Source organism: Theobroma cacao, chromosome 5, assembly GCF_053813885.1.
Source record: "Theobroma cacao isolate CCN51 chromosome 5, ASM5381388v1, whole genome shotgun sequence".
Classification (NCBI taxonomy): Eukaryota; Viridiplantae; Streptophyta; class Magnoliopsida; order Malvales; family Malvaceae; genus Theobroma; species Theobroma cacao.
The window spans coordinates 24600366-24672454 of record NC_142643.1 but is presented as its reverse complement, the minus strand read 5'-3'; the positions used below and the strand labels follow the sequence as shown (position 1 = coordinate 24672454).

At 35.2% G+C, this 72089-nt stretch overlaps 3 protein-coding genes across 4 annotated transcripts; 2 read left to right on the top strand and 1 right to left on the bottom strand.

Moving 5' to 3' along the window:
- Positions 1-19249: 19249 nt before the first annotated feature.
- LOC148762500 (uncharacterized) lies at positions 19250-20374 on the top strand. The gene is made up of 3 exons (XM_088806616.1): positions 19250-19631; positions 19773-20014; positions 20207-20374. The coding sequence occupies exons 1-3, from the start codon at positions 19250-19252 to the stop codon at positions 20372-20374; spliced, it is 792 nt and encodes a 263-aa protein (XP_088662742.1).
- A 6310-nt stretch (positions 20375-26684) lies between these two features.
- On the bottom strand, positions 26685-31295 carry LOC148762499 (uncharacterized). 2 transcript variants are annotated; one of them, XM_088806964.1, is made up of 4 exons: positions 30802-31295; positions 30546-30714; positions 29664-29788; positions 26685-27189 (listed from the first exon to the last, which is right to left on the bottom strand). In XM_088806964.1, exons 1-4 carry the CDS (start codon positions 30895-30897, stop codon positions 26983-26985), a joined length of 597 nt encoding a protein of 198 aa, XP_088663090.1. In that variant the 5' UTR covers positions 30898-31295; the 3' UTR covers positions 26685-26982. The 2 variants fall into 2 exon arrangements, with proteins under 2 accessions (XP_088663090.1, XP_088663089.1); XM_088806963.1 differs by having other exon boundaries at positions 30546-31290.
- Positions 31296-53834: 22539 nt separating this feature from the next.
- Positions 53835-54287, top strand: LOC148762498 (uncharacterized). Its single transcript, XM_088806615.1, has one exon. It carries the CDS (start codon positions 53835-53837, stop codon positions 54285-54287), a length of 453 nt encoding a protein of 150 aa, XP_088662741.1.
- Positions 54288-72089: the final 17802 nt, after the last annotated feature.

Here is a 72089-nt window from a genome sequence, read left to right as displayed (position 1 = left end):
CAAGGTCCAGTTTGGAATCCATCAGAAAATTGACCAATTAGGGACAAAACGGTCATTTTACCATTTGATGATAAAATGGAGATTTTTAGCCAAGATTTGATCACATTTGACCAAGAATAATTATATGAAATATAGTTATGATTATTGGAGTATAAAATGATGTTTAGCAGTGAAAAAGTGTGATTCTCGATATTTATGGAGCACAAGGGCAAAATGGTAATTTTGCCACTAAAGGACTAAACAGAAATTTTTTTAAACAATTTTTGCCCCAATTGGTTAATATTGATCTATATTAGTGTTATTTTAGGTTGAAAAGTAGAAATAATGAGATTCCGATACATTTCAGAGTATAAAGGCAAAATCGTAATTTTTTCGTCCCGAGGGCAAATCAGTAAAATTTTTGCCCCAGCACTTGTCAAGACCAAGGGATTGTAATTGTGGTAGGATTGGATAAATACCAGAATATTTGTGGTGGAAAATTAAGAAGAAAAAGTCAAAAAGTTAAAAATTGGACCAATAAGCATGTGACACATGGCATGCTTGATTATTTTATTATTTTCTATAGAAATCAGCCCATTAAATCCCCAATTCCCTCACCATATTCGGCCTTGGCATCCAGCAACAAGAAAAAAGGAAGAACAAAAGGAAAAACAAGAAAACCTAGGTGGAAATTCAAAGAAAAAGTGAAGAAATCAAGGAAACAAGCTAGGTAAGTTAAAATTTCTTAAATTCTCCTTGATACCTAGCTTACCCATGCTTTTGTTCTTGATTTTCATGGTTGAATATTGAGTTATCATGATGAATTCAATTCTGAAAAATGGGTATGGAAGAGGAATTGTTGTTGGAATAATTTGATTTTAGACTATGTTAGTGCTTAGGGATAGTTAAGCATGGTTATGAACAAAAACACAAAAGAAATATTCAATTTCTCTAGGGTTCCTTGTTGGCCGAACCATGAGGGCTGAATATCAATGGGGGATTGTTTTTATTTCAAGGAAAATGGCATGGACAATGATGAATTAAGGTGAAACGGTTATGTAGAAAAAAAATTCGATGCTAGTGCACCAAATGACCAAATTTTTCTATAAGGAACTGTGAGGGTTCTAATGCTGAATTTGGCTTTATTTAAATGTATATGGTAAATTAAGGTATTAGAGGAGAAATGAATTAATTTGGAGGTGATTTGGACACAATCGCCGATTAATCGGGTGATCAGTCGAATTTAATCGATACCGTGATTAAGCGGTAATCAGACATATTTTTGCATTTACATATCAAGCATTAGTAATTTAAATTAATTTATATCAATTTAGGGACAACATAGTAAATTCCTTGACTTTTTTATTTGTCAAGGTGGTGAGACGTCCGAAAAAGGCAAAGGAATTGCGCATGAGGACTATTAGTCTGAGTTCACCCAGAATCCAGATTTTCAACACCTGTGAGTGGACTGCCTATCAAAATTGTTTTGGGAATATGACTGTTTTGAACAAAGTGTTTGAATGATTTTATAAATTTTTTTTTTCATGAAAATGAATGCCTTGGGAACAAGCTTTTGAGAAAAAGTTTATGTTATGAAATGTGGTTATTATGGATTTCTATGTGGCTGCATTATGTTGATATACATATATGCTTGAATATAATGTTGTGTAATTATGTTGACTCGACTATGTGCGAGTAAGGAGTGGGCATAAGCCGAGGATGACTAGGTTATGTGGGAGTAGGGAGTGCGCATAACCCGGTGATGACCCAGCCATGTGCGAGTAGGGAGTGCGCATGAGCTGGTGATGATGATGATGAGCTGGTGATGATGATAATGGGTTGGAGAGATGATGATGATGGGTATATACATATATATATATATATATACATATGTAAATATGTGTGATATAGCAAATTGATGGACAATGATTTATGGTTGTAATGTACATGAAAGTTGACACATTGTACTTTGATAATTTTCATGAATTTTAGGTTGATTTTATTAGTTTAGCAGGATGGCTTTTTGTTGAGTGAGGAAAAATGTTTCTCTTGTTGCTCTATTTTCACTACAGCGAAATTCATGCTCGCTGTAGCGAAAAACTCTGGGGTTTGGAGGGGTTTTAAATAGGAATGAACTAAATTGCATTGTTTTGAAACAAGTGCATCATGATTTTAAATTTTTCCTAATTGTTGCTTGTTCCCTTCCTTCTTCACTCACTGGGTTTGTACTCACCATTTTCAAATTCATATGTTCAGATCACGAGGCAGCCGATAATTAGGACGAGGTGTCCTTGTAGATCTGTGTCCATCTTTTGGTAGGTGTCTCGACATTCGGTAGCTGTATATTCATCCGAGTCACTCCGCTGAAAGTCGAGTATTATTTTGTTATGTATAGATGAACTTAATGTAAATTTTAAAAGAGTAATGCCAGTACGAGTTGGCAATGTATATCACTATTTTGACTCAAAGTCATGAATAGGACTTAGTGATAATAAATAGAATCATAAGTAAGATAAATTATAGGCTTGCTTGGGTTTAGTGGATTACGTCCATTGGACCCATGCGCCGGTCATGACCAGAAATTTAGGTCGTGACAAAGTGTTTCGAACCTATTTGGATAGATTTGTGGAGGTGTTTATCAATGATATCCTGGTGTATTCTCGGAGCCCCGAAGAACATGCACAACATTTAAGAATGGTGTTGCAGACACTCCGAGAACATGAATTGTATGCAAAGTTCTCTAAGTGTACTTTTTGGTTATAGAGTGTTAACTTTCTCGAACATGTAATATTGAAGGAAGGGATTAGTGTGGATTCGCAAAAGATTACATCGATTCAAACTTGGTTAAGACCGAGTACGATTACCGAGGTTAAGAGTTTTCTTGGATTGGTCGGGTATTATATTCGATTTATGCAAGATTTCTTGAAAATCACAGCACCATTGACTAAGTTGACATGAAAGGGAGTTAAGTTCGAATGGACTGATGAATGTGAAGATAGTTTCTTAAGACTAAAAGAGTGTTTGATTTCGGCATCAGTCTTAAGTTTACCGAATGGTCCAATAGGTTATGTTGTGTATTACTATGCATCAAGAGTTGGATTGGGATGTGTGTTGGTGCAAAATCTTAGGGTTATCGCGTACGCCTCAAGGCAACTCAAGAGGGACAAGAAAAACTATCCTACTCATGACTTGGAAATGGCAGCGATAGTATATACATTAAAGATTTGGAGTCATTATCTTTAAGGGGAAAGCTTTGAAATATATACTAACCACAAGAGTTTAAAGTATATATTTCAACAATGTGATCTCAATTTAAGGCAACGCCAATGGATGGAATTGCTGAAAGATTACAATTATACCATTCAATATCACCCTTGTAAGGCGAACGAAGTAGCTGATACTTTGAGTCGGAAGTCTGTGGGGAGTTTGACACATTTGTCTGCCGAACAAAAAAGTATAGTGCAATGATGGCAAAGCATAGGTAGTATGGGAATCAAGATTGATATCGGTGGGCCTAGTGCCCTTATCGCTCATTTTCGAGTACGACCAATGATCTTGGACCGAATTCATAGTGCTCAGGGTCAAGATGAATTTGTGATGAAAATCTTGGGATCCGAAGAGCGAGATCAGAAATTTGTGTATGGAGATGATGGATTGCTGAAGTATGAATTCCTAACGTATGTGCCAGATCAAGAAAATTTGAAAAAAGAGATTTTGGAGGAAGCTTACATTACTGCCTAAACTATACATCTAGGAGCCACCAAGATGTATCACGATTTAAAGATGGTTTATTGGTGGCCAGGCATAAAGAAAGATGTAGCTGAATATGTAGCTAAGTGCCTAACTTGTCAACAAGTTAAGGCTGAACGTGGGAAACCCCCCCGATTTGCTACAACCCCTGCCGATTCCCAAATGGAAATGGGAACATGTGGCTATGGATTTCGTGATTGGATTACCCTGTGCCAGAGAGGGGTATGATTTGATTTGGGTAATAGTGGATCGGTTGACTAAATCTGCTCATTTCATTCCAGTAAAGACTAGCTATGGGTCAGCTAAATATGCCAAGGTTTACATTGACTGTATCGTGCAATTGTGTGGAGTTCTCGTGACCATAGTATCTGATCGAAGGCCATAGTTTACTAATAAGTTTTGGAGAAGTTTACATGAAACTTTGGGCACTCGTTTAGACTTCAGCACTACATATCATCCTCAAACAGATGGTCAATCAAAGCGTGTGATACAAACGCTTGAAGACATGCTAAGGTCCATAGTGTTGGATTTGGGAACCACGTGGAATCAACAATTATCTTTGTCAAAATTTGCATACAACAATAGCTACCAAGCTATATTGGAATGGCTCCTTTTGAAGCATTATATGGATGGAAGTGCAAATCACCTATTGAAAGGTTTGAAGTGGGAGAAAGAAAATTATTAGGTCCCGGTTTAGTGCAACAAGCAACTGATGTGGTGATTTTAGTGAGGGAACATCTAAAGTTGGCACAGAGTAGGCAAAAGTCATATGCAGATAAGAGGCGTCGTCCTTTAGAGTTCTAGGTGGGAGATTTTGTGCTTTTAAAGGTATCCCCACTAAAATGAAGTAAAAGATTCGAGAAAAAAGTGAAGTTGAGTTCAAGATATATTGGACCTTTCAAGATCTTGAAACTAATTGGGTTAACAGCATATCAACTAGCTTTGCCGATGGAGCTAGCTCATGCGAATCCCACTTGTCATGTGTCTATGTTGAGAAAGTACGTTAAGGACCTAACCCATGTTATACATTATGATTTGGTTCCATTGGATGAAGGATTAACTTTCAAAGAGCAACCAGTACTAATACTGGATCATCAAATGAAGCAACTATGCTCCAAGGAAATTACCTCAGTAAAGGTCTTGTGGCAAAACCGATCAGTGGAAGAGGTAACCTAGGAACTCAAAGAGGAAATGAAGAAGGAATACTCACACCTTTTGTAAAACCCCGTACTTTGATATGGTGACTAATAAAGCTTATCGGATGCCAATTGAGGTTAATTATAATGTTTAAAAGTGATGAAAGATGAAAAGAATAGTTTGGGACAAAATATTCCACACATAAAGAAATAATAATAAAATAATAATATTTTTATTAGGAAAGAATTTGCGAGATAAAAAAAAAAGTGATTCAGAAGTAAATTGAGGCATAATAAGGTATTTTGGGCACCAAGGAGATAAGAGGAATGTGAGACCTTGACCTCTATAAACCCATAACTAGCAGTAGACGCCATAACACGAACTAGGGGTAATTTCTTCATTTCTCATGGTGAGCTCCTAGAAGTAGCTCTCAAATGTTATTAAGGTTTAAATAGACCTAAGGAATAAATGAATGATGGTAAAATAAATGAAGAAGATAGAAATATTGATAATTTTCATTGTAAGGGCAAAACGATCATTTTGCATCTCGAGTCGAAATTTTTAAGTTTTCATGAACCTGAGTATTTTTAGACTATTATGGACTTTGCCTCAGTGCCAAAAAAGTTAAAAGCTGAACCAAAGGAAAAAGAGAAGGCAAAGTCAACTATTGGATGGCATTTTTGTAAATAAATGAAACTTTAGTCAACCATAGCATAAATATCTCATTTCTCTAGTAGCTTCCTCATTTTTCCAGCAACTTCTTCTTTTTCTTCCTCCCATCTCACGTTTCTTTCATCCGCCATGAAATCTTTTCTCAAAGCTTCCATCACCCTCTCAAACTAACCTTAAATAAGGTTTTTCATGCTCTTTCACTCTCTCACCTTAAAACCCTTAAAAAGTCTTACTCCCATACTTTCTCTCACTAGCTAGGTGTTTCAGAGAGAGAAAGAGAGAGAGCTTCTATAATAGCTTGAAAATTCTTGGAAAGGAATTCACTTACAAAGCTACCAAAGTGAGTAATGAAGTAGAGTTGATTTTTAAGTGTTGAGAATGGCTAGTGATTAGACTTGTGAGTGTTTTGTAGTTGAGGTTGTTTATTCATTTTAGAGTGATTAGGACAGTGAAAATAGATAGCCACTTAATGGCAATTGGAAGCTAGTTAGGAGATAGCTTTTAGAATTTATAGTTATGTGAATTGAGTTAATTGTGATGTTATTGTGATGATAGGTTCCAACAAAGCCCCGCCGCCCCATTTGGACCATTAGAGGAAGTTAGAGTTAGATAAAGATTTAAAAAATACCAGTGAGTGAACCTGTACTAAAATGCTTTGGGTATATGCATATACGTTTGAACGAATCACTTGAATTGTTTAAATTGTCTTTTTTTTAAAATGCATACGAGGAACAAGCCTTTGACGAAACGTTTTTGCATTATGAAATGTGAATGTAATGAATTTGTGAAATCCCTTTATATGTTGATATATATATATATATTTATTGTACATTGGTAGATAATATTTTTTAATGAATATAACCATGCGTGTGCGCGATGTGGGGGATGCACATGCTGGTGATGACAGTGTGTGGGAGTGTGGAAGATGACATTATTGTGCGTGATGTGGGGGTTGCACACAATGGCATTAGTTGTGCGCAATGTAGGGGATGCACATGCCTGTGATGACAAGGTGTGGGAGTGTGGAGGATCACATTGTTGTGCTCAATGTGGGGGTTGCACACAATGGCATTAATTGTGCATGATGTGGGGGTGCACACGATGACTCTAGCTATGTGCGCGTTATGGGGGTTGCACATGCGCTGGGTGAGGCAGTGATTATATGCATGTTTATGTATATATATATATATTATAAAAAGTTCATAAAAATATTTGTGATTGTGTTGTATGTTGGCATTGTTAATTGCTCCCTAATTACTTTTCATTTCAGCGAGAAAATGGCTTTTTGATGTAACAAGACCCCGTTAACTAAATTACTCTGTTTCTCGCTGTAGCGAGATTCATTTTCACTACAGTTAGAAACTCTCAGGTAGGCATCCTTAATCCATGCTCTGAATTTCACTACAGTGAGAATGGATTCTCGCTGTAGTGAGGAATTTCACTGTAGCGAAAATGAATCTTGTTGCAACGAGAAACTCTAGATTGGTTCGTAAATTCTAGTGCAGTGCTTTCAATTTGATAAAGATTTTGACCACCTTCTTATCTGAACTAGGAAAGGTGGTAAACATCAAAGTTGTAGCTCAGCCTATTATCTTTCTAATGACCTAAAAATAATGTCAATTGGAATTCTTTAGAGCGAGATATGCTTGAAAAACCAAAACATATGCAAACCAAGAATGCCTTTTCGCTGTAGCGAGAAAACTCTCTGTTTGCTTGTCTTGCCTGGTCATTGCTGAAAATTTCATTCTATTCAACTTCATGGTTTATCATGGATCTTGTAACATTAAGTGATTAAATATTCAAGGTTTGAAATGAGGGGTTTTAACCAAAAATTAGACTAAATTGCATGGTTTTATCGTAAATGCATCATGTTTTCTAAAACATTCCTTATCATTGCTTGTTCCCTTCTTATGTTCACTCACTGAGTTTCATACTCACTCTTTTAAACTTTATGTTTTCATATTCGAAGGCAGTTGAGACCTAGATTGAGTTGTCCACGTATGTTAGCTTTCTTGGTATGTACTATGGCATCTTAGTAGCTGTACCTTCACCCACGGTCACTCCGCTGACGGTCAAGAGTCTTATGCTTGTGTATATGTATAAGTAATGTAGACCACTAAGATTAATGTTAAAAATCAAAGATGTATATTTGATTATTGATGCCATTATAGGTTGGCAAACGGGTGACATTATTTTAACATAATACAAATGTGAATATTGGGTTGCTATAAAATGTTACTGAAATATTTATAGTTAAGAATTACAATATGTGGTTTTAGAATGATGGCCGGGAATGATGATTAGGATTGCATAGAAAGGCTTGCTTGGGCTTAGTGGGCTATGCCCATTGGGCCCATGTGCCGGTCATGGCCTTGGATTTAGGTTGTGACACCTTTTTCAAGAATAAGGTATGTCTTACCAACCCACTCTATTTAAATTCGAGGACAAATTTGCTTTAAGGAGGGGAGACTGTAACACCTCGTACCCTTGTATAGAAGCCAATAAGACCTTATCGATGAGACAAAGTGTGAGACCTCAACCTCTATAGGCCCGCAACTAGGTGTAGACGAGATAACACGGGTTAGGGGTAATTGCGTCATTTCTCATGGTGAGCCCCTAAAAGTAGGCTTTCAGACACTATTAACGTCTAAGTAGTTCTAAGGAATAAAAGAATGAGGGTAAAATAAATGAAGAAGATATAAATACTAATAATTTTCACAGTAAGGGTAAAATGGTCATTTTACATCTTGAGCCTAAATTTTAAGTTTTCATGAACTCAAGTACTTTTGGACTATTATAGACTTTGTCTCGGTGTTAAAGGAGTAAAAAAACTGCATAAAGGAAAGAAGGAAGACAAATGGCCTTGCTAAGGGCATTATTGTAAATTGTATGAAAATTGGATAAACTTTAACTATAAATATCTAATCTCTAGGAGCTTTTCTTCTTCTTCCTCCTATCCTCCTCTCCATTACATGTTTCTTTGCACCTTTCATGGAATTATCCTTTGAAACCTTTAAAACTTTCCCAAATTAGCTTTATTTCTCATGTTTTTCTACACCCTTTCATAGGGTTTTCCATGCTCTTCAACTTTTACACCTCAACAGCCTTCAAAAGTCTTTCTTAAGTATATTCACTCACTAGTTCGACGTGTAGAGAAAGAGGGAGTGATTTCCCTTATTAGCTTGGAAGAATTTTGAAAAGAAATTCAATTCCAAATCCACCAAGGTGAGTGAACTTGCATTTAAAATATTTTGAGAAATGTATTAGTATTTGGATGAAGCATGTGAATGATTTTTATTTGATTTTCCCTTAAAGATTATGCATGGGAACAAGCCTTTATTGAAACGTTTTATGTGGTGAGTGTGCAATATTATGAATCCTTGTGCTCCTATAGGATGCTGATATATATATATATATATATATATATATATGTGTGTGTGTGTGTGTGTGTGTGTGTGTGTGTGTGTGTGTTTGTGTATCGATAGTTAATATGGTGTAATAAATATAACTGTGCGTGTGCGCAATGTGGGGGATGCACATGCCGGTGATGACAGGTGCGTGAGTATGGATGATGACATTGCCTGTGCGTGATGTGGGGGATGCACACAGCGGTATTAGCTGTGCACGATGTGGGGGATGCACACGATGACTCCAGCTATGTGCATGATGTGGGGCTTGCACATGGGCTGGGTGAGGCGGTGGTGGTATTGGTGTTTATATATGTGTATATATATATATATATATATATATATATATATATATATATGCAATAAAAAGTTCATGAATATGGTATATGGTTGTAATGTATGTGAAATCTTGCATGTTGAACCTTGGAAATTGCTAAGTATTTTCAAGTTGATTTTGTCATTGCAGTAGAATGGCATTTTCTTGATATAATGAGAACTTTCTTCTTGATGTTTTGTTTCTCGCTGCAGTGAGAAACTCTCAGGTTGGGAGGTTGCCTGTAGTCTTGTAACTCATTGTAGTGAAAATACATTCTCGCTGTAGCGAGATGTCTACAAGTGGTTTCACTGCAGTGAGAAATCTTCTGTCATGCTTGCTACCTTGTTTAGTTTCTGCCATATTTTCCACTTCTTTAACATCATAGTTGATCATGGACTTCTAACATCAAGGAATTAATTAATTAAGTTTGAAATGAGGGGTTTTAGTGAGAAACCCTAGGGCCAACTGAGGATTTGAGCCCAAATTTCGCTATAGCGAGAATGACTTTCCGCTGCAACGAGGATTAATCATTTCGCTAGACTTGCTTAAATGCTACTAAAGTTTTCACTTTTCAAATTCTTTGTTGTGCATGGATCCTCCATCATCAAGTGATTAACCAATTAAGGGTTTAAGGAGGGGTTTTAATAAGAACTAAACTAAATTGCATTGTTTTTTAAAATAAGTGCATCATGATTTCTTTAAACTTTTCTTATCGTTTGCTTGTTCCTTTCCTTTGTTCACTCATTAGGTTTATGCTCATTATTTTCAACTTCATGTTTTCAGATCAAGAGGCAGTCGGTAACTAGGTCGAGGTGTCCTCGTAGATTCGTCTCCTTGGTTGGTATCTCGGCATTCAATAGCTGTACTTTCACCCAGGTCTCTCCGTTGGAAGTCGAGTATCCCTTTTGTTGTGTATAGACAAACCCAATGTAAATTATTAAGATGTATGTTTTAGACAATATATGTATATTTTGATTGGTAATGCCACTATAAGTTGGCAATAGTTAGCATTATTTTGAATTGGAATTATGAAATGTGATTTTAGGAACTTTTGATGGAATGATGAACAGGTCATATAAATAGGTTTGCTTGGGCTTAGTAGGCTATGCCCATTGGGCCCATGCATCGGTCATGGCCTAGAAACTGGGCTATGACACAAAAGGTCAATTAACATAAATTTAAGTGTCAAAGAGCGGTAATGGGTGAAAAGAATATTTTAGAATAAAATAATATTAAAATATTAATATTTTATTTATTATTGAGATTAGTCATGAGGGAGGATTATATGACTAATCTAAGTGGGGGAGAAGAAGTAAGAAAGAATTTTGAAAGAAAAGGGCATTAGTGGGGCCCGCATGCCTTTATTAAATAGAGCAAGAGTTGGTAAGTATATATATAAATATTATGGTGACACCTTGGTGAAGTGCAAATTTTATATTTTTTTTGTACAGGTGTAAAGGAAGGAAAATAGAAGGAAATTGGAATTAAATAAATGTTGAAAGGACCAAATTGTAAAGGATGAAAAGTTTGGAAGGGAACATGGTAAATAAGGAAAAGTTTGAGGACTTATGTGCAATTTCAATATTTAGAGTTAAAGGGAAATTAACTAACCAAAGGAAGTTAGATTATGTGGCATAATGAGATGTGCATGTGAATTTACTATTACATGCAAGTTATAGCATGCAAAAAGGAGAAGTTAGTGGAGAACATGTGAGGCCCCCACCATGTGAAGTAAAAGGAAGAATAAGACTATGTTTATTGCATGTAATGAGATTGGTGCATTAGGTGGCCAAATGGGGAAAGAAATATGTGGGATGCATGTGACTTGAATGGTTTAATAAGTGACCCAATAAAATATAAAGTGAAGCTCGTGCATGAAATGTGATTGGAGGAATAAGGTGGTGCATAAAGGAAATGCATGTCAAATGAAATGCAAATGAAATAAACCAAAAAAAATACCATGTGAATCAACGCATGGGTAAGGTAATTTAACCAAAGGAAAAAGGAGTGGATAAGGAAACCTTGCATGCACAAGCCATCAATGGAAAGTGGCGTTAATAACAAAGTGAGAAATTGAATGGCATGACGTGTAAAGAAAAATGCCAAAAGTTGCCAAACCTTGGGTAATCCGCCCATGAAATAAAAGGAAAAGAAAAGAAGGCTTTCACAAGACCATTTCAAACTCATTTCTTGTGATATCCACCCATACCAAAGAAAGAGCAAACAAATGAGTTTGCCTTGAGAGGTCCGCCCATTTGGAAAAGAAATGAAGAGGAAATGGCTTTGTGAAGTTTCCACTTGAGAGGAAAGGAGAAGTTGAGAAGAAAGAAAGAAAAAGAATCGGCTTGAAAGAAAGAAGAAAAGAGAAAGAAAGAAAGGAGAAAGGAGAAATGAGAAGGGAGAAAGAAGGAAAGCTAAAAGGCAGGCTCGATTTTGGAGGAGTTGAAGAAAAGCTGAGAGGTTTTCCTCCTCGCACATGCCATTGTTGGAGTATAAAGAGACCTTGGTGGTTCGGGTTAGAGATCCCAAGGTAAGGAAGGTAAAAATCATCATTTTGTTTGAATGCATGCTTCTTGCACCAATTATAATGTGAAATTTTGCTTGTGGTAGCAAGAATTTTCAAGCATTCAAGAACTGGATGCATGCATGTAGGTGGATCTTGGAATGCATGGTGATTTTGAGCTAGATAAGCAATGGGTAAGTGTTTTAATCTTGAAATCACAAGTAGACAAGGGAAATGAGATGTGTATTAATTGTCTATACTTGTGGCAACAATAGTGACCAAGGATGTGAGGAAATGGTGAACTATATGTGGAATTCAAGCTAAAATCGAGAGGTAAGCATGCAATGTGACTACCTTGTGTTGTGTTGACTTTGGTTGGTTGAAAGTATGTGGATTGTATGTTAAATGATTATGCATAATGTGGATGAAAACTATGAAATTAGGTTAAGGATTTATTGATTGATATGCTGCCCATTTTCAAGTATAATTAAGTGTATTGGGTTTGAATGGTTGCTAGGGAGTGTATAGGTAAGGAAAGTGTACTGTGGTGGCGTGCCAGAGGAGGTAACAGGTGATCGGCAAGTAGAATTAGCTAGATACGCACCCAAATCGATAGTGATGTAGTGTCCCGCTATTGTGAAGTGAGTAAGGGGTGTTCGTTTTAAAATTCCCATAACTATATATCGATATACATGCTGGTTTACTTTAAATGCAATTTGTGGACAGCATGAGTTGGTAGACTGTTAGGCTTGTGAATGCCATGCTTTGAGAAAGGTTTTGTATATATGTATATATTAACTACATATGTAAAGGGTTTTGAAACCAGGAAACAAGCGTTTTACTACGATTTATGTCAAAATGTACCTTATGGTTTGTGTGATGTGCATTCATGAATAAATCACATATTCACCATGCTAATTGATATTTTAACCTCATGCAAAGGCTTTATATTATAAAGTCTTATAAAGGGGTTTTACCATGTTACCTGTTGAATATTTTGGAAGTGGTTTTGAAATGAGCTTTTGAGAACCCAACTTGATTTTTAAATGGTTTTATCAAACCGAGAGATTCGAGAGTAGGTCGAATGTCACATCGAGATAATGTGACCCTTGTGCACAAGTGAGATCTAGATAAAGAACCTTTGGATCGCGAATAGCCTGCTAGATGTGGCTGGGGCCATGGTCTGCGATGTATATACGTGGCTAGGCCACAAGTTATTATACGTGGTTGCGACCACCTGATTTCTTTGATGTCAGCCAACATCGTTGAGACTACCATGGTTGTGGGAATCCAGTGGAGGAGAACCTCCCAGATTGTTATTACGTGGAAGCGGGTCCACGAGTGATTTACTATGATTACCTACTCAAGAGTGATGTCTCTTTGGGTTTTTTTTTTTTTAACACGAATTCTTTCGTATGGTGAGAATGACAAGTTGTTCCGCAGCTCCATTGTTTATACAATGATTTTGTTTTTAAACTCTTCGAGGATGAGATGATTTACAAACTTGTGTATAAGTTTTAGTAATGTTTGATTCTACGGGAGCATGCATGATTATACTGATTCGCTTTAAGTAAAGTTGTTAAATGATTTCATTTGTAGAAATCTTTAATTGTATTAGCTTTGATACTTGATTTAAATGATTATCTTGCATTAAAATTATTGGTTTTTACATGTACGGCACAAATCTCCCTTTTGAGCAAAATTGTTTACATATACTCTTATATTTTTTATGTTCAAATATTTTGTCCTTAGCTTGTTTCCCATCTACGCCTTGCTCACAGAGCTGATGATAACTGAGTCTGTGAGACTCACCCCCTTTAACTTCCTTTTGTAGATAAGTGATCAGTTCAAGTGTATTGTCCTAGCATTATTTTGATTTGCTACGACTTAGGTAATGGCATCTCTTAGACTTCCACTCCGAGTCGCTCCGCTGCATAAGGGTCGTGTTGTGTAAAACAATTAGACTTATAAAATTTATTAGTTTATCTATAATGTATTGCTAAAACCTTAAGTTTGTCTTAAAACTTACTAGAATTAGACAATGGTTATTTGGTCGCTATGTCTTAATGACAACCTTTTATTCTATTTAAGTAATCGGCAATATTATTATAAGTCGACTGTATACGCATTAAAATATCCAAACTAAATAGCAGGAATCTCAACTAAGTCTTGTTCGGGATTTGGCAGGTTCACTCATAAGTCTCGGACGTCGGTAATGATCGGGGAGAAGGTCGTTACAGCATTTATGAGTGAACCTTGTAGCTTACAAAATTATTTGCCTTTTAGTATTTGCTACATTATTGTGAGTAATGAAACAACTCTCTTGATGGTTTATATGCTACCTAGGGACTTGTTCATATTCTTGCAAGAAAGACAGAATTTTCAACAATGCCAATTTATTACCATTAGTGAATATCATCACATCATCTGCAAATGCTAAATGGCTTATTAACATTGGGCAGCCAACATAATAACAAAGAGAAGAGAATTGAGAGAATAAGGCATTCAATCCTCGAGATAAATATTCAACTACTAAAATGAATAAAAAAGGAGAAATAAAGTCACCTTGTCACAAGTGTCTCTCTGATTTAAAATAGCCCACGGACTTTCCATTTATCAACAAAGAGAACGAACAATTCGAAATGCACTTCTGAATCATATTTATCCATTGGTTATTAAACCTAAACTGCTACATCATTATATATAAGAACTCCAAGTTAAGAGGATCATAAGCTTTCATCATGTGAACTTAAGAGCTACATTACCTCCTCTAGCTTTTTGATCGATTTTCCCAATAAACTCCTATGCCGATAAAATATTAACACTAATAGGCCTGCCACCAACAAACCTGCTTTGATTTTCAGAGATAATAGAAGGAAAGATTTTAGCAAAACGATGTTGGTCCCAAAGAAGTGTGCTAAAAGGGGGTGAATAGCACTTTGTGAATGTCACAAAACTTGACTTCTAATGTCAAGCCCAGCTTTATAATATACTTGCCATGTCATTCATGTACTTGATAGCATGTCTGCATACTTGGATGCCTCGGAGAATCGTTAAAAGTTGGTATCGTACCTAGTGGTACAATTAAGTCGATTAAAACCTCGAACTAGTTTGAATAGAGATTTTAGGATGTATTTGAGAGTTATTAAACCTTAGAATGTCTTAATATGGTGATTTGAAGTTCGAGGATTGATTTGGAGTCCAATCAGGAATTTTCATAACGTAGGGGCAAAATTGGAATGTTGAATGATATTTTAACTAAATTTAATTGATTAAAGCATAATTTGAATTTGAAAAGTGAAAAATTTTAATTTCGATATTTTTTCGAACATAGGGGCAAAACGATCATTTTAAGTGTCCATGAGGACGAAATTGGAAATTTTGGAATTTCACACCACCATGACACTTGTCAAACTCATGAATTTTACCCATTATTTTTTTAAGTGAGAGATTATATGTGGTGGGAATGAAATGCTTAATTGTTAAGTTATTAAACATGGACCAATTAAAAGGTGACAAGTGTCAAGCTTTAATATTATTTTAATTGCCTATATAAACTCACTTAAAACCCTCACATTCACACTCTTATGGCCGGCCAAGCAAGGGAACAAAGAGAAAAAGAGAAGAACAAACCCTAGGAAGGAAAAATCCAAGAGAAATTGTTGGATTTCAAGAAATCAAGCAAGGTAAGATTTTTTTTATTTTAGCTTGTGATCTACCTTTCGCATGCATTCTTTTTCATTCTCCATGGCTGAAATTCAAGTTTTCAAGAGGGAACCTTTGATAGCCAAACCTAGAGAGAGAAGTTTTGGTGATGAATTTTGCTAGATTTCATAATATCCTAGTGTTTTTAGTCATTTTGTGATGTTTGGAAGGAAAAACAAGTAAGAAAATCACATATTCTTCAACCACCCTCATTTGGCTGAATTTTTTATAGGGCATGTTGGTGATGGATTTGGTTATAATTCATGTTATTTAGCTAGGAATTAATGAATTATGATGTTGGATATCGAAACCGGTTATTGAAAAGTATAGTTCCTTTAGAAAATGGCTTGATGGAAACTGAGAAAATCATAGTAAATGGACTTGGATTTGATTCCTAATGATATATATGGATTTATGAGACTGTGTAGACATTGATTAGTATGTTAGTTCGGAATCAGAATGAATTTCGAACAATGGTGAAGTTAGTCAAAAATCAAGTTCATTGTAATGCTTTGGTGTATTAGATTATTGGAAGTGTAATGAATATATTTAGAGTTGAATCGGATGTTTTGGTCAAATCAATGGTGTATAGTTCGAATTAGGTCAAATACAAATTCTTTCCGATCACAATTGAACCTACGTAGAACACCGTCTTTGAGTGACTATCCGAATATTTCTCATTCAACTTCATCATTCATATAGAGTCTGAAATAGTTTTATAACAATTTCACAACAATGTATTGAATTACGTGTCGTGTATTATGGATAGGTGTTGAACCCCCCAATAAGGGCAAAGATATCGTGATGGAGGACCGAGAATAGGAGTACTCCTACCACTCCAAATTCCCATTATAGTGAGTAATCAAATGTTCATCTTAACTATCTAAAGTAGCTTATACTCGTTTTTATGATTTTAAAGAATAATGAACTTAAACCATAGATTTTTATGTTTTATAAGTTAAGTGTTGGTTAAACAAAATGAGATTTATAACTTGTTTTGAAATTGAATACTGGTTTTGGAAATTGAGTAAGTGGAGACGAAATACTTGTGTTATCTATATATATATATATATGGTTTGAATTGATGGCTTATGACAATGTGATGGCATGCATGGCTGGATTTGTGGTTTGTGGATTATATAAACTGTTTTTTTTTTACCTTGACAGACTGGGTAATATTATATTAGCCATGTCATGTTGTCGAAATTTTTATTGATTTGGTGGGTTATTTGATTAGCTTATTACAGTGGGCGGGTTTCGTGGACCAACCTATTAAATGGGCATGGTAAACCTCGTTGTATTTTACCTTAGTATGAGAGGCGCAGAGGGTATCTCCTAAGGTAAGTTTAGAGTTCACTTCACGCCGAACCACCACATGAGGATGAAACTCAGCCAACACCAAGGAATGACTATATTTTAAAAGTAAAAACATGTTTTATGGGTATATGTCGTTTTAACATCCTTGGCGGACTCGGTTGGATGCTCGGGCCAAGGTGTCCCCGAATATGAGTTTTGGCACAAGCCAAGTTTTTAAGAGAATCATAAGCCTTGTTGATTATTTTGATGAAATGTAATTATTTTATATGAATGGAAATGAGTTTTAAATGTTATGAATCATATTATGATGGGATGATTTAACTGTCTCCATTTACTCGGCTTTAGATGTTGTAGATGAACTTTGCTTACTTACTGAGTTTATAAAAACTAACATCTTCTTTTTAACCATTTCAGGCTCAAGATAGTCTGTAGATAGCTGATTTCGTCGAAGACCTATTTTTGGATTTACATCCTTAGAAATTGAAGGTCTACCTTCTTGTACATATTTGTTTATTTTGGGGGTTCACATGTCATTGTAGAATATTTTGTATACTTGGCTACCTGTGCCACTGTATGTATGAATTTATTTTGCTTTTACGCTACAAAAATTATTTACGCAGAGTTCTATAAATATTGTTTTATAAGAAAATAGAATATTTTATTTAATATTTTTATTTAATTTGAATAGCTATAAGTTCACTTTAAATTGATGAATTAGACAATGAAACTTATTTTTAACATGAAATGGATGCTTATTACTCGTATATCATATTTTTACAAGGGTTCGAAAATTTTAGGTAAAATGACCAAAATACCCCTGTGTAGTAGAAATTACTTTTTGATTGTTTTTTATTTAAAATTAGTCTATATTTCTTTACAACATGGTATTTAATAATTTTTGCTCACAAGGGAGAAGTAAAACTGATGCGAAAGCCTTGCGAGGTTTCGGTTGACATTTCGGGTAATGAATGTTTATTGAGACATCGTGGCAGTTGTCGTAGGCTCGAAGGGAGTACAGGGTCGTGACAATTTAATTGGTATCAGAGCTTTTGATTTTAAAGCTATTTTAAAAACTACAGTGTCAATGTGGCCCCAAGTTAGATTAGATTAAGTTGAATGCATACAATTGCATATAGAACCTAAAGTTGTCTAAATTCGTTATGTCTCTTCTTATAGATCATTATGCCTCCTCAACGTGGATGCTCACCTCTCTCTAGATTAGTCGGGAGGGGAAGAGGCCGTTCTCAACATCGTCAGTCAGATCTTATAGAGGGAGAATCGGCTGCGTCTACTTTTTGGGCAGCACCTGCTGCTGAACAGACTGAGACTCCCCCACATTCTCCACCTCCTCCACCACCTATCGGTATTCCTGGTATTCCTGCCATGCCTCATGAGGCAGTTCAGGAATTGGTAGCTTTTCTCACTACTATTATTAGCCAAGCTCAGGCTGGTCAAGCTCCTCCTACTGTTTCTCCGGCCGCTCCTTCAGTGCCACCACCTCTGATTCCACCACAAGTGCCTGATGTCTCTATTTCTAAGAAACTTAAAGAGGCTAGGCAACTCCGTTGCATTTCTTTTACGGGTGATCTGGACGCACTTGCAGCTAAGGATTGGATCATTCAAGTATCGAAGACACTTACTGATATGAAACTAGAAGATGATATGAAACTGATGGTGGCCACTAGATTGCTTGAGAAAAGGGCCCATACTTGGTGGAACTCACTGAAATCTCGTTCTACTACTCCTTTGACCTTGTCGAATTTTCTACGAGAGTTCAACGGCCAGTATTATACTTATTTTCATCAAAAGGAAAAGAATAGGGAATTCTTGAGTCTGAAACAAGGGAGTTTGACAATAGAGGAGTATAAGGCTCGTTTTAAAGAGCTAATGTCTTATGTGCTCGATCTAGTGAAGATTGAGCAGGATCAGGCTAATTACTTTGAGGAAGGGCTCCGAAATGAAATCAAAGATCGTATGACAGTAACGGGTAAGGAGCCTTATAAAGAGGTTGTGCAGATGGCTCTACGGGCTAAGAAACTTGTGATTGAGAATCAGAGAATTCGGGCTGAGTTTGCTAAGAGGAGGAATTTGAATACATCATCTAGTTAGCTACCGAAAAAGAGCAAAGATTCATCTACTTCAGGGAGCGCTACCACTAATTCAGTAGCATCTACTCGACCCCCATCTCAACAGTCGCAACAAAAGTCTCCTAGAATCAGTAAATCAGCAACGAGTGCTCTTGGGAAGAGTTTTGGGAGTTTTGACAAATGCTGAAATTGTGGAAGATTTCATACCGGGCAGTGTAGAGAGCCCGTACGGTGTTTTCAGTGTAGTCAGCAAGGTCACATGAGGAGTGCTTGTTCGCAGTTAAGATGAGCTACTGTAGTTGTTTCATCACCCCAAGTTCGCACCGATATTCAAAACAGAGATTCTTCTAGGTCACAGCCGAGACAAGGTGTAGCGATGAGGTCCGATGTGGGGAGTAATACCCTGACGCGTCCACCCTCTAGACCACAGACTCATACTCCGACAAGAGTTTTTGCTGTGACAAAGGAAGAGGCACGAGTCCGACCTAGTATAGTGACATGTACTATATTTGTATCTGACAGAAATGCTTATGTCTTAATTGATTCTGGTTCGGATAGATCTTATGTGAGCACGACATTTACATCCTTTTTTGATAAAAACCTGTCACCTTTAAAGGAGGAAATAGGAGTTCATACCCCTCTAGGAAAGCAGTTGGTTAGAAACACTTGTTATAGAGATTGTGGGATAAGTGTTGGTGAGGAAGATTTCAAAGCTGACTTAATTCCTTTAGAGATTCAGGATTTTGATTTGATATTAGGTATGGACTGGTTGACTACACATCGGGCAAAAGTGGATTGTTTTAGGAAGGAAGTTGTACTTCAAAATTCTGAGGGAGTAGAGGTTGTATTTGTAGGGGAACGTGGAGTATTACCATCCTGTGTAATCTCGGCTATCAAAGCTTTGAAACTAGTGAGGAAAGGGTATCCTGCTTATTTGGCACATGTGATTGACACCTCAAAAAGGGAACCTAAGTTAAAGGATGTCCCAATAGTAAACAAGTTCTCTGATGTGTTTTTGGATGAGTTACTGAGACTACCTCCTGATCGAGAGTTTGAGTTTACTATTGATTTACTTCCGAGTACCGCACCTATTTCCATTCCTTTGTATCGGATGGCTCCGGTGGAGTTAAAGGAGTTGAAAGTTCATCTGCAAGAATTAGTAGATAAGGGTTTTATTCACCCTAGTACTTATCCCTGAGGTGCGCCGATCTTGTTTATAAAGAAGAAGGATGGCATTCTGCGATTATGTATCGACTACCGTCAGCTAAACCGAGTGACCATCAAGAATAAATACCTTTTACCGTGAATTAATGATCTTTTTGATCAACTACAGAGTGATACGGTGTTTTCTAAGATTGATCTGAGGTCTAGGTATCATCAGTTGAAGATCAAGGAGCAGGATGTACCCAAGATTGCTTTCAGGACTCGTTATGGGCATTATGAGTTTTTGGTTATGCTTTTTGGTCTACAAATGCCCCGGCAGCTTTTATGGACCTCATGAATAAGGTGTTCCACCCGTACTTGGATAAATTCATGATAGTATTCATAGATGATATCCTGATGTATTCGAAGGATGATGATGAACATGCTACTCATTTGTGCATTGTGCTGCAAACTTAGCGCGAGAGACAACTTTATGCCAAGTTTTCTAAATGTGAGTTCTGGTTGAAGGAAGTGGTTTTCTTGGGACATGTTGTGTTTGGAGCTAGAATTTATGTCGATCCTAAGAAGATTGCAATCTTACAGTGGAAGCAACCAAAAACGGTGACAGAGATTTGAAGTTTCTTTAGATTAACCGCTTACTATAGGAGGTTCGTTCTAGGGTTCTCATTGATAGCTGCTCCTTTAACTCGTCTGACTCATAAAGGAGTCAAATTTGAGTGGGATGACATTTACGATAGTCGATTTCAAGAGTTGAAGAACCAGTTGACCTCCACTCTCGTTTTGACACTTTCTGTTAGTGGGAAATAATTTGTGGTGTACAGTGATGCCTCTAAATTAGGATTAAGGTGCGTGTTAATGCAAGATGAGAAAGTAGTAGCTTATGCTTCTCGGCAGCTGAAAAAGCGTGAGACAAATTACTCTACCCACAATTTGGAGTTGGCAACAGTAGTCTTTGCATTGAAAATCTAGAGGCATTACTTATACGGTGAGTGTTGTCAGATTTTTACTGATCACAAAAGTTTGAAATACTTGCTCACCCAGAAAGAACTCAACTTGAGACAGAGACGATGGTTAGAGTTGATTAAGGATTACGACTTAGTAATTTATTATCATCCGGAGAAGGCAAATGTTGTAGCAGATGCCTTAAGTCGTAAATCCTCATCTTCATTAGCATCACTTCGAAATTCTTATTTTCCAATACTACTTGAGATGAAATCTCTAGGGATCTAGTTGAGTAACGGTAAGGATGGAATCCTACTTGCTAGCTTTGTTATGAGACCCTCATTGTTGAACCAAATCAAGGAATTGCAGAAGTCTGATGATGAGTTGAAATGGGAAGTTCAAAAGTTACGAGATGGAGAAATTAATGAGTTCAGACTTGGTGATGATGGTATCTTAATGCTTGGGAACCAGGTTTGTGTTCCTAAAGATGATCTGCTGAGATGGGCTATTTTGGAAGACGCTCATTCTTTCGCCTATGCTTTACACCTCGAAAGCACCAAAATGTACAATACTATCAAGGAAAGTTACTGGTGGCCAGGTATGAAACGAGAGATAGCAGAGTTTGTAGCGAAATGTCTCACATGCTAGCAAATTAAGGCAAAACATTAGAAACCATCGAGTACTCTTCAACCTCTACCTATCCCTGAATGGAAGTGGGAGCACGTGACTATGGACTTTGTATTGGGTTTACCGCGGACACAGAGTGGGAAGGATGCTATTTGGGTGATTGTGGATAGATTGACTAAGTCCGCCCATTTCTTGGCTATCCATAGCACATATTCCATTGAGAAACTGGCTAAACTTTATATATATGAGATAGTGAGATTACATGGAGTCCCAGTTTCTATCGTGTCAGATCGAGACCACCGGTTCACTTCTCGATTTTGTCCGAAATTCTAAGATGCTCTCATAACTAATTTGAGGTTTAGCACTACCTTTCATCCACAGATAGATGGTCAATCTGAAAGGACCATTCAGACTTTGGAGGATATGCTACGGGCTTGTGTCATTGACTTTACGGGGAATTGGGATAGACACTTGCCGTTGGTGGAGTTCGCATATAACAACAGTTTTCAGTCTAGTATTGGGATGGCACCGTACAAGGTTCTGTATGGGAGAAAGTGTCGAACTCCACTCTGCTGGGATGAAGTGGGTGAGAGGAAATTGTTTAATGTAGAACTGATTGATCTGACTAATGACAAGATCAAGGTTATCCGAGAGCGATTAAAGACAACTCAAGACAGGCATAAAAGTTACTTTGATAGATGGAGAAAAGATTTGGAATTTGAAGTTGATGATAGAGTTTTTCTTAAGGTCTCTCCTTGGAAAGGTAATGATTTGAATACTTTGAGGTATTAAGTCTTATTTGATTATATTATTGTGATAAATTGTGGTATCTTGTTGGATAATGAAAGGTGTGATTCGATTCGCAAAGCGAGGAAAGCTTAATCCAAGATACATTGGATCCTTTGGTGTCATTAAAAGGATTGGACCAATGGCATATAGACTAGAATTAACCCCAGAGTTGGATCGGATCCATAATGTCTTCCATGTCTCAATGTTGAAGAAGTATGTACCTGATCCCTCCCATATCCTTGTGACACCTCCAATTGAGTTGCAAGAAGATTTGAAGTTCGGGGTGCAACCTGTACATATTTTAGACCGAAAGGATCGAGTGTTGAGGAATAAGAACATCCCAATGGTTAAAGTGTTGTGGAAAAATGCTCGGATGGAGGAGATGACGTAGGAAGTTGAGCACCAAATAAGAAACCAATATCCGCATCTTTTCTTCGAGTCCAGTAAGTGAAATTTTGAGGTCAAAATTTTATTTTAAGGGGCCTAGTACTGTCAAGCCCTACTCTATTACATACTTGTCAAGTCATTCATGTACTTGATAGCATATCTATATATTGGGATGCCTCGGAGAATCGTTAAAAGTCGGTATCGTACCTAGTGGTATAATTAAGTCGATTAAAACCTCAAACTAGTTTGAATAGAGATTTTAGGATGTATTTGAGAGTTAATGAACCTTAGAATGTCTTAATATGGTGATTCGGAGTTCGAGGATTAATTTGGAGTTAAATTAGGAATTTTCATAACATAGGGGCAAAATGGTCATTTTTCCACCCGAGGGTAAAGTTGGAATGTTGGATGAAATTTTTGACCAAGTTTGACTAATTGAAGCATGATTTGAATTTGAGAAATGAAAAATTTTAATTTCGATATTTTTTCGAACATAAGGGCAAAATAGTCATTTTACGTGTCCACGAGGACGTAATTGGAATGTTTGTAATTTTACACCACCATAACACTTGTCAAGCCCATGAATTTCACCTATTATTATTTTATACTTTGGATAATTAAGAGACTACATGTGGTGGTGAGAAAATGCTTAATTGTTAAGTTTTAACCATAGACCAATCACATGGTGACACATGTAAGTTTTAATATTTTTATAATTTCCTTTATAAACTCAACATAAACTCTCCCATTTCACTCTTCATGGCCGGCCAAAGCAAAGAACAAAGAGAAAAGAATAGAAACAAACCCTAGAGAGGAAAATTCAAGAGAAATTTGTTGAATTTCAAAGAACAAAACAATCAAAGGTAAGATTTTTCAATTTTAGCTTAAGATCTACCTTTCCCATGCTTTTTTTTTTCATTTTTTATGGATTACACACAAGTTTCCATGAGGGAATACTTGTTGGCCGAACATAGGGAGAGAGGTTTTGATGATGGATTTTGCTAGATTTCATGATATCTTAGTGTTTTTAGTTGTTTGATGATGTTTGGCATAAAAAACAAGCAAGAAAATCACATGCCCTTCAACAACCCTTTTTGGCCGAATTTAATAGATGACATGTTGATGATGGATTTTGTTGTATTTCATGTTATTTAGCTTGTAATTGATGATTTATGGTATCGGATATCAAAAAGTATAGTTTCTTTAGTAAACGACTTGAACAATAATGAGAAAATCATAGTAAATGGACTTGGATTTGATTTCTAATGATGTAGATGGATTTATTGGACTATGTTAACACTGATTAGCATGTTAGTTCAGAATCGGAATGAATTTTGGTTATGATGAATTAAGTCACAATCAAGCTCATTGAGGTACTTTGGTGTATTTGGAATATTGAAAGTGTAATGAATATATTTGAAGTTGAATCGGATGTTTTGGTTAATTCAACAGTATATAGTTCGAGTTAGGTCGATTACAAATTCAGTTCGATCATAATTGAACCCACGTAGAATACCGTCTTTAAGTGATTATTCGAACAATTCTCATCCAATTTCATGCATTCATATAGAGTCTGAAATAGTTTTATAACAGTTTGGCACAAATATATTGAATTACGTGTCTTGTATTATGTATAAATGGTGAGCCCTCTTATAAGGGTAAAGATATTGTACCCGAAGATCAAGATTAGGAGTACTCTAAACTCTCGTTATTGTGAGTAACCAAATGTTCACCTTAACTATCTAAAGTAGTTTATATTTGTTTCTATGATTTTAAAAAATAATGAACTTAAACTGTAGATTTTTATGTTTTATAAGTTAAGTGATGGTTAAATGAATGAGATTTATAAATTGTTTTGCAATTCAATGATGATTTTGAAAATTGAGTAAGTGGAGACTATATACTTGTGTTATCTATATATATATATATGGTTTGAATTGATGGCTTATGACAATGTGATGGCATGAATGGCTGGATTTGTGGTTTGTGGATTATATAAACTATTTTGTTTTACCTTGACAGGCTAGGTAATATCATATTAGCCATGTCATGTTGTCGAAATTTTTATTGATTTGGTGGGTTATTTGATTAGCTTACTGCAGTGGGCGGGTTTTCGTGGACCAGCCTATTAGAGGGACACGGTAAATCCCGTTATATTTTACCTTAGTACGAGAGGCGCAGAAGGTATCTCCTAAGGTAAGTTTAGAGTTCACTTCATGCCAAACCACCACATAAGGATGAAACTCAGCCAACGCCAAGGAATGACTATATTTTAAAAGTAAAAACATGTTTTATGGGCATATGTCATTTTAACATCCTTGACGGACTCAGTTGGATGCCCGGACCAAGGTGTCACCGAATACGAGATTTGGCACAAGCCAAGTTTTTAAGAAAATTATAAGCCTTATTGATTATTTTGATGAAATGTAATTGTTTTATATGAATTGAAATGAGTTTTAAATGATATAAATCATATTATGATGGAATGATTTAACTGTCTCCATTTATTCAGTTTTAGATATTGTAGATGAACTTTGCTTACTCACTGGGTTTACAAAAACTCACTGCTTTTTTTTTTACCCATTTCAGGCTCAGGACAGTTTGTAGACAGCTTATTTTGTCGAGGATTGCTTTTGGATTTGCATCCTTAGAATTAGAAGGTCTATAGTCTTATATATTTTCGGTTATATTGGGGCCCACATGTCATTGTAGAATATTTTTGTATACCTGGTTTAGTGTGCTATTATATATATGAATTTATTTTGCTCTTACACTACAAAATTTATTTATGCAAGATTCTATAAATATTGTTTTATAAGAAAATAAAATATTTTATTTAATATTTTTATTTAGTTTGATTAGTCATAATTTCATTTTAAATGGATGATTTAGATTACTAAAATTATTTTTAGATAAGAAATGTATATTTTTCGATCATATGCTGTATTTTCACCAAGTTTCAAAAATTTCAGTAAAAAATTATTAAAATACCTCTGTGTGGCAAAAATTACTTTTTGTTTGTTTTTTATTTAAAAATAGTTTATATTCCCTTAAAACATGATATTTAGTAACTGTTGCTCACAAGGGAGACGTAAAATTGATGCAAGAGCCTTGCGAGGTTTCAATTGATATTCCGGGTAATGAATGTCTATCGAGACATCGCGACGGTTGTGACGGGCTCGAAGGGAGTACCGAGTCGTGACAGTGAGAGATTGATGTATATTAATGATAAAAAATATACATATCCTACTAATAATTTTATAATATTATTAATACAAAACTTATATACGTTGTAATTTTTGATAAACTTAATTGACTCTTATATGTTATTAGAATCGACTTAAGTTGTTTCACGATTAGATTTTGCCTCTATAATATATATTAATTGATCGATGTTAAAGATTAGTCAGATATTTAATCTAGAAATGCACGATTCATCTGTTAATCAAAAATCTAGAGATACATTATTCAACATTTAATCGTAATTAAATTTAAATTTTCAGAATGTTTAAAATTAATTTAAAAGTTACAACTTTAAGAAGAGACATTCAGTTTTAAATGGATGTCTAAAATACCTTTTAAGCCCTGTAGATACTCCCTAATGTTTACAATAGCATCCAACAATCATTCTTAAAAACTCTTTCATTCTTCATTTGCATACTGTTCTTTTTTGGTAGCTTTAAATGTGTTCAAAAAAAAATCTGGAAAGCAATCTTAAATTCTCTAACCTATATTACAACTTTGGGAAGAGACATTCAATCTTAATGTCTAAAGCAGCTCTTAGGATCTTTTGATATATAGTTAACATTGCAATTGACCCCAAACATTTTAGGCAGACATGAAAACAGCAAACCAGCTATACTACAACTAATAATTGCATTGGTCGACATTACAACATCATCTGTTGCAACTTGCAATAAGATTTGTCTTATCCAGCCAATAAATGTAAATAATTCAGTACATGTCACAAGAAACAGACCAAAGTAATAGAAGCAACTTCATGGCATGAATGAATGAACAAATAGTCATAGCTCAACTAAACAAAAACATTAGCTATGCAATATATACATTTATAACCAATTTTACAATTTCCAGAACTATAATCCCTTGTCGGGAAAAAAGACAAGAAAAAGAGAACATGATGAATTCCATTTGCAATAGGTAAATAGGGAAGTTGAGGCATCAATAACAAAGCAACACTTATAGATCTTTCCAGACATTAAAATCAGTATTTGAACTGTTAGAGTTAGCTGTACTGTCTTGGCAGCCCATAAAGAATGTGCTGTGTAATGGATCAACATTTACTAGAGCATGGGCTGTTCCACTAGGGCAAGCGGCAACAGCAACTTCATCCTCCCCAATGGTCACTTCAGCATAGCCTCTATTAACTATCTGATTATTTTCCACCTGCAAATGGTTCAAGATGAAATTACACATGCGAATATAACTATATCTGAGACATCTTTCATATACTTGAATCTAAGCTACTTGTCACATAATATCAATATTTTTTTTTGAAAAGTAAAAGAAATTTTATTGGAGAGAAACGAAAATGCTACAGAGATCAACAATAACAGGACATTAGATATCCTTAGAAATCACCGACCTAAGAATGGTTGATAATAGAGCAACCACAAAGCAAAAGGTGAGCACAATGGCATAAAACACCCCCAAAATTGAAACCGAAAGAAAAGGACCAACCCCAAAAAGTTAGTTTGATATTGAGACTGGAAAGTGAGTGAATTAAGAAATCCAAGCAGCTAATTCTCTTACTCCATGAACCCCTTCTTAGCAAGTGAGTCAGCAAAGAAATTGGCTTCACAAGGACTATGGACAAAACAAAGTCTAATAACATTCTTAATGAGAAGATGCAACTCGTTGAGTAATAAACTAGTTTTCCATGATCTGAGATGACAATGGTCTCACTTTCTAAAATGAGTACTGGGACCGTATTCCAACTAATTTCCATTTCATCTAAAATATAATATTGTTGGAATATATCAAAAATAATTTGTTAATAATTATAAATATGTGAAAATATATTATTATTGTTAATTTTTTAATTATTTCATTGATTTCTTTTTAGCATTTCAAATGTCAAATATTTGAATATATATATATATATATATATATCCAATTTTTACTTAATGCTCTTAATGGTAAATTTTTTCTCTTTACCACACTGCCTGTTGTCTACCAAACAAATATTATCTTACCCCTAGTTTCAATCTCACCGCTGCAACTCCTGATCTCCCTGCACTATTTTCAATCTCATAACCACTGCTATGCCAAACTAACCCTTAGTATATAAAGCGCTTGGGTTAGATATACTAATGATATTTTCAGTTTCAAAGCAACTTTGGGCAATATATTATGGAGATTTGAGTAATTAAAATTCAATTTTCTTTCCTTGCTCTTTCCATTATTCCTCTCTGAATCTTGCCCCTTTCCCAAACCCCTCTTCCATCTATTTCCTCTCTTCCCTCTTTGATGTAAGATAGATTTGGGCAAGTATGCCTACTTAGGGTTTATGGTATGCTAAGTCTTTAAAAGTAGGGAATCAATTAGGGTCTGAATCTACTGAGATTGGACCTCAAATGAGGGCTGGGTGTTAAGAAAAGGTTGCAGGAATCTTCTGAGAGCGATATAATTATAATAGGACAAGTTATAGTTGTTTTCTCAAAGCTGGGAACAGTATCTTGCAATACCATTAGAACCAAAAGACGAAAATTCAACCACTCAATCACAAATCCTCCCAGAACTGTAAACTTAAATCTGTATTCAAATTCAAACACACCGAATCCAACAATACAAACAGATACTAAACCCAAAATAAGACCCAATGGAACACTAAAGCCAAGCCCAATAAAAAGAAAATTGCCAATATATCCTTGAACACCAAAACTTTCTTGTTTAATTATGAATAGAGGACATCTTCACTTGGACAAAAAGGATATTTTTTGTCGATGAACATATTAACCCTTGGCTTTAAAGAGGGTGAAATTTATTTACCCAAGTAATGATGCACTATCAGCTCTTCTCCCTGATTTTCATCCATACTATCCCTTCTCCCTCAATGGTTCTGCATCACTTGCACTTCTTCACCATCGCCGGAACATGTAAAAGAAGATATGATTAACTTTCCAATTTTCAACAGGATCGTCTTTCCATTAGTAGTCCATTGCATCGTTAACTAGTTATGAGTTCTTCCTTGACTAAACAAGAGCTTGAAGTTGAATCAATGAAAACATTAGAAAATTTACATACTACTAGATATATTATAATAGATAACCCTTTTTATTGTTCTATAAAAAAGAAACAAGATTAGTCTGTATCAATCTAGCTGCTTTATCAGCATCTTCACAACCTACTAGGATTTTAAGTCAAAGAATGTTGGAATTTGCACCAAAGAAATCACTGTTTCCAGACCTACACTGGACTAGTGCTACAAAACTAACAATCAGTATGCGAGAGTTGCAAATCCTTTCTAATCCAATGAATCCTGGATTTCTTCTGACCAGAACAAGTGGGAAGACATCCGCTTTATTGAATACTTCATATATATTAATACTATGTGACATAATCTGGATTTCTCAAAAGTTCAAACCAACAAGAATAGATCAGCTTGTTATCAAGCAAGCTGGAGATACATACAGTCAACAAGAAAATAGTTTCATTGAATGAAACACAGCATATATTTTCTATTTATGACAGACTAATTTGAGCAGTTCCTCCAGAAAACCTTAATTAGTATACTCCTAGCATTAGAATTGCACATCGATAATGAAAGTGAAACTCCCGGCATGACTAATTAATCCAAAATGGATGAGCCACATGCATGTTGTAAAATCAAAATACTAATTCATGAGAAAAGAGCATACCCTGAATTTTGTCTTTGCCCCCCAAATGACAAATGTTTCATTACAAGTATAATGTCTGTGATTTCCCCTCACACAACCTGGTCGGATTTCACCAATATGAACCGAGACACAAGACATTGCACCACCTGTAAGAAAATATGCTCCTATGAAAATCACTAAGGATATTAAAATGAAGGTAAACCTAATAAATAAATAAATAAATAAATATAAAAGTAAAAGATAGAAATTCAAAAACAATGTGGAATCTCGAAGAAATAAGTAAGTAATCCCCTCTAAAGGGAAATTTCACTAATACAGATCAATTTTTAGGAGGCCAGAGATCTCTTTTGTTTCTTTCTTTTTTAATTCATGTCCACAGAATAAAATTTCAGACTTTAGAGTAGATAGCCAAAACTAATCAGGGATGTAGATATACATGGTTTTGTTCATGGGCAACATGGTACTGGTGCTGACACACAAAAGAGTGATTTCATACAGTTGGATCAAAGATCATATCGTATAGGGTAATAAAAAAGGTATGGCATCTATAGTCATTTCAGTGCATATAGTGTGAACTAAAATGGAATGCAGAAAGAGAATTCATGCAGCCATCCAAACTAATTTGTGTTTATGAATTAGTTGGTTTGAGTTGAGCAGGCACCAAAACTGTGCATTCTGAGCACGCATGCAAAGAAGGAAGCAATTTTCCCCCAACATTAGGCATCTAATACATTATTTTTGCCGTGAGCAAACAAAGCCACCAGCAAATTCAATAGAACAAGGTCAAGATCAGACAAAGAAAAAAAAAAGAAAAAGCAAAATGAAAGGATACAAAATGGTTAAACAATCGCTTCTGTTCTTAAGCATCTGATCCTTGACAATTGTGGATAAGTAAAGATAGACCTTTGACGCCATTCTGAAGCGCAAGAGAGACGGGGTTGAGCAGCCAGCCGCGCTTGTCCTTGACAATATCTGAGGGTAACCCAGATCTGAATCTAAAAAGATTGGCCTTAAAGTCCCCATCGTCGCCGTCATCTTTGCCCCATTGCTCATGGTGAGAAGGAGAAGAATACTGCAATCTTAGAGAGACCCATGTCAGCAACAGGAGCAACAAGAGCATAAAAGGGAAGGCCTGAGGCTTTTTCAATAAGTGCTTTACAGATGAGAGATAAGACAAGCTTTGGGTCTGAAACTGAAATGGGTTCTCCACGCTTTGGCTGTTGTTTGAATGTGAAATTCGCCTAGGGTTTGCCATCCTCTACTTTCTTCATAAACTCAGCAGCATGCACCCTGTCTTTTATTTTTTATTGTCCCTACCTTTCACAAGGTCCAGGATGCGCTGCTGGTGTCTTTGGCCACGGCCTCCGTTCTCATAGATTGGCTTGCAATATATTAAAAAATTTAAACTCATAGATAAAGAATATATTTATTATTACAATACATGACATTAAATCAAGAACAAGGACAATATTTTCTACAGTACAGGCAGATTGGCTTGCAAGACATCTTTCGGCGTTATCATGAACTAGACTACATCTTCTGGAGCTGGGACTTTATTTGCTGGTTGGAACCTTCGAATTGGACGTAGATTTGGAATTTTCAGTTAAGGCCTCAAAATTGTCTCTCAGAACTCTTGGGCAAAACTGTAAATGGCTAAGAAAGACCCTTAGCTCGTACAAGTCTAGGCTTAAGCCAGACTTGCCACTTAAGGCTATTTGGGAGACGCCACCTACTTTTTAGTTAGAATTGAGAATCAGTCGTGGGTGTTAAGGCCTCAAGTCTCGTCTTTAGGAAAGAATTTGGCTCCTAGAATATGGTGTAGAGTTAAAGACGGAATCAAAGCTTTTAACCTTGCTTAGGACACGACCCCATTCTAAGTCATGGCTAGTGCAAAGGTCCAATAGGCAAAATCTACAAGGTCTAAACAAGTCTCTTAGCCCTACAACTGTTAATCATCTCTTTAATCATACATTGTCTAATCAAGGTTAGAACTCACCATCGCCATATAAAATATTTCGAAAGAAAGTATCATATCTTATATTTCCATGTCATCCATATACATATATCATTTGGTATTTGCCAATTCATGGCTAAAACATAATTCACTCTAGCATCCAAAGCAACAAAAAACCACAACACTAAACAGCAAAACGACTCTGAGTGCGGAGATGGCTTGTAAAACTCGACCCTATAAACACATGTCATGACATATATGCACTGAGTAACATGTTATTACGCTAGAAAAGTTCTAAGAATAAACGAAACCCGGTATTGTACCTAATGGTACACTTGAGTTGATTTAACATCGAACTAGCTCAAATAGAAATCGTAGGATGAAATTTAACATTTTATAGTCAAGGAATGACTAAAAATGATTGTTCGGAGTTTGAGGGCTCATTTGGGGAAAAATTAAAAATTTTGATGTTCAGGGGCAAAATCGTAATTTTTCCACCTGTGGATAAAATTTGAGATTTTGAGAGAATTTAGATTACAATTGACAAATTGAAGAATGGTATGAGTATAAGGGATGAAAAATATGTCTATGGGCAATTTTTCAGTTTTTGGGACAAAAATGTAATTTTTGACTTTTACGGGGGCAAAAATGTAAATTTCAAAAATTACTCCACCAAGACTTTGGATAAGTCTGAGAATTTTATCTAAGCTATGAATATGTGGGACAAGTGTATGGTGAAAATTTGAAAACAAATGGATGAAATTTTAAAAACGGACCAATGGGAAAGTGACACATGGCATTTTTTTTAATGGTTTAATATTATTTTAATGAAAAGTCAGTCCATTTAAACCTCATTTTAAGTGATGGCCGGCCATAAGGAAGAACAAGAGAGGAAATAGAGAGGAAAGGAAGAAAAGAAAGAAAACAAAGGGAAACAAGAAAATTCAAAGGAGAATTCGCGTTTTTTGCCCGTTTACGCATCTAACGGTAAGATTTTTCGATTTTAGCTTGATTTCTACATTTCCTATGCCTTTATTTCCATTAAGCATGCTTAAGGAGAGAGATCAAAAAGTGAAACCAAGGGCTGGACAAAATTCTAGGAGAGAGATTTTGGAATTTTTAGGTTTTAATTTTTAGTTAAATTGGTAGTTTTAGTTAGTTAAATGTGTATAAAAATTAAATTGGGCAAGAAAGCATGAAATTTTCACAATACCCACCCTTAGCTGAATATGCAATGAGGTACAATGATGATGATATGATTTTTATTCTAAGAGAAATGAAGAGAAAATGATGAAAAATGGTTAAATGTGATGGAAAAACAAAGTAAAAAATTTACAGAGTTAGTGTCCCATTTTTGGTCGAATTTTCCAAGGAGGAAAGTGAACCGATTTTGGTGGTTTTAGAAGGTTATTGGCTGATATTTAATGGTTAGAAATGTTGGACAGAGAATGGGACGATTTAGAGCTAAAATGGAGCACGTTAGCAATTTATCGGGTAAAGTGCCAAAAATAGGTTAATACCGTGTTTAAGCCGTTTTAGGCTATTGCATTTCATACCATGCATTAGTATAGGATTTAAGTCAATTATATAGTGATTTAGCATTAATGTGATGAATTGAGTAAATTTTTGCAATGTGTCTAGGAGGAGAGCCTTCCAGTAAAGGCAAGGAAATCATACCCGACGAGTAGTTATCGGGGCACCTAGAAAGCTTTTAGTTTGTACAAACGGTGAGTAAACCTATTATTATTGTAAATTATCTAGAGTTTATTTTTAAATGCTCTTTATGTATTTTATGAAACGAAAATGAGATTAAAACGGGATTTTTGATGTTTTAGAAATAAATGTGACAAATAAAAATATATAGTGTTAATTATGAAATTGAGTAATTGGAGGCTGTTAACTGTCTTGAAAATTATATATTTTCCTATGAATGGCTTATGATATATGAGTATATGTGGCTATATTTTGTAAGTGCATTGAAAAATTTATGTAAGTTGTTTTTACTATGCAGGTTGGATAAATAAATAAAAGCTACGTTATACTGTCGAAATTTTATTAAAATTGGTGAGTTAGTCACTGCAATGACCGGTTTCCATGGACTACCTATTAGAGGGGCACGATAAACCCGGTTATATAGTTACTCCGGTTGTAGAGGCGAGGAGGGTAACTCCTGGGGTAGTATTAGAGCTCACTTCACGTCGAACCCCCACGTGAATGTGTAACTCGGCCAACGCCAAGGAACGACTTATTTTAAAAATAAAAATGTGTTTCACATGTAAATGTTATAACAACCTTGGCGGACTCGATTAGATGTCTCAGCCAAGGTATCCCCGAGGATTAGTTTTGGCTTGAGCCTTGTTTTTAATAAAAGACATAAGCCTTAACAACTGTTTTGGTAAATTACAAATATTTTATGGTTTAAGAAATAAATTGAAAACATTATGAAATGGTTTGTAATTTGTTGTTTAAACTTGCCTCCATTTTACTCGCCTTTAGATATTTATGATAATGTCTGTTTACTCATTGGGATTGCAAAATCTCACCCACCTCCTTTCCAAACATTTCAGGCCTGTGGTAGTTTGTAGATCCTATTTTGTCAAGGATTCCAGTTGACATCTCTACCACACAGACAGTAGGTTTCTAGCACCAACACTAGGTGTATTTTGGGCCACTTGTCATTGTAACCATTATTGTACATTATAACTTAGTAAATTTTTATATGTATGAATTTATTTTACTTACACATTACAAAAGATTTCTTACACGTGTTTCTATAAATATTGTTTTATATAAAAAAAATACTATATTTTAATCAATATTTTGCATAGTGATATTTATCTATAAATCCTTTTAAAATATTTTTATCTTTTGATTTACTTGAGTAGGAAACTACTGGAAATTGTTTAAAATGGAATGTTTAAAAACGATTGCTCACAGAAAAGGCAAGAAACTGATATGTAAGCCTTGCGGGGTTCTGATTGGCATTTCGGGTAATGAGTGTCAATTGGGATGTCGCGGCCGTTGTCATGGGCCCGATGGAGGTTCCGGGTTATGACATGGCTACTGTGAGACCTCGACCTCTATAAGCTCGTAGCTAGGTATAAACGTAATAACACGAGCTAGAGGTAGTTTCGTCATTTTCGTAATAAGCCCCTAAAAGTAAGATTTAAACAATATTAAGGCCTAAGTAGGCCTAAGGCATAAATGAATGATGAAAATATAGGTAAAATGACGAAGAAAATAAAAATGATGATGATTTCCACAATAGGGGCAAAATGGTCATTTTTCACCTCGGGTCAAAATTTTTAATTTTTCACGAACCTGAGTATTTCTAGACTATTATGGACTTTGTTTTAGTGTCAAAAGAGTAAAAAGATTGCGTAAAGGATTGGAGGAGAACAAGCTAACTTGTTGAAGGCATTTTGGTAATTTAAGTGGAGTGGATAAGCTTGAGTTATAAATATCATATTCCAACAGTTTCTTCTTCTTTTTCCTTATTCTCTTTCACGTTGCTTTCATCCTCCATGGAAGCTTGATATGAAACCTTCATAACCTCTCTCAAAATAGCTCCAATTTTCAAGCTTTGGTGCATTTTTGTATAGAACCCTTGTGCTCTTTTACTTTCTCATTTTAAAACCCTTGATAAGTCTTACTTCCATACTTTCTCTCACTAGCTAGATGTTTTAGAGAGAGAGAAAGAGGGAGCTTCAATAAGAGCTTGGAAGTTTTTTTTTTTGGAAAGAATTTCAATTTCAAAGCTACCAAGGTGAGTAGTAAATTAAAGTTGAATTTTAAGTGTTGAGAAGGGCTAGAGATTAGACTTGTGAATATTTTGTAGTTTAGGTTATTCATTCATTTTAGAATGATTAGAATAGTGAAAATAGATAGCCAATTAGATGGCAATTGGAAGCTAGTTAAGATATATCTTTTAGAATTTATAAGTATTAGAATTGATTTAATTGTGATGCTAATGTGATGATTAGGTTCCAACGAAGCCCCCCCATCCCATTTGGACCATTAGGGAAGTTAGAGTCGACTAAAGGTTCAACAAAATACCGGTGAGTGAACTTGCATTTCAAAATTTTTTTGGGAATGTGAATGTATTTGCACAAAACCTTTGAATAATTTTATCCAACTTTTCTTAAAAACGGGTGCCTTGGGAATAAGCCCTTGATAAATTATTTCTATGTTGTGACTTATGGCTGTTATGTATTCATGCACTATTACATTGTGTTGGTATATATATATATGTTGTGCATGGATGGTTGATATTGTGTGATAATGATAATCGTGTGTGTGCACGATGTGGGGGGATGCACATGCCGGTGATGATGGTGGTGAGGGAGTTGGATGATGAAAGTGCCCGTGTGCACGATGTGGGGGGATGCACATGAGCTGGGTGACACGATGGTGGTATTGGTGTTTTTCTATGTATATATGTCTATATATGTTCATGAAATAAAAGTTCATGAATATGGTATATAATTGTAATGCATATGAAAATTTGGCATGCTGAACTTTGGGAATTTTTAAGTGTTTCATGTTGATTTTGTCATTTCAGCAAGATGGCCTTTTTCTTGAGAGAATGAAAACTTTTCTTTAGTGCCCTGTTTCTCGCTGCAGTGAGAAACTCTCGGGTTTGAGGGGTCTGCCTGACCTGGTTCTCGTTGCAGCGAGAAAATTTTTAGAGCTTCTTGCTGCAACGAGAAACATTCTGTTTTGGCCACTTGAATTTGATTGCAGCGAGAAAGAATCTCGTTGCAGTGAGAAACTTTCTATCCATTATGCTATCTTGCTGGTTTTGATATATTTTCCCATTTCAATTACACCATAGCTGAACATGGGCTCCCAACATTTAGGGGTTTATTTAACAAAGTTTGAAATGAGGAATTTTAGAGAGAAACCCTCGTTAAGCTAATAACTTGAGCCCAAACTTCGCTGCAGCGTAGCCTTTCCGTTGCAGCGAGGACCCATAATTTCATTTGACTTGCTTGTGTATCATTGAAGTTTTCATTCTTTAATTTTTCTGTTATGTATGGATTCATCATTATCAAGTGATTAACCATTTAAGGGTTTAATGAGGGGTTTTAATGAGAATGAAACTAAATTGCATTGTTTTGAAACAAGTGCATCATGATTTTTAAATTCTTCCTATGGATTGCTTGTTCCCTTCTTACGTTCACTCACTGAGTTTATACTCATCGTTTTCAACTTCATGTTTTCAAATCAGAAGGCAGTCAGTAACTAGGTCGAGGTGTCTTCGTAGATTCAACTCTTGGTATGTCACGACCCGATACTCCCCTCGAGCCCGTGACAACTGTCGCGACGTCCCGATAGATATTCATTGCCCAAAATGCCAACCGGAACCTCGCAAGGCTTTAATATCAATTTTTGCACCTCCCCTGTGAGCAATAGTTGTTAAGTATCATGTTTTGAGAGATTATAAACTATTTCCAAATCAAAACAATAGAAAAATAATTTTTTCCTCACAGGGGCATTTAGGTAATTTTTCCTCAAAAATCTCGAAACTAGCTAAAAGTGTAGTATGCGAGTGAAAAACACATATTTCAGAATTAAAAATAAGTTTAGATGTATAAAACATTCATTTAAAGTGAAACTATATCTATTTGAATATAATAAAAATATTCAATAAAATATTCTATTTTCTTATAAAACAATATTTATAGAGTTACCGGTAAATAATTTTTGTAGCGTAAAGGCTAAATAAATTCATACATATTGTAATACAAATAACCAAATCATAAGATTTAATTTACAGTGACACGTGGACCCATGAACGACCAAAAGTATTAAAAGCGATAAACCTACAGTTTTTGAGGATGCAAGTCCAATTGTAGCCCTCAATGAAATGAGCTATCTACCGACTATCCTGAGCCTAAAAAGGGTGAAAATGAGGGTGGTAAGATTATATAATCCCAGTGAGTAAACAAATATCATCTAAAATATCTAAAGCCGAGTAAATTGAGACAGATAAAATAGATTAGCATAAAAATGATTCACAGCATTTCAAACTCATTTTAATAAGATAAAATAGATTCATTTCACCCCAATAAACAACGAGGCTTATGATTTCCTGAAAAGCTTGGCTCGTGCCAAAATCATTCTCATACTCAGTTATCAGGGATTCCTTGGCCTGGGGCTATCCCAACCGAGTCCGCCAAGGCTGTTAAAAAGTCATGTACGCATAAATCATGTTTTTATTTTGAAAACATAGTCGTTCCTTGGCATTAGCTGAGTTCACCCTCACGTGGTGGTTTGGCGTGAAGTGAACTCTAAAGTTGTACCTCGAGAGTTACCCTACGCACCTCCCTAATCGAGGTAAGAATATAACAGGATTCCGTGTCCCTCAAAAAGGCTAAACCACAGAACCCACCCACCGCAGCAAGCTAAACCCACCATACAATAAAATTTGCAATAGCATGACATGGCAATTATTTTATTTTACCGCCTCTCAAGGCAAATCAACAGTTCATACATGTTTAGCACATTTACCAATTCAACCATTCATGCCAATATTATCATAAGCCATTCAATTCAAACCATGATAACACAACAATTAGTCTCCAATTACAACATTTTCAAAGCCATCATTCAATTTCAAGACAATTTTATAAAATCATTTCATTTAATCACATTTTTTGCTTATAAAACATAAAGATTTACCATTTAAACGCATTTTTCATAAAATCACAAAAATGAATTAAAATTCACTTCAGATAATCAAGATGATGATAAGGTTACTCACAGTATCAAGAGTTTGAAATACTTTTATTCTCAGTCCTCTAACACAATGTCTTTACCCTTGTTAGAGGGCTTACCGCCTATATACAATACACGACACATAATTCAATATACTGTGTCATACCATTATAAATCTATTTCAGGCTTTTTACTAATGCATGAAATGGGATATGAAACGCTCGGGTAACCATCTAAATACGGTGTTCAATATAAGTTCAATTGTGTACCTAAATAAAATGGTATTGGCCTAATTCGATCTATCACCCGATTAATTGGCCAATACGTCCAATTCAACTCTAAATAATTCCATTTTTCTCCCAATACTCCAAATCATCAAACACAAATTAAATAACTTGAAATATGGCAAAATCATCCTCACATTTTTTCTTGGAAAATTCGGCCATGGAGGGTTCATTAACAATATAATTTTTCAAGCTTGATTCTCACACCATAAATCACTAATTCCTAACCAAATCACTTGAAATAAAATCAAAATCATCATCAATATTCCACATGGGGAATTCGGCCAATGAGGGTTATGGAAGAACATGAATTTTTCTTGCTTGATTTTCATGCTACACATCACCAATCAACTAAAAACACTAGAATATCTAAAAATCTAACCAAAACAACCATCAAAATCTCTCTCTAAGTGTGCGGCCAGCAAGAGAACCATCATGAAATCATGTGATTCAACCATGGAAAATGCAAAAGAATGTATGGAAAGGTAGATCACAAGTCAAAATCAAGAAATTTTACCTTTGATTACTTGATTACTTGAAATCTACCAATTTTCTCTTGAATTTTCACTCTAGGGTTTTTGTTCTTTCTTTTGTTCCTTTGTTCTTGCTTTGGCCGGCCATAAGAATGAATGTGGAAGAGTTCAAATTAGCTTTATAAAGGAAAATATTAAATGGACAAAAATTTACCATGTGTCACCATTCGATTGGTCCATGTGTCATTCTTACCCATTAAGCAATCTCTCTCCACCACTTAAATTTCCTCAATTATCCATGATAATATTGGGTAAAATCCATGTGCTGGACAAGCGTTGGGTGGTGTAAAATTTCGATTTTGCCCTTGGGCGGCAAAATGAATATTTTACCTCTATGCTCGAAAAAATGTCGAAATTAAAATTTTTCACTTCTCAAACTCAAATTATGTTCTAAATAGTCAATCTTGATCAAAAACTTCTTCCAACATTCCAATTTTAACCTTAGGTGGCAAAATGACCATTTTACCCATAGGTCATGAAAATTCCAATTTGACTCAAAATCGGTTCTCGAACTCCGAATCACCATTTTAAGTCATTCTGGGGTTTTAAAATTCTCAATTTCATCTTAAAATCTCTATTTGGACTAGTTTGAGGCTTAATTCAACTTAATTGTACCATTTGGTACATTGCCGTCCTTTAACGATTTCTGAGGTACCCAAGTAAGCAAACATGCATTCTTATGTAGGAATGGCAAAATAAACATATTGTAGAGCTGGGCTTGACATGGTAGGTGTCTCGGCATTCAGTAGTTGTACTTTTATCTGAGTCTCTCCGCTGGAAATCGAGTATCCCTTTTGAGATGTATAGACAAACCTAATGTAAATTATTAATATACATGTTGCAGACAATATATGTATATTTTGATGGGTAATGCCACTACGAGTTGGCAATGATTAGCATTATTTGATTCGAAATTATGAAATGTGACTTTCGTAACTTGATGGAATGATGAACAGGTCATATTAATAGGCTTACTTGGGCTTAGTGGACTACGTCCATTGGGCCCATGCGCAAGTCATGGCCTGAAATTTGGGTCGTGATAGCTACTAAATGCCACATTAATGAACTTACTATATGATGGATGTGGCTAGGACTCCTCAAGTTATGGTCCAATTACTTTCAAATCTGAGAACCAAAATATGAGTTAAAAATGATGAACATAAACTCAGTGAGAGATATAAGAAAGGAACAAGCAAAGTATATGGAGGAATTTATATAGAACTTACACCATTCACTTTGAAACCATGCACTTTTGTCCTTTTGAAACAAATTCATGATGCAATGAATCCTTAAATCATTTCTCAATCCTTTTATATTTTAATCCAAGGTGGTAGGCTCTTTTTAAGTAAAACAAGTTAAAAACTCACAATTTTTGAGAAATCAAACTACACGTACTGGTACTTTGGTTATAGGTGTTAATACTTGTAAGACAAATTACCCAACCTATTCTGCCTCGAAAAATATTGATACATTCATTGAAGGTATCAATACTTTCGCTTTAGAATCCTTTTTAAAACAAAACTAAAAAACAAGTATCGATATGTTATTCAAAGGTATTGATACTTTTTTTAATAGTTGTAGTTTTTCAAACACTCAAGCGTTTTTTGAGGCTTTTAACTTCAACCATACAAGCTTAAACAAAAGACACTTTACAAAACACTTCCATATCACACTAATCACTTTGAAAACATATTTTAAAACTAGATTCATCGTTTAAATCAAAGTTCATTGCAATATTTCTTTCCATAATTCATAATGTACATACTAGGTGGAACATACTTATGAAGCACTAACATAGAACTAACATAGATATGGTCCTATGGACCTCAGACCAATGGATAGTGTATTCCACTTCCCACTATCCAAGATGATCTTAGATAATGCATTCCATTCCCCACTATCAAAGGTGATCTCAGGGTGGCTAACCCTCATAATACGGTCCTATGCATATAGCCAATGACCTAATAAAAATCACATATGTCATCCTCTTCCACACATGGCTAGCACTATTTCCATTCCCCTTTATTAGTTAAGGTGATCCCATTATGCATAATGTCTAGCGAATACTATTGCTGGCTCAGGTCCTTCACCTAAGCTACTCCACCAAAAACATTTAACTTATTTAGATAATTTAGAAACCCTTTTTCCAAGTATCATTCACAATTCATTTCACAAGGCATGTAGTTCCAACTACCATGCCACACAATATGCCAAATCAAGCCCTTCCATAATGAGGTTTAACAATTCACAAGTTTTCATTACTATTAACATTTAAACATTTACACCTCTTTAAAATCCTCTACATTATATGACTTCGTAAACCTTAAGATTTCACCTTTGAAATACACATTCATACTTATTATAGCACAACATTGACTCTTCACACCATTTGAAAGGCTTGTTCCCTTGCAAGCTCATTGTATGAAAACATACATACATACATACACATATGTCTAACCTTAATTGGCAAATCATAACAAACATTTTCTAGGCATATTCATTTCAAATAAACATTTTTCTTGTTTTTCTCATCATAACATTTTATGGCAAGTTCACTCACCTTTTTGATGCCACCTATCCAAAGTCAACACCACTTAGTTAAGCTCTTCTAACTATTAGACCTTGGAGCTTCAATGGAACCTAAGGCAAATAAATCATGCAATCAAATTCTAGCATATCCTTTCAAATTTAGAATTCCCATTAGCTTTTTAACAACAATTCATCAATCTATTTCTAAATCTAGGTTTTCCTCTTCCAATTTCCACACATCTCATACCCATTTCAAATACCTAGGGTTTTAAAGGAACCTTACCTTGGTGAGCTGAGAGGAGTGAGATTCTACTTAGAGAAACCTTAAAAAAGCTTTAAAGATGGAATTTAAGATAGGGTTTATTGTGGGTAAAAAGGGAAAAAAGAAAATGAAGTAAAGAATGAGATAAGGTAGAGCGAAATGGGTTTTGCTTGAGTAAAATTCCCCTTTTAAGTTGGAGGCAAAAATTCTCATATTGCCCTTTTATATTTTTGTGATCCTCATTAGAAGTATCAATACTTTTAGCATAGTTATTGATACTTTTCTCACAAAATACTTCCCAAAAGCATTCAGGCCTCCAAGTATCAACAACTCTCTTATAAGTATTGATACTTTTTATATAGAATACTCCTTAAGGCATTATGGACACCAAGTATCGATATATTTCTTGTAAGTATTGATACTTTTCGAACAGAATGCTCCGCAAGGCATTTTGGACAATAAGTATTAGTACATACCTCAATACTTTTCCAACAGAATGCTCCCCAAAACCTTAAGTATTTAACTCAACACGTATCCTTATACTTCTAATTAAGGTTTCTAAGGTAATTTTGAGACATCTGGCTCAAGATTCAACAAGTTACAAGAACACCAAGGAAGTTTTTTTCCAAATTAAATTTTTAAATCAAAATTCAAGGTTTCACATACACTTAGCCTATATTACCTACAAATATCATGCATTTATATACATTTATATGTTTCATGTTGTCACACTTGTATCTAAAAATATACAAGTGCACTGACAATCTTGGGTGATTTATTGATCATTATCATGATGCAATCATGTCAAGATATATGTTAAAAACATAACAATTAATATAAGCATTTGAAAATGAATAGTTTCAATTGAAGTAAAATTTTTCATGAGTTGTTAGTAGTAGTAGGATTCTTTATGGGGGCAAAAGGACATAAATATCCTTGATCTAAATGTCATATTGTCATATAAGTGCAAAAGATCACTTACGTAATACAAGTTAAGAGTCCTAATTACATACAAACTCTACATGTCAAGAATCCTAATTGAACTCAAACTCTACATAACAAGTTAAAATGGCATAAATAACCTTAAAACCTCATGGCCTATGATTATATTATATTCAAGATTTCTAATGGCGATTGAATGTTATATGACATACAAAATTACAAAAATGCCCTTAAAACCATATGACATGCCAAATGAAAAAAATGCTCCTAAAGCTACATGACATATTACATGATGATGATAATCCTAAAACTATATGACATACTTCATGATAATAACAATAAAACTATATGGTATATTTTATGTCATGGCATATGATTATAGCAACCTTAATCCACATGACGTATACCATTACCAAGATAAATTTAGTAGCATACAATATATATGACATGCTATCTTGACAATGTTAATAACAACATATGTTTATGTTAGTGCAATAAGCTCAAAGTTTGAAAGTTTAAGAGGGGTGAATTGACTTTTTTTAAAAATCTTTGCTAATTTGATGAAAATAAAAGTTTCCCCATAAAAATGTTTCTTCTTGTAAGAATATTTTAGTAGTGAAAACTTAAGTTTGAATTAAGTTTAAGAAGCTAAGAACCTTGATAAAAAAAATGAGAAACAAGAACTCAAGTATTTTTGTAAAGGGTCGACCTCCATGCCTATGTCCTCTCCTTTAGTTTCCCTAAGAAGTTTTGAATGCACTATAAAAGTACCTTTTTAAGGTTTAAGCACAACCTTAATAATAATTATTTCAAGGATGAGATTGAATCTCTTTACCTTTTCATTTGGTTAAGGTATAACCATACAACATTACCTTTAAATGGTGAAGGTATAACCTTGAAATGGATACAATGAAGAGGAATAAAAAGCTAAGATGCCTCTAGTAGGCTGATTAACTGAGTGGGTACAAGGCTTTTTAAATGTGTACAAGGAGTAGACAGAATTTAAAGCTATAATGAATGTGAGAGAAAAGGAATTTAAAGCTATAATGAATGTGAGAGAAAAAGAATTTAAAGCTTAAGAAAGAAAGAATAAAGATTTTTAGTTATTGAAATGATTCCTTTTCTTTTAGAATGTTTTCAACAACTTCTCTTTGCCATAAATATGTTGGAGACTTCAATTTATAGCTCTCAAATATGTAGGAGTCCTTGAAGCTTCATTAAATGCAAAACTAGCCATTACAACCACTTGTCAAGCAATAAGTCCTAATACTTTCTGTAACACCCCTCTTAATTTTTTTTTTGTGGAGAATGGTAGTAGGGGCCGACCTAAAGAGACAAGGAAGAAAGGAGTGAGAAGAAGAAAAAGAAAAGTCAAGCTGGCCATTGGAAGAAGGGAAAAAAGAAAGAAAAGACAAGAAAAAAAGAGAAGAAAAAGAGGGGGTCGGTCAAGAGAAATAGAAGGAGAAGAAAAAGGGGAGGTTGGTCAATGCAAATGGTGAACGAAGAAATGAAAGAAATAAAAGAAAAGAGTGATGGGACAAGATAAAAAGAGAAGAAAAAGAGTTGAAAAAGAGAAAAGAGTCAGCTGTAAGGGAGAGAAGAAAAATTTCAGCCAAAAATCAAGAAGAAAAGAAAGAAGAAAAGAGAAAAGAAAGGAAGGAGAAAGAAGGAAAAGGAAAAAAGAAAGGAGAAGAAAAAGGAAAAAAGAAGGTCGATTAGAAGAGAAGAAAAGGAAAAAAGAAGAGAGAGGGAGAGCAACAGCATGTCGGACGATAAACAAAAAAAAAGAAGAAAGAGAGAGGGGGAGCGACGGTGCCGGAGGAGAAAGGAAAAAAAAAAGAAAGAAAAATGAGAAGAAAAAAGAGAAATGCCGACTGGAAAGGAAGATCGATAACAAGGGGAAAAAGGAAAGGAAAAAAAATAATAAAATAATAATAAAAGAAGAGGAGTAGGAAAGAGAAAGAAAAAAACTGGAAAGGAAGAAAGACTAGCTAGATACACGCACAAACCAATAGCGAAGTAACGTCCCGCTATTGTGAGGTGAGTGGGTGCTAAATTTCAAAAACTATATCTCTGTAAATATATTATATATATTACATTTGATGGTTGATGAAATTGTGGAAGGCATGAGTTGGTAGAAAGCCCTAGGTTGTTTGTGATTACAATCAAGGATTTTAAATTTGTTTTTTTTATATTATACATAAGTATATATCTACAAGGTTTTAATTACGGGGAAACAAACTTTGATTGGCTTTCGCTTCAAAATCATACCTTGCAAGCTTGTGTGATGTTTGGGCCAATGGTCATTATTTGATTCACGAGATTTGATAAAAAAATTATTGATTTCACGTAGCATGTTGATTTGATGGATACACCATGCTTTGAAATAAATTATGCATAACATTCAATTTATGATTATATTGCTTTTGATTTGTTATGTTTTGCAAATTCATTAAACTGCAATGATTTTCATTTTAATGTGATTGAGATACTCTAGGTAGAACCTGTTACCACATCGGGTTAAGTGTGGTCTTTGTAGACAAAGTAGTGATTGTTGATTATCGATATTTGATTGTAAATGGGGACTTGAAGCCATGATTCATATTGGGTGGTGTGGGCAGTTCCCATGAGTAGGTAAAAGGGGACCTAAAGTCTCGATTCATATTGGGTGGTGTGGGCAGTTCCCACAACTAGGTAAAGGGGGACTTGAAGGCCTGACTTATATATGGTGGCGTAGGCAGTTCCCACGAGTAGGTGATGATGTTTGAGATAGTAAGCCTAAGGGCTATACTAAACCTACCCAAGGATGAAGCTCACTTGTGGATTTTTATTACACAATGCTTGGCATTAACACTTGAAATTTACCATTGAATGGCAAGTGAAATTTACATAATTATGGGTGATTAGTTATTTTGCATTTTTATGTTTGAGACTCTTCATTCTACACTTGCCTATGGATTTACTGCTGACGGAATATCAAAATTGAAAGAATTTTTTTGTACCTTAAATATAATCATTTTCATATATCCTTACTTGTGATTTATTATTCTTAAGACTTGCAAGGTATAAAAACACAATCTCTCAGTTTAATGGAGTATGTGTTCTACGCTTACTCTTGGATTTATAAACATTCCATCTTTATGTTTGTTTTCCCTCCTCGCCTACTCATGGGGTCGATGATCACTAAGTCTGTGAGACTCACACCCCTTTTATTTTCCCTTTTTGCAGATAGGGATCAGCCTAACGTGTAATCATCGGTGCATACGGTTTATCACAGATTAGGTAAAGACATCTCTTAACCCGCTCCGAGTCGCTCTGCTGCCTAGGGTTGTGTCATAAAGAAATTGCTGATGTTGAAAAATGTTGTTAACTCATCACATGAATTATTAAAGACCTTGTAATTGATATTTAATTGTTATTATTTTGGATGGAGTAAACGGTAGTACAATTATTAATATTCACTTACGCACGTGGATGTGTATTTGATGAATCTAATGGAAATCTCAAATGAGACTTGTTCGGGACTTGACAGAATTTCTTGGAAGTCTCGGATGAGGGTAGCGATTTAGGAGGGGTCATTACGATGTTGGTATCAAAGCCCTAGGTTTAGAAAAGTCCTAAGATTTCTTGAGTTGTTAGGGGAGTGTTAGGAGTAGTGTAGAGTCTTATCCATGGTTCATAACTGTAGCATGGATTATGGATAAGAGGCTACATGAACTCCCTAATCCTAGTAAGCCACCTTTATTAATAATTTTAACATTTATTTGAAGGGTGTTTATCACTGTCTAAGTACCGAGATGCCGCCTAAGATGCTAGTTGCCTCAAAAGGAATTAAAGGGTTTAATGCCCCAGATGACACTATGGAGGGACCACGTGCATCTTTATCTAGGAGCAATGGGAGAGGTAGACCTAGAGGTCTAATCATCGGGCCTCAAAGCAGTCAAAGTTCCAGTGAGAGGAGAGTCAGTACCAGTTCTGGGGATACAAGAGGTGATTATTCTGAGGTACCCACTACCACCCTAAAAGAGATAGCGGCTAGATTATGAGGGTTAACCTAGGAGTCTGCAGAGTTTAGGAGATAGGGAGTGTATCAACCAAATGAAACAATGGGTTCTAGTTTTGAAGATTCAGATTATCAACCTTATGAGGAAATAGATTGGGGAAATGTCATGGTGACTTTAGGTGATTTTATGAAATTGAAACCCCCTTCCTTTTCGGGTACTAAATCAACAGAGGACCCACAAGTATTTTTAGATGAGATGGACAAAATTTGTACTACATTAGGTTGTTCTAGTCACCAGGCAGTTGAGTTGACAAGTTTTAGATTGACGGAGGTAGCGTAGATATGGTTCGCTACGCTCAAGTGCTGTAGACCTCTTGGTTCCGCTCCACTTACTTGGGAAGAATTCACACAGGCTTTCATGGATAGATTTCTACCTGAAAGCGTGAAAGACACTAAGGCATAGGAGTTTGAAACTTTAATGCAGATACTTGGGATGACAGTGTCAGACTATGACATCTAGTTTACTCAATTGTCGAGATATGACCCCGTATCTGGTTCAAACTGAAAGGGAGAGGATCAAGAGGTTCATCAAGGGGTTACATGAGCCAATATATAGAATTCTAGTCTCTCAGAGATTTACATCCTATCCTGAAGTAGTTGATGCCATTAGAAAAATTGAGGCGTGATGTAAAAAGGTTAGGGTGGAAAGAGAGAGGAGTAAAAGAAATCGAGGTGAGGGATCTTCCAGATATAGAGACCTCAGTAGGGGTAAAGATGTTAATATAATTGGACAACAAGGTTGAAAGGATGGTAACTTACTCAGAGGGTCAACATTCTCTAGTCCACAGAATCAACGAAGAAATTTTCAGCTCCGTTGTCCCCCATGTAGTAGTGATTTTAGTGGGATTAATTTCAAGCGGGCTATGAGTAGTGGAATGACTAATTCAAATCCTAGACAGAGTGGTCAGTGGGGTCCTTTCTGCACTTTTTATGGTAAGATTCATATAGGGCCATGTAATCAGATGACAGCGTTCTGTTATGAGTGTGGGGGAATTGGTCATGTGAAGAGGGATTGTCCTACCTCTAGACATAACTAGAAGATGGCTCGTGGCTCAATACGATCCAATTTTGCTACCGCACTAACTAGAAATGTCAAGAGGGTTAAAGAAAAAGGGGTGGCTTCCTCATCACAAGGTAGATCGGCAATGTCATGACCCAATACTCTCTTCGAGCCAGTGACAATCGCTGCGATGTCTCGATAGACAAACCTTACCCGGAATGTCAACCGAAACCTCGCAAGGCTCTAGCATCAGTTTTCCACCTCCCCTATGAGCAACAGTTACTAAATATCATGTTTTAAAGGAATATAGATGATTTTCAAATCAAAGACAATCAAAACGTAATTTCTATAGCATAGGGTATTTTGGTCATTTTACCTAAAAATTTCGAAACCTATTAAAAAGATAATATATAAATGAAAAATATACATTTCATATCTAAAAAATAAATTTAGGTATCTAAATCATCCATTTAAAGTGAATTTATAACTAATAAAACTAAATAAAAATATTGGATAAAATGTTCCATTTTCATATAAAACAATATTTATAAAATTCTACGTAAACAATTACTGTAGCGTAATAACAAAATAAATTCATATACATAATAACACACAGTGCCAGGGTATACAAAAATATTTTATAATGACATGTGAGCCCCAAAATAACAAAAATAAACAGGACTGTAGACCTACGATTTCTAAGAGTGCAAATACAAAAGCAAACCCTCGACAAAATCGACTGTCTACAGACTGCTTTAAACTTGAAATGGGTGAAAAGAAGGGGGTGAGTTTTTATAAACCCAGTGAGTAAGCAAAGTTCATCTATAACATCTAAAGCGGAGCAAATGGAGACAATTAAAACATCTCTTCATAATATGATTCATAACATTAAAACTCATTTCAACCATGTAAAACAATTACATTTCATAAAAAATAATCAGCAAGGCTTATGACTCTCTTAAAACTTGGCTTGTGCCAAAACTCGTACTCGATGACACCTTGCGTCGGGTATCCAATCGAGTCCGCCAAGGCTGTTAAATTAACATATACACATAAAACATGTTTTTACGTTTAACAACATAGTCGTTCCTTGGCGTTGGTTGAGTTTCACCTTCACGTGGTGGTTCGGCGTGAAGTGCACTCTAAACTACCTTAGGAGATACCCTCCGCGCCTCTCATACTAAGGTAAAATATAACGGGGTTTACCGTACACCTTTAATAGGTAGGTCCACGAAAACCCACCCACTGTAGTAAGCTAATCACTTACCCCACCAAATCAATAAAAATTTCGGCAGCATGACATGGCTAATATGATATTACCCAGCCTGTCAAGGTAAAACAAAACAGTTCATATATTCCACACAAACACAAATCTAGCCATTCATGCCACCACATTGTCATAAGACATCAATTCAAACCATATATCAAACACGAGTATTAGTTTCCACTTACTTAATTTCCAAAACCAGTGTTCAATTTCAAAACAAGTTATAAATCTCATTTCGTTTAACCAACACTTCAATTTTAAAACATAATAATTTACGATTTAAACTCATTATTCTTTAAAACATAAAAACAAGTAGAAACAACTTTAGATAGTTAAGATGATCGTTTGTTTACTCACAATAACAGGAGTACTCCTACTCTTGGTCCTCGGGTACGATATCCTTACCTTTACTAGAGGGCTCATGACCTATACATAATATGTCACAACCCAAATTTCAGGCCATGACTTGTGAATGGGCCCAATGGACGTAATCCACTAAGCCCAAGCAAGCCTATTAATCTGACATGTTTATCATTCCATCATAAACTGCTAAGTCACATTTCATAACTTAGAATCAAAATAATACTACACATTGCCATCTCATACTAGCATACCAAACAAGTGTATATACATTGTTTACAGCATGTATCTTAACAATTTACATTAGGTTCGTCTATACACAACAAAATAATACTCGACTTCCAGCGGAGGGACTCGGACGAATGTACAGCTACTGAATGATGAGACACCTACCAAAAGATGGATACAAGTCTACAAGGACACCTCGTCCTAATTACTGGCTACCTTGTGATATGAAAACATGAAGTTGAAAATAATGAGTATAAACCCAGTGAGTGAACAAGGAAGGGAACAAGCAACAATAAGGGAGAATTTAAAATCATGATGCACTTGTTTCAAAATAATACAATTTAGTTCCATTCACATTAAAAACCCATCATCAAACCCTTAAATGATTAATCATTTGAAAATCATGAACCCATACATAACGAACCATTTGAAGAATGAAAGCTTCAATATTATGCAAGCAAGTCAAATACGACGACGAATCTTCGCTGCAGCAGAAAGACATTCTCATTGTAGCGTAGCTACAGCGAGAATGAATTTTTGTTGCAGCGACGTTGGGATTAAGTTATTAGCTGAACGAGGGTTTCTCAACTGGCCGAGGGTTTCTCACTAAACCTCCTCATTTTAAACTTAACTCATTTAGTCCTTAATGTTGGAAGTCCATGTTCAGATATGGTAGCAAAGAAGTGAAAAATAGGGTAGCAATTGGACAAGATAGGAGACAAAATAGAAAGTTTTTTGTTGCAGTGAGATTGAATCTCGCTACAGCGAAATTGTAACCCAGAAACAAAAAGTTTCTCGCTATAGCGAAATTCAGCTAATGAAACAGAGAGTTTCTCGCTGCAGTGAGATTTTTTTTCGCTGCAGCGAGAAGCTACAGTGACTATCTCGCTGTAGCAAGAACCAGTTTTGGTGAAGGCTCTTAAGCCCGAGAGTTTCTCTTTGCAGCGAGAATGATTCTCGTTGCAGCGAGATACAAGGCACCAATGAAAAATTTCCCTTTCTCCCAAAGAAAAACCACCTTGCTAAAATGTCCAAACCAACATGAAATGCATAACAATCTTTCACAGTTTAACATGTCAAGTTTCACATGCATTACAACCATATACCATTACTCATTAATTTCCTATAACACACATATTTACATATGTATATATGTATACGTATACCCATCATCATCATGCACACCATCCCATCATCATCATCACCAGCTCATGCGCACTCCCTACTCGCACATGGCTGGGTCATCACCGGGTTATGTGCACTCCCTACTTGCACATAATCGGGTCATCCTCGGCTTATGCGCACTCCCTACTCGCACATAGTCGAGTTAATGTCATTACACAACAATATATATATATATATATCAACACAATGTGGTAGTGCATGAATCAATAATAGTCACATGTCACAACATAAACCATTTCTCAAGAGCTTGTTCCCAAGGCACTCATTTTTAAGAAAAGTTGTATAAAATCATTCAAACACTTTGTACAAAACAGTCACATTCCCAAAATAGTTTTGATAGACAGTCCACTCACCGATTTATTGTTGAGCCTTTAGTTGACTCTAATTCCCTTAATGTTCCAATTGGAAGGATGGGACTTCATTAGAACCTAGGATCACATTAGCATAAGCAATAGGTCAATTCACACACTATGAACCCTAAAAGCTATCTCTTAACTAGCTTTTAATTGTCACTTTAAATGGCTATCTATGTTCACTATCTTAATCACCATAAAATGCATGAACATACTCAACAATAAAACAACTCATAATCCTAATTACTAGCCATTATTCATAGCTAAAAATCAAGCTTGGTTCATTACTCACCCTAGGGTTCCTTTATAGTTGAATTCCGTTCCAATAGCTTTCAAACAAGTGAGGTAATTCTCTCTTTCTCTCTCTAGAATGCCCAACTAGTAAGAGAAAGTATGAAAATAAGATTTTTCAAGGGTTTTAAGGAGAGAGAGTGGAAGAATACAAGGATTCTAGTCAAAAGGGCTCAAAGGTATGAAAACTAGAGCTAGAGAGAGAAAATCATGCAAGCTCCATATCAAGCTTCCATGGAGGTTGGAAGCAACATGAAATAGAAGAAGAAAAAGAAGACAAGCTGCTAGAAAATAGGAGAAGAAGCTGCTGGAAGAAAGTATTTATAGCCAATCTTATCCATTCCACTTAAATTACCAAAATGCCCCTCCACCAATTAACTTACTCTCCTCCAACCCTTTATGAAATCTTTTTACTCCTTTGACACCAGGACAAGGTCCATAATGGTCTAGACATACTCGGGTTCATGAAAACTTAAAATTTTAACCCGAGGTGAAAAATGACCATTTTGCTCCTACCATGAAAATCATCAAAATTTTGGTTTCCTTTCCATTTTACCCATAATTTCACCATCCATTTATACCTTAGGCCTACTTAGGCCATAATATTATTTAAAAATCTTACTTTTATTGGTTTACTAAGGAAATGATGAAATTACCCCTGATCAGGGATATCGCGTATGCTTCCTTTTACGAGTCTATACAGGTCAAGGTCTTACATAATACATAACAAGTAATTCAATATATTTGTGCCAAGCTGTTATAAAACTATTTCAGGTTCTTTATGAATGTATGAAATTGAATGAGAAGTGTTCGAATAATCACTTAAAGATGGTGTTCTACGTAGGTTCAATTGTTGTTGGACTGAAATGGTATTCGACCTAACTCGCACTATACACTGTTTAATTAGCCAAAACATCCAATTCAACTCTAAATAGATTCATTGCACTTTCAATACTCCAATAAGTCTGTATACCTCATTAGAAATCAATTCTAAGTCCATTTACTATAATTTTCTCATTATTGTTCAAGTCGTTTACTAAAAGAACTATACTTTTCGATAACCGTTTTAGATATCTGACATTACAAATCATCAAATACGAGGTAGATAATCTGAAATATGATAAAATTCATCTTCAAAATATTCCCTATAGAATTCGGCCAATTAGGGTTTGATAAAGAACATGTTGTTTTCTTGCTTGTTTTTCACACCGAATATCACAATCAACTAAAAACGCCTAGATAACATGAGATATAGCAAAACCCATCCTCAAAAGCTTCCCGCCTTGATTCAGCCAGCATGCTTCCATCATGAAAACTTGAGTTTCAACCATAGAAAATGAAAAAGAAAGCATGGGTAAGATAGATCTTAAGCTAAATCGCGAAATCTTACCTCCAATTGCTTTATTTTTCAAAAATCCAATGAATTTCTCTTGAATTTTTCTTTCTTAGGGTTTTTCTACTCTTTCCCCCTTTTGTTCTTTGGCTTGGAATATGAGAGTGAATGGGAGAGTTTATGTTGTGTTTATAAAGGAAATTATAAAATAATAAAAACTTGACACATGACAACATATAATTGGTTCACATTTAAAACTTAACTAATAAAACTTTTCCTTTCCACCACATATAATCCCATAATTATCCAAAGTATAAAATGATAATAGGTGAAATTTATGGGCTTGACAAGTGTCATGGTGGTGTAAAATTTTAAAAATTCCAATTATGTCCTCATGGACATGTGAAATGACCATTTTGCCCCTACGTTATAAAAATTCCCAATTGGATTCCAAATTAATCTTCAAACTCCAAATCACTATATTAAGACATTCTACGGTTCAATAACTCTCAAATACATCCTAAAATCTCTATTTGGACTAGTTCGAGGCTTTAATCAACTTAATTGTACCACTAGGTACGCTACCGACTTTTAACAATTTTTCGAGGCATCCAAGTATGCAAACATGCTATCAAGTACATGAATGACATGGCAAGTATATTAGAGAGTTGGGCTTGACAGGCAAGGTGAACTCAACGAGGTGCTTCTAGAGGGGGACAAGCTAGAGTGTTTGCTCTAGCACCACAAGATGCTCATGCCTCGAATGCAATGGTTACAGGTAATCTTTTCTTTTGTGGTTATGAAGCATCAGTTTTATTTGACCCAATAACCACCCATTCTTTTGTGTCTTCAAATTTCGTACCTAAATTACAGAAGTACTATGAATATATGGATGAATCGTTAGTAGTAACCACCTCATTGGAAGAATCATATGTTACGGAGTATGTGTATTGTTCTTGTGTGGTCCAGATTAAAGATAAGGACACTTGGGTGGACTTAGTGTTTATGACAACATTACGATTCGACGTGATATTGGGAATGGATTGGCTGGCGTCTTGCTATGCTAATGTAGATTGTTATCGCAAGCTAATGAAGTTTAGATTCCCTAGAAAGCCGTCATTTGTTATTTATGGTCATAGCAACCATTTGGTTGATAGTGTGATGGCTACAATTACTAGAGAAGTACAGAGTGAAAAAGGGAATTTAGCAACTACACTTGCAGTAAATGAATTTGTAGATGTGTTTCCAAAAGAACTACCTGAATTACCTCTCAAAAGGGAAATTGAATTTCGTATTGATTTGATTCCAAAAACGCAACCAATATCAATGCCTTCATACTGAATGGCGTCGATAGAGTTAAAGGAGTTAAAGGAACAACTACAAGATTTAATTAACAAGGGTTTTATTCACCCAAGTGTGTCACTTTGGGGGGCGCCAGTGCTGTTTGTAAAGAAGAAAGATGGTAGTCTCAGGCTATGTATCGATTACCGGTAGTTTAATAAAGTTACAATAAAAAATAAATATCCACTTTTGAGAATTGATGATTTGTTTGATCAGCTACAAGGGGCTCAATGCTTTTTGAAGATTGATTTAAGGTCTGGATATCATCAATTAAGGATCAAGGAAGAGGATATACCTAAAACCGCATTCCATACGAGGTGTGGACATTATGAATTTTTGGTGATGTTGTTTGGATTGACGAATGCCCTTGCTGCTTTCATGGACTTAATGAATAGGGTGTTCCGAGCATACCTGGATAGATTTATGGATTTATGGACTTAAAGATGGACTTAAACCCTTTATGGACTTAAAGATTTATGGACCTAAACCCTTTCATGGACTTAAAGATGCTGCTTTTATTGATGACATTCTAATATACTTGAGAAGTTGGGAAGAGCACACACAACATTTAAGGATTGTGCTACAGACCCTACGAGAGCATAGACTGTTTGCAAAATTTTCTAAGTGCATGTTTTGGTTGAGTAGTGTTGGTTTTCTAGGACATATTATATCTAAGGATGGAGTACAAGTTGATCCTAGTAAAGTTGAGGCAATTGAGAATTGGGCTAGACCTACGACAGTTACAGAAATTAGGAGTTTTCTAGGATTGGTTGGGTATTATCGACAATTTGTAAAAGATTTCTCTAAGATAGCCTCTCCGCTAATGAGGTTAACTCAAAAGGGAGTAAAATTTGAATGGTCAGAGGCTTGTGAATACAGTTTCAAAACATTAAAAGCTTGTTTGACTTTCGCATCGGTATTAAGTCTGCCATGTGGGTCATAGGGCTACATTGTTTATTGTGATTCTTCGAGTGTTGGATTAGGGTATGTATTGATGCAGCATGGTAGAGTCATGGCTTATGCCTTAAGACAACTTCAGAGGCAACAAAATTATCCTACACACGATCTGGAAATGGCAGCGATCGTATTTGCCTTAAAAATATGGAGGCATTATTTGTATGGAGAAACATGTGAAATATATACGGATCACAAAAGTTTGAAGTATATATTTCAACAGCGAGATCTAAATTTAAGGCAATGCAGATGGATGGAATTGTTGAAAGACTGTGATTGTACGATACTCTATCATCTTGGCAAGGTGAATGCTGTAGCTAATGCATTAAGTCGAAAGTCAATGGGTAGTATGGCACACATTGCAATGGAGAGAAGATCGATAGTGCAAGAATTAAAGGATCTGGGTAATATGGGAGTTAAATTTGAGGTCACTGGGTCAGATGCACTATTGACACATTTTAGGGTCCGACCAATACTAGTAGATTGAATTCGAGATGCCCAAGCTAGAGATACATTTGTAATGACGATTTTAGGGAGTATGGGTAAGTAAGTTTCTGAGTTTGATTTTGGGTATGATGAATTGTTGAGACATGGATCTCGAATCTATGTGCCAAACTTGGATGGATTAAGGGAAAAATTTCTAGAGGAAGCACATGTTGCTGTTTATGCAGTACATCTGGGAGCCACCAAGATGTTTCATGATTTAAGATCCGTATATTGGTGGCAAAGATTGAAGAAGGATGTAGAGGAATATGTTTTAAGATGTTTGGTGTGCTAACAAGTGAAAGCAGAGCATCAAAGACCTTCAAGATTATTACAACCGTTACTAGTGCTTGAATGGAAATGGGAACATATAGCCATGGACTTCGTAACAGGCTTCCCCTGAGTCAAAGAAGGATACGATTCCATATGGGTAATTGTAGATCGGTTGACTAAGTCAGCACATTTTTTTCAAGTCAAGACAAAGTTTAGGGTGGCACAATATGCTCGAATTTACATTAATGAAATTGTTAGACTCCATGGCGTACCAATGACCATTGTGTCCGACCGGGGACCACAATTTACTAGTTGATTTTGGAGGAGGTTACAAGATGAAGTAGGGACTCAACTAAACTTTAGTACAGCATATCACCCTTAGACAGACGATCAGTCTGAGTGCACGATCCAAATATTGGAAGATATGTTAAGAGCAACCGTGTTTGATTTCAAAGTTTCTTGGAACTTATACTTGCCTTTGGCAGAGTTTGCATACAATAACAGTTACCAGGCAAGTATCAAGATGGCACCGTTTGAGGCACTATATGGGTGGAAGTGAAGGTCACCCATTGGGTTGTTAGAAGTTGGAGAAAGGAAGTTATTGGGGACGGAGATGGTACAAGCAGTAGTGGAAGGAGTACAAATAATTTGAGAACGAATGTTGGTCGCTCAAAGTAGACAAAAGTCGTATGCCGACAATAGACACAAGCCCCTGGAGTTTGAAGTAGGTGATTATGTGTTTCTAAAAGTGTCGCCATGTAAAGGAATACGAAGATTTGGCAAGAAAGGCAAACTCAATCCTCAATATATTGGTCCATTTAAAATACTAGAATGCATAGGAACTGTTGCTTGTTGATTGGCATTACCACCAAATTTTGAAGGGGTTAATCTAGTGTTTCATGTATCCATGCTCAGAAAATATGTTTAAGACCCTTCACATGTGATACAACATGATATGATACTGTTGAAAGATGGGTTGAAGTACCAAGAGCAGCCTGTAGCTATATTGGACTGTCAAGTAAAAAGGCTTCGTTTTAAGGACATCGCCTTAGTGAAAGTATTATGGTAAAACCACTCGGTAGAGGAGGCAACTTGCGAACCAGAAGAGGAAATGCGAGCAGAATATCCATATTTATTTAAAGGTTAAATGTACTGTTAAGTGTCTCTATGTTGATGTAATTCAAGGATGAATTTGTTTTAAATAGGGGAGACTGTAATAGCCCTCTTAATTATTTTTTTTTTGTGGAAAATGGTAATAGGGGCCGACCTAAAGAGACGAGGAAGAAAGGAGAGAGAAAAAGAAAAAGAAAAAGTCAAGCTGGCTATTGGAAGAAGGGAAAAAGAGAGAAAAGATAAGAAAGAAGGACAAGAAAAAGAGAGGGTTGGTAAATGCAAATAGTGAAGGAAGAAATGAAAGAAATAAAAGAAAAGAGTGATGGGACAAGACAAAGAGAGAAGAAAAAGAGCTAAAAAGAGAAAGGAGCCGACTCTGAGGGAGAAAAGAAAAATTTCAGCCAAAAATCGACAAGAAAAGAAAGAAGAAAGGAGAAAAGAAAGGAAGGAGAATGAGGGAAAGGGAAAGAAGAAAGGAGAAGAAAAAGGAAAAAGGAAGGTTGACTAGAAGAGAAGAAAAAGAGAGAAGAAAAGGAAAACGAAAAAGAGAGAAAGAGTAGCGACGTGTCAGAGGAGAAATAAGTAAAAAAAAAGAAAGAGAGAGGGGAAGCGGCGGTGCTGGAGGATAAAGGAAAAAAAAAAAGAAGAAAAAAGAGAAATGTCAGCTGGAAAGGAAGATCGACAACAAGGGGAAAAATGAGAGGAAGAAAAAGATAAAAGATAATAATAAAAAAAAAAGTGCAGGAAAAAGAAAGAAAGAAACAGGAAAGGAAGAAAGAATAGTTAGATACACGCACAAACCAATAGCGAAATAACGTCTCGCTATTGTGAGGTGAGTGGGTGCTAAATTTCAAAAACTATATTCTTGTAAATATATTATATATATTACATTTGATGGTTGATGAAATTATGGAAAGCATGAGTTGGTAGAAAGCTCTAAGTTGTTCAAGGATTTTAAATTCATTTTTTTATATTATACATAAGTATACATCTACAAGGTTTTAATTATGGGGAAACAAACCTTTGACTAGCTTTCGCTTCAAAATCATACCTCGTAAGCTTGTGTGATGTTTGGGCCAATGGTCATTATTGATTCATGGGATTTGATAAAAAAATTATTGATTTCACGTAGCATGCTGATTTGATGGATACGCCATGCTTTGAAATAAATTATGCATAACATTCAATTTATGATTATATTGCTTTTGATATGTTATATTTTGCAAATGCATTAAATTACAATGATTTTCATTTTAATGTGATTGAGATACTCTGGGTAGGACCTATTACCACAACATGTTAAGTGTGGTCTTTGTGCATAAAGTAGTGATTGTTGATTATCGATATTTGATTGTAAAGGGGGACCTGAAGCCCCGATTCATATTGGGTGGCGTGGGCAGTTTTCATGAGTAGGTAAAGGGGGACCTGAAGCCCTGATTCATATTGGGTGGCATGGGCAGTTCCCACAAGTAGGTAAAGAGGGACTTGAAGCCCTGACTTATATATGGTGGCGTGGGCAATTCCCACGAGTAGGTGATGATGTCTGAGAGAGTAAGCCTAAGGGCTATACTAAGCCTACTCAAAGATGATGCTCACTTATGGATTTTTATTACACAATGCAAGGCATTAACACTTGAAATTTACCATTGAATGGCAAGTGAAATTTACATAATTATGGGTGATAAGTTATTTCGCATTTTTATGTTTGAGACTCTTCATTCTACACTTGCCTATGGATTTACTACTGACAGAATATCAAAATTGAAAGATTTTTTTAGTACCTTAAATATAACCATTTTCATATATTCTTATTTGTGATTTATTATTCTTAAGATTTGCAAGGTATAAAAACAAAATCTCTTAGTTTAATGGAGCGTGTGTTCTATGCTTACTCTTGGATTTATAAACATTCCATCTTTATGTTTGTTTCCCCTCCTCGCCTGCTCACGGGGTTGATGATCATTGAGTCTGTGAGACTCACACCCCTTTTATTTCCCCTTTTTGCAGATAAGGATCAGCCTAACATGTAATCATAGGTGCATACAGTCCACCGTAGATTAGGTAAAGACATCTCCTAACCCGCTCCGAGTTGCTCTACTGCTTAGGGTTGTGTCATAAAGAAATTGTTGATGTTGAAAAATGTTATTAACTCATGACATGAATTATTAAAGACCTTGTAATTGATATTTAATTGTTATTATTTTGAATGGAGTAAACAGTAGTAAAATTATTAATATTCACTTACACACGTGGATGTGTATTTGATGAATTTAATGGAAATCTCAAATGAGGCTTGTTCAAGACTTGACAGAATTCCTCGAAAGTCTTGGATGTCGGTAGCGATCTAGGAGGGGTTGTTACACTTTCCTTGAAGTCTCGATACTTTTTGCTATGGAATGGCCAAGTCTGGATACCTTTAATAGAAGTCTCAATACTTGCTTCATATTACCTTTTTTCATTTGAATGATGTCTCAATACATCCAAGTAGGGTCTCGATAGTTTTAGCTTAGTCTCGATACTTGTAGGTGAGGTTTTGATATTTTGAGTTATAGAATGCTTCTGTTTCCTCATGTCTTGATACTTGCAAGTGAGGTCTTGACATTTTGTCAAATAGCATGCTTCTGTTTATTCAGGTCTCCATACTTGTCCACTATGTCTCGATAGCTCTTAACTCAAAATGCTTCTATCTTCCAAAGTTTTAGTACTTCCAGTACACATCTCAATACTTTGCTCCCTTATTTCTTAAATTTTTCTCTTGGGTTGCTGAAGTCTTGATACATCTTAGGGATGTCTCAATACTTGAACTTTCAAGCTTTGTTAATTTTCTCTCAGATTGGGCAAGTCTCAATACCTCTATATGAGATCTCAATACCTCTATATGCCTTGAGAAGCTATTTTAAGGTATTTTTAAGCTTTTCAAACTTATAAAAGACTTAATCAAAATTCATATATATTCAGAAGGTTTTGAAGTGTTTTAATCTTTTTTAATTTGCATTTTTGGTTATTTGATTTTGTCATTTCAAAATATAATCAATTGTAAAGCTAACAATTTATATGTCATGCCATTAGATCTTAACCTTAGCATGCTATCATGCATACTAATGCATCAACATGATAAAAAGGTCAATGAGCAAGTTATGTGCTATAAATGTCATGCTTACAAGTTTGGATGTTACCAAGATGAGTTTGCTTGGACATGGAGTAAAGAGTTTAAGTTGACGTGGGCCATGATTGGATTGGTGTAAGCAGATTTAGACTACTAAAATGTTCATATAGTACATGGAATTTATCTAGGATTGTCTAGGATTTTCTAGACCTTTTGGGTTTGTTTGGGCTTTCTAGGGATTTTTTTTGGGTCTCTTGGACTTGATTGGGCTATTTTTTTACATTTTAAGCATTTTTGGGCCTTTTAACTCGTCTAGTTCTTATGGGTGAGCTCCTCTAAGCCTTCTTCTAGGCTACTTAGATTATCGAATCACCTTGGGCTCTCTCGATTTGAGTGGGGAAAAGACACTAGCAAAAGGAAGTAGGAAATTGCTCGAGGTGTGTGAGAATGAGAGTGAATGGGGGTCTATAGAGTAGAGCTAGGGTGGAATGAATGGTTGAGATTGATTGGGGTGAATGATTAGGATTTAAGATTTATTTAGGATATTTATCCCTTAAAAAATTATTTTAACAATTGTCATTATCATTTTGGTAGTAGAAGCATCGAGAACAGAGAATAAATAAAGAAACTTGGCAAAAAATAAGGATGGTTCTTCGACACTCCATAATGTCGATTAACACTTCATTTCCAAGTTTGTCAACCAGCTTCGAATTGTCATAACTGTTGGAGTTGGATCTTTGTGCATGCATGTGATTATGTAAACTATGGAATTAAAAAAAGTTCTAATTACAGAGGCAAGCAATCCCAATACACAAGCAAAACTACACATCATGCATCAAACAAATCGATTTAATCACATCAAAATTCAAGAATCAAGATGTATAAGAAACAATACCTTTTTTTTGTGAGAATCTTGATTCTTGCCTCCTAGTGAATTTTAGTAAATTCACCACCACACCAAGGATTGATTTCTCAATCAAACAAACTTACCACTTATTCTTCAAGAATCTCTTCAACTTGAGACTTAAGTAGACAAAGGTGTGGAATGCAAAAGAAAGATGGTAACTCAATTGTTTCTATTTTTTTCTTCCTTAAAGCTATGGTTATTTTTCTTGTGAGAGGTCTCTAGAAAAACTACCAAAATTGGAGATCAAGAAGACCTTAAAAAGAAGGGCGACTTTGAAAGATTTTGGAAGAGGCGAATTTGCAACATTAGGTTCGGCCAAAAGGTTTTCTTCTAATGAAGAAATTCTTTTTCTTATTCTTTTTTATAAGGTGCAACCAAGACTTTAATATTATCTTCTATTATGGACTCTTTTTTATTTTAAAGAATTTAATTAAAATTAAATTCCTATGAACAGTCCAAGTTGGTCATCCATAAAATGTTATTGTTGTACCCTACTCCTCCTAAAATTATTAAAATTATAATTAAATAATAAACAATTTATTTGTTTAATTATAATAATTTGAAGTCAAAATATATTATTATCCATCTTTAATTAAAAAGAATTAATAATAAAATAAAAGAATCCTAATCAAACATGGACTCTTGTAACTTATCAAGAAATTATATTTAATTATAAGTAAAGAATAAACTGTTTAATTTTTTAATTATAATTAAAATCTTCCAATATTATTTTATTTTCAGACAATAATTATCTTAATAAATATTTTTCATTTTAAGAGAATTGTTGCCTTAAAAAATTTGTCCATTAAGACAATTTTTGGCTTGCCAAAAGTAAAATAATATAATTAAGACATCTCTTGGCTTAAATCAACACATATACTATAGTCTAATTTAAAACAACTCTTGTCTTAATTAAGACAACATATGTACTTTGTCTAAATTAAGATAACTCGTCTTAATTAAGATAATATGTAAAGTTACTATTTTTAAACATTAATTTAAGCAATTAAATAAAATATGCCTTCCACCTTAAATAAATTGAATTCTACGAAGTTTAGTGAGGAATCTATTTGGACGTAGATATTCCAAGCTTCAATGAATTTAGAATTACTCTTAATCTCATTAAGATAATTCAAGGTTTTAACCATGAAATCACTCCACCATAGATTCATGGTTGCACTTTTTGATTAACTACAATTATAAGAAATAATCCAATATTAATATTCAATATTAGTTGTCTAAATTGCAAATCTTATGTTATGTACCCTTATAATCATCTAATGATGAAAGATGAATTAATCATTTTATTCTTTATGTCAATTTTATCCCCTAGTCTCATATTTCATCTAATTGGTGATCCAATACTCTAGATCTAATCTTTTGAGTATTAAGATATGATGAATAGCTAATTCATCAATTCATTAGGCCTAGATTAATCATCAATCTTCCTAAAATCATTAAAAGTGATGTTAATGCTATGAACTCCATTTTTTCGATATATGTTATTGGATGTTCACCTCAGTTATAATCCCAACATACAAAGTCTAAATCAACGCTAGAAAATGATCATGCCCATGGTATATCAAAGATTATAAGGAGAAAAAACATGAGTCCACTATCTATCAGGATTTCGATTCTACCATAAGTGAATACATAAGTGTGAAATCAAGGTTTAAGTAATGGTTAAACTTAAACTTGATTCTCACGTGATTTCGGTTCAAAATATAGTGTCATTACTTGAAGTCAATTACTCCAATGATTTGAGACTCATCATACCTTGAAGTGAATCACATTCCTTATGTTGGAAGTAATCTGGACACTACAACCTTAACATAATAAGGTGACCAGCTTTAATTTATGGCTGTGAACAATTTTTAGATTCAATTAAAATACATGTCTCTTAAGTACGACTTTTCACACAAATGTATTTTAATATCTCAACAGAATCATTGTACCTTTATAACTAGAAAATAAATACCTACTTAAACAAACTCTTCATTTTATTATCAAAATGTACTTTCATTACAAATAAATTATTAGAATAAACATGAGAATATACTTGCTTTTCAAGACATCATATTCTCAAATTGCTAACAATAACTTCCTCGTTTAATGTCAAAATTTGGTGATCTATATATCTTGTAAAGCTTAAAGAGTCTATTTTTGAATGAAACTACATTCACTCAAAAGATCCAACTAATTTTCAATTTATATAAAAAATTTCATAACTATATGTGATAGAGGTTTTTCTTTGTGTTAGGCCAATAATAAGGAGCTATTAAGTACTAATTGGATGAAGCCCATGGAACATGAAGGCCTTGCAAAAGAATTGTAAAGTTGTTAAAATTATGAGGTCATTGTGCATCTCTTTACTTGGGAAGAAGCAATTGATCTCATAGATTGAAGTATATGGGATACTTGAGGATGGCATGTGGGTCCTTGTTAGAGAACAAGTTCATTAAACATGACCTACTATGAGAACTCCATTTGGTATTTCACTCAAGTGTTTTATGGAATATGCTCTCATGTGATAGTTATGCAACTAATCCTCAGACTTGAGACACCAGGTCATCTTGTATAGAGAATGACATACTTTGATTTCACCCTTGCGTGTCTTGAGGTGACCAAATGCCTAAATAGCGTGTTTTTGGGTGTGCCATGAAGTATGTGAAGGTGGATGAGTGCTCAAGAGAGGATTCATCACCCCAAGCGATATAAAGGGATGTATCTCACTTGTTCTGAATTCTAAATTAACTTTATGTAAAGTCTTTGGCCAAAGCATGATGAATTTGAGAAAAATTAGTTTCTTAAATCCATAAGGTTAGTCATGAATTACGAGAACTAATATAGAATGTCATAAGTAAACAATGAGCTATGCTTTAATCTTATTAGCCTTAAGCCACTTATTAGCCAATTCATAAAAATAAGAAAAGAAAAATAAGTTTTCTTTGTCTAACAAAAAAAGGGTTTAGCTAGGATTTTTGGTCTGTTGGTTTTTCTGAAAAACAAAACTTGCTAGCATAAGTAAAAATAAATCCTACCTTTGAGAAGGTCTTAGTCGGTCATTGTGTGGACCACTATTAGAGGCCAAACACTTGGTTGGCTAAAGATTTGACAAATCTTAAAGGTGAAGAAGCAATGATATCGGCTATAGGATTTTAAACTTACTTTTTTTTCGGGTTTTTTGCTTTATTATAAGTGCTTTTGGATTTAATTGGCTCTTAATTACGATATCTAGAGCAAGGTATGTAATACTTAAACTTAGGAATGTTTATAATTAATTTGAAAATTATATGAAAAACACAAATATTGATCTTATGGGATTCGATTGTTTCTTTGATTAAATGCATGTTTTATTTTTTTTGCTACATTATGTTTTCAATTTCATGATTAATTTCATGTTTGAGCATAAGGTCAAATTGTTAGTATCAGCACTATAAGCCAATGCCTGGTTGTATGTGAATAACATTTTGAGTTATTTAGGTATGACATTTTATTCATTTATAATAATTATAAGGTAGTTCTTTATACATAAGTTTGTAATTTAATTACTTTTCGTACTTATATAAATAAAGGCCATGGAACTATATATGCATTATAAGGGAATTGTATTAAGATACAATTATGAGATCCTTATGCGTCAAAGCATTGTTCCTAAAAGTTCTTGATCATTGTATTATTGAGACGGGGCATCATTATTTTTCAAAGATTGGCACATGCTATGTTCTTTACTTGTGAAATAAGCAACCACTCTCATAGGTTGAAGTAAAGAGATACTTGAAACTAGCGTGTGGGTGCTTGCCATGGGAAAGCAAGTTCATAGAACATGACCCACCATGAGAAGGGCTTTTGGTACCTCATTTAAGATTCTATGCAATACTTAACACGTTGTCACGACCCAAACCCGAGGTTCCATGACTAGAGCATGAGCCTAGTAGGCAAAGCCCAAGAGACCCTGAGCAAGCCTCAGAATTCAAATCATATAACATAAAGCCAAGGGATTTCATAACCAAATATTCATAAATAACATTAAAATTCAAATTTAATACATTATCTCTGGCACGTATTTCATACAAATATTCAGAAGGCCATATATTGTCCATATGAAGTGAGTTCATACATAATAACCCTTACACTAGTTTAGATAGCACATGATGCCTACATACATATCTAAACCAAGTGCTGACGCTCATGGCGAACTTAATTGAGTAACCAAAATGAGAAACCTACCGGATGCCAAAATTGGTCCATCAATGGACAACCTTGCCATGCACTACCTAATGACCTATTTATCTGCACATGGTACATAAATGGGTGAGTTATCTAATATTCAATGAGTGGTGCAGATTCTCAAAATCATATATATACATATATATATATATATATATATATTAAACACATATAAAAGATATATGCACTATCAATGCATCCAAATGCTCTAACAAACATCTCCAATTTTAAGGGGCATATCATCATCCCTAAAGTCTTTAAATACCATCATACAAATCACTAGCCTCATCTCTTAGCCATTTCAAATCATTCTTTACGGCACACTATAGTTGCTAGAGTGTCATATCAAATTCAAGTTCAAATTTATATAAGCTTATCTAAGGCTATATCACATCACTCACAATCCAGATTATAATCAAAGAGTGGTCCTCCCTTGTATAGCATCAAATCACACAAGGTGGCCAATCGACAAAGAATCAAATCACACTCAAGGTAAAGCCACTGGCAAAGAACAAATCACACGTGTGCCAAAGCAATGAACATACAATTAAAGTCATTGATCGGAGTAATCTCTCAACGATCGGCATCACTCGGAGTACTCTCAGACAAGTGGCATCAAAACACTGCAGGCGAAAATAACAGGTAGGACAAACACCACCATCCTTGCTTACCACTATCCCTACAGGCACACAAAGGTCACAGGGGGAAGAACACCCTCAACCTCAAATCAAATCAATGTTCAAAATCCATCCCTTAAACAAAACACAAATCCATGATAAAGCCATCATGCCTTTGTTGTTCCATATGTCCACAACATATCACAAATCATATTCATCAAGCTTCAATAGTTTATAAGCTTGTTTAAGGTTCTAAGTGCCTTTATATCTCCCAAGCATCACTTGATCACGTTCTCTTAACATCTCATTCGCCTAGGGTAATCTACTCATTAGGGTTCATCATAACCTCTAAACTTCCTAGTCTAGGCTCACACAGCATAGGCCACTAGGTGGGTTACACTAAGGCACATAATCACACACAAATCCATATTTTTTTTCTTTAGCCTAGGCACATACATCCAGGCATTCATATACATATATATACATTTCTAATCTAGTACCATGGCAACACCTCTAACAAGCGTCATGCATCACATGCATTTGAATTTAAACCCACTCATAGTGACAATTGAGGCACACCCATAGCCAAGCTTCGATTTTTAGCCTTCAATCATCCTTTGGCTTGTAATTGCATCCAAATTGCTCGATCTCCCCTTATGGACATCAAAACATCACAAAATAAATAAATTCTTGACTTTCGAAAAATGCCAACTTTTCTAAAAATAAATAAATCCTTAGCAATCCAACATATAAGCTCAAATCCTTCAATAACGAGCTAAAGCCATACCTTAGAAATTGGATATTATGAATCTTAGCTCCAAATTCCAGCCAAATTGGAGGAGATTCACTTAAGCTAGAGGAATTTGATTTCTTAGAATCCAAGTGATTAGGATGAAAATAATTAGTAAAAATGTTTAATCTTACCTCAGTAATGTTTCCCCAAGCTCAAATTAGCTCCAAATTACTCCAAAAATTTGTTTAGGGCTTAGGGTGTTTAAAGGTTAGAGAGACAAAGGTTAGGGTTTTTGTGTTAAACGGGCAAATTGCTTAAACCTTTTTTTATTTTTTCCTTAACCTAGGGATGTATTGATACATTTGGCAATGTATCGATACATTTGCCTTTATTTCAACTAAATCTATTGATACATTTGACAATGTATCGATAAATTTTGAGTAAAATGGTTCATTGCCTAACATGTATCGATACATGGGGGGGATGTATCAATACTTTTTCTCCTGGGTGCTATTTGCCTTAAATGTATTGATACATTTGTATAATGTATCGATACATGTTCATCTTTGGCCAAATCTATTGATACATTCTTGAATGTATCGATAGAAAATCTCTTAGAAGCCTTTATGGTTCATCCTGCTAAGATGTATTGAGACATTAGGCAATGTATTTATACATTTTCTCCTGTAGGTAGATATTTAGCTTCCCAAACTCCTAAAAATCCAAACTTAATAACCCAAAATCATTTCCTGTTGATAGAACACTTCAAACAATTCTTATAACCTTAAATCCATAAACATATATCTTCAAATATATCATCAACTTCAAATCAAGGCCTTAAATCATAAGATTTGTCATGTAATTCCATAAAATTTGCCGAAGTGTCAATATACACACCTTCATATACTTGGCATACGTAACATATTATCAAAGTTCTCAAGGCATATATATATCTCATAAATTATTCTTAGTTAACCTAATTTACACCAAGAATTGGGAGTGTTACACTCTCCCCTCCTTATAAGAAATTCTTCCTCGAATTTAAATTACGCACCATAAGTTAAAACATATATCAAACCTTAAATAAATGAGGATACTTATTCCTCACTTCCTCTTTGAGTTCCCACATGGCTTCCTCAACCAAATGACTTTGCCATAACACTTTTATAGCAGCAATATCCTTAGAGTGAAGCCATTTTACTTGTCAATCCATTATGGTTATAGCCTGCTTCTCATAACTAAGTCCATCTTGTAACTGGACTTCATCATACCGTATCACATGCGAAATGATAAGCAACAGCGCCAATGCGCTATAACACCTCAAAGGGTCCAATGTATCTTGGGCTCAATTTCTTTTTCCTTCAAAATCTCTTAACTCCCTTGGTTGGCGAGATTTTCAAGAACACATAATCACCAACTTCAAATTCCAAGGGTTTACGCCTATTATTAGCGTATGACTTTTGACAACTTCGAACCATTAGCATTTTTTTCTCGAATTACCTGAACACCTCATTCAGCTTCTTTAACCATCTCTGGTCCTAAGAGCTTTCGTTCCCCAACTTCAAGCCAACTAATAGGTGATTTGCATCTTTGCTCACATAATGCTTTATACGGGGCCATACCAATCATGGCTTAGTAACTATTATTATACACAAACTCGACCAAAGGCAAGAAATGGTTCTATGAGACTCTAAAGTCAAGCATATTCATTCTCAACATATCCTCGAGAGTTTGAATGGTGCGCTTGGAATGGCCATCTATCTGTGGGTGGAAGGCCGTACTAAAATCTAATCTTGTGCCTAAGGCTTTTTGTAATTTCCTCCAAAATTGGCTTGTGAACTACAGTCCTCTATCAGACACTATCATTATCGGGACACCATGTAGCTTGACAATCTCACTAATGTATATTTGGGCATGCCGAACTACTCCTTATTTAGTCTTGATCGACAAAAAGTGGGCAAACTTAGTTAGTCGATCAATTATCACCCAAAAGACATCATAGCCACTATAGCTTGTGGTAAACCCGTTACAACATCCATTGCTACATGTTCCCATTTCTATTCTGGTATCGATAATGGTTGCAGCAATCCCGAAAGTCTCTAATGTTCAGCTTTCACTTGCTAACATGTCAAACACTTAGAGACATATTTAAGCACTTCTCTCTTTAATCCTGGCCACTAGTAAATAGACTTCAAATCATGATATATCTTAATGGCTCCTAGGTGTATCGCATAGGCTACCACATGCGCTTATTCCAAAATCTCATTTCTTAAATTATCCTTATTCAACACATACACTTGTGATCGATATCTCGTTAAATCGTTAGTGCCATACATAGAGTCTCAAGCTCTATTTGCACTCATGTCTCCAAAAATTTTCAATAATTATTCAAATTGATCTTGGATAGCTTTAATTCAATCTAAAATCATTAGTCGGACTCTAAAATGCACTAACAAGGCGTTAGATTCATTACCCTTAAAGTGTACACCCATATTGCCTAGATTATACAAACTCTACACCAAAAATCTTTTCTCTATTGTTGCATGTGCCAAACTCCCAATCGATTTCCAACTCAAGGCATACGCCACCACATTGGCCTTATCAGGATGGTAAAATATGGTGTAGTCATAATCTTTCAATAGTTCCAACCTATGTTGCCTCAAATTTAAATCTCTTTACTGAAATATATACTTCAAACTCTTGTGATCTGCATATATTTTGCAAGTTTCACCATAGAGATAATGGCACCAAAATTTTTAAGCAAACACAATTGCAGCCATCTCTAGGTCATGCGTAGGGTAGTTCTGCTCATGCCTCTTTAACTGTCGATAGGCATACAGTATAACTTTCCCAGGTTGCATCAACACATAACCCAATCTAACCTGTGATGCATCGTAATACATGGTATAGCCTCTAGATCCAGATGGCAGGCTTAGCACAAGTGTAGAAGTGAGACAATCTTTAAGCCTTTAAAAACTAGCCTCACAAGCGTCATACCAATCAAACTTAACTCCTTTCTGAGTCAGTCTTGTCAAATGGGATGCAATCTTAGAAAAATCTTATACAAATCATTTGTAATATCCAGTTAAGCCTAAAAAACTTTATACTTCTGTTATAGACGTCGACCTTCGGCCAATTTTCCATATCCTAGGTTCACATTGTACCCTTTGTTCATACAGAAAGTGTCTTAAGAAACTGACTTTATTTAGCCAAAACTCACAGTTCAAAAATTTTGCATATAACCTATGCTTTCCCAAAGTCTGAAATACAATTCTCAAATGTTGTGCATGTTCCTCCGGTCTTCTAGAGTACATTAAAATATCATTGACAAATATGACCATAAATTTATATAAATATGCTTGGAAGACACTGTTCATTAAGTCCGTAAATGCTGTAGGTGTATTAGTGAGTCCAAACGATATCACCAGAAATTCATAGTGTCCATAACGTGTGCGGAACATTGTCTTGGGTACATCACATTTGTTGGCTCCATAAGTTTTTTATGATAATAAAACATTCCCACTCATTTATGTCTAACTATACTACTTGAGTGTGTAGGAAGAAAATGTATGCCAATAATGAATTAATCACTGAAAGGCAAATATCAAAACTCATAAGAATAAAGAGCTACAAATGAGCCACAAAACAAAAGCCTTTTAGTCAGATAATCAAGGGAGTTAGTTAGCTAAAATATAAAAGTGAAGTTGGTCAGCTCAAGCAGATTGTGAGACAGAGAAGACTTAGTCAACCAAAAAGCATGGTTAGTCAACTAAGAGCACAATGCTAGAAATCTCAATTACAAGACAAAGACAACTTAATCGACTAAAAAGCATGGTTATTCAACTAAGAGCTCACTGCCAAAAATTTCAAATTCAAGATAGAGAAGACTTAATCGACTGAGAAACATAGTTAGTCAACCAAGAGCACTATGTCTGAAAATTTGAATTTGAATGCTAAAAGACAAACTAATGGCTATAACTGACTCCAAACTGTTTCCAATCATCTAAAACTGTCAAACATCCATCAGAGTTGTTTTTTCAAGTATATAATGCATCCCCAACAGCTAAAAACAACAAGAGATGCTTCTAAGATAAAAAAGAGCTCAAAAATAGCAAAAACTCTCTCCATCCTTCCTACACTTCACTCCAATCTTTGTAATAGAGTTAAGCACTTCATCTTGTACCATTCAGATCAAGCTAGTGATCATAGGTACTACTTTACATCTATTTTCCTTGAATACTTAGAGTGTGCAAGTCACTCTTAGGAGATTAATCAAGCTTGGGTTAGCTTGATTGGTTGTATAGGCTCTAACTCAGCCTAGGAAAAGTTAGTTTTGGGTTTTGGTTGATCCCGAGAAAAATCATTGTTAAAGGTTATGGCTGAGCTTGTGCAAAGCCATTGTAAAAGCTTGGTGGAAGCTTGGGAATTCCATCATTTATAGTGACTTGGTTTGGAAAATCCTTGATTGGAAGATCAAGATAGTGGATGTAGGTCTTTGACTGAACCACTGCGAATCTTTATGCATTGTCTACTCTATTTTATTTTTCATTTCATTCTTCTTTAAATCATTCATTCATCTTACATTTAACTTCTCATCATTAGCTTTTAACTTGCCCCTAATTTGAAGTCGAGTTTAGTTACATTCACAAAGTGCAATTCACCACCCCTCTAGCTCACTTATTTGGGACCAACAAGATTCTCCTATTCTCAATTACTGATACCCCGAGCAAAAATCAATCTTAGAGAAGCATACAACACCTTGCAATTAATCAAACAAGTAATCAATCCTTGGGAGTGGATATTTATTTTTCACAATGACCTTATTCAATTACCAATAGTTAATGCATAACCTAAGGCTACCATCATTTTTCTTCATGAATAGCATCGAAGCTCCTTATGGTGACACACTAGGGCGTATCAAACCCTTATTCAATAAGTCCTTCAATTGCTCTTTAAGCTCTCTCAATTCAGTTGGTATCATTCGATAAGGAGGTACAGAGATTGGCTTTATATCTGGGACCAAATCAATACAAAATTCAATCTCGCTCTAAGGTGGTAATCTAAGCAATTCCTTTAGAAATACATCTGAATTCTCACCTACTGTAGGTACAAAATTCACAATCCCTTCATCCATCAAATCATCTCTTGTCAACACCAGATTCCCTTGGCCTTCTTGCCTTGGCGTAGGTCTGGTGGCTATATCCGACATAATTACCACCAATATTGGACTACCATGTTTGTACATTACAAATGAGGATTCTCTTGGAAATTTAAACTTTATGATCTTATGGTGGCAGTGAACCTTAGCAAAGTAGGACGCTAGCCAATCCATGCCCAAAATCACATCAAAATCAAAAGTTAGTAGCAACACTAAGTCTGCTAATGT

Bases quoted from the DNA above. Each gene is read 5' to 3' on its own strand.
- LOC148762499 (XM_088806963.1), bottom strand. From the start codon at position 30,897: ATGGCAAACCCTAGGCGAATTTCACATTCAAACAACAGCCAAAGCGTG. The intron at 29,789-30,545 runs GTCTATCTTTAC...ATTTTCTTACAG, and splicing joins GCTTCAGAATGGCGTCAAAG to GTGGTGCAATGTCTTGTGTC. The intron at 27,190-29,663 runs GTATGCTCTTTT...AACCATTTGCAG, and splicing joins GGGCAAAGACAAAATTCAGG to GTGGAAAATAATCAGATAGT.
- LOC148762500 (XM_088806616.1), top strand. From the start codon at position 19,250: ATGAGGTCCGATGTGGGGAGTAATACCCTGACGCGTCCACCCTCTAGA. The intron at 19,632-19,772 runs GTATGGACTGGT...CGGCTATCAAAG, and splicing joins GGATTTTGATTTGATATTAG to CTTTGAAACTAGTGAGGAAA. The intron at 20,015-20,206 runs GTTCATCTGCAA...GATCAACTACAG, and splicing joins TGGAGTTAAAGGAGTTGAAA to AGTGATACGGTGTTTTCTAA.
- LOC148762498 (XM_088806615.1), top strand. From the start codon at position 53,835: ATGGATGAATCGTTAGTAGTAACCACCTCATTGGAAGAATCATATGTT.